Source organism: Schistocerca nitens, chromosome 4, assembly GCF_023898315.1.
Source record: "Schistocerca nitens isolate TAMUIC-IGC-003100 chromosome 4, iqSchNite1.1, whole genome shotgun sequence".
Taxonomy (NCBI): domain Eukaryota; kingdom Metazoa; phylum Arthropoda; class Insecta; order Orthoptera; family Acrididae; genus Schistocerca; species Schistocerca nitens.
Genome location: NC_064617.1, coordinates 703,629,532 through 703,696,904, shown reverse-complemented (window position 1 = coordinate 703,696,904; position 67,373 = coordinate 703,629,532). Strand labels below are relative to the sequence as shown.

Here is a 67,373-nt window from a genome sequence, read left to right as displayed (position 1 = left end):
ACAGATCTTGTATACCCCCACAGGGAATACGTACTTATTGACCATCCTCGAATGGTGGTTCGCTGTTGGTACTCTATTTCATCCTGCAGCTCGTCTATCTTATGTCTGGCTGCTTTTAACTCGTCTGAGTGACATGCCATATGCTCTAATGGTAACAATACTGGTATTTCTGACACTTTACGCTTCTCCTCGTCTACTATACAACAATCAACATCTATACTTAAAGGTGCGACTACATCCCATTCACTAGTGTTAGTACGAATTAGTCTTTCTGACTGTAACATTATCTGTGCATCATAGCCCTTACATTTACTCTTAAAACTTAACTTTCCAGTTCCTTTGATTATAAGATCTGAGGGTGGCGAGTCATTACATAGGATCTTCGTATTGGACTACGAATAGTCATTCGTTTCCCCGTATCTGCGTCCAGATACTTTCGTTCAATATGATATATTTTTGATTGCAATCTTTCGGTACGTTGATAAAGGGTTGAAGCAGTCTGGCTTCACACCTCTCATGGTCGTAAGTCGACATTAATACAAAGTTCTGCTTACATATCTGGTGCCTTTCGGTTGTTGTCTTACATATTAGTTGGTCTCCTGCCATTTGTGCGTACTGTCGTTTTGCTTCGTCGATCATGAGAAACTCTTTCTCCGGGGTGATATACGTAAATAACCTCTTACTATTATCACATACTGCAGGTAAAGACCATATTTTACACAGAGAGTACTAATTGCTATCCACTAGTGGAACATTTAAGACATAAATTAAAGTATTGTCGGCTAAGAATACATCTAAGTGTATTACATGTAATAACTGATACCCATGGTCTTCAGTGAGCTCGATCGGAAACTTTTTGTCTCTTAATTCATTTTTAATAAGCCCTAAATATTTTACTACTTGAATGGGATTTATCAAGTGTGGTTCCAACAAACCTATTTGCTATTGACGATATAAACAGATAGTATTCCGTTTCTAATTCATTGAACATGGTTGTCAACTGCACCAATTGTTCCGTAATTGTTACCAAAATCAACGCTAACTGTATTTTCCTATCCGTGCTATTCTCGAACTCTTCCATATGTTTGCTCAATTTACGTATTCCTTTCTCGATAATCTCTTCGCTTTCAGTTATTTCATTTATGGTTTGGTTAAACCCCATGTTACTATTGTAACTTGTTCTTTGGAAAGCCTTAACAATGCTCTCTGTTGTTCCTCTAGAACATCTATCTTGGCTTTGATAAATGATGCTTCTTCCTCGTCTAATGTGCCAAATAACACTTTACTTGTTCCACCTATACAGTTCAAGATACCTCTTTCCGCACGGTTCGATTCATGTCAGGCTAATTGATCTATTAACTTCCTTGCCCCCTATATCTTCCCGATATGCCAGCTTATGGTTTGGTTCGCGTGCTCACATTCTACTGTACTCAGTTTCGCCTTTTGTAATTTCGTTATGCAATTTTCCACAGCCCTGGTGGCTGCCTGTTTCGTGCTTTCAAATTTAGCGTGCTATGCCTGTAGGTTGAAGTAACGCACTATTCTCCATGTCGTGCTGTAAAGGTATACAGTCCCTTGATTGTCATAATAGATACCAGGTGTTGAATGGAATTTTTGCACCCACATTTCCTTTGTAAGTATCTCGTCTTCCGTTACTCCGGCGACTGCGATGCTTCCGATTATCAATATTCTCCACATTATGTGTGCAGCCATCATCTGTGACTAAAATAACGCTTTTAGTCTGTTGGCGTGTACTTTTACACATTTCTTCCCTTTTATTCTTTTTACCACATTTGGTCCTTTTACATCTACGACAGTGAATGGTCCTCTCCATTGACTATCGAGTTTCCTTGTCCTTCCTCGTCTTACACTTTAATCAAATAAGACTTCTTGATCGTGCTTTCTGAATACTTTTGGATTTCATGTCTTATCGTATTGCTCTTTGCTTTGTTCTTTGCGTCGCTGTGTTTTAACGCTGGCCTCTTGATACAATGCCTGCAACCTTTGCCTCACTGCTGTTGCGATACTTCTCATTGTCACGGCTTTTCTGATGTCTATTCTCTTCTGTTTTAATGCTTCCTCTTTAATTAGACTTTAGTGAGCTCTACTGTCCACCAATAGCCCCATTCAGTTTTCTGTTGTGTCGCGGCTAATCATTTGTATGTAGTCAGTCTTTCCAATACAGTCTACTGTACGTACTATGCCTGTCGCTACATAATTATACACTGCATTTTCGGTTTTTTCTGCAGTATTCAAGGAATGTTGAAGTTTCTTCCGAAAAATAATTCGAACCGTGAGTATCCCGCTGTACTGTGTGGTGTCGTATTGAATACGAAGGTCCCAAACGGTAGTCAAGTATCCCAATCTACCTGATTCTTAGCTATCAAATTTCTTAGCATTTCTGTTACTGTACGATGTGTACGTTCTAGAGCCCCATTCGTTTGAGAGTGGTAGCTTGTTGTTTGTACTCTCTCAATCTTTAACAGTTTGCATACCCTTTTCATTGTCTCACTTAAAAAGTTACTTCCCATGTCGATTATAAGAATGTTGGTATACCGAATTTCAAAATTACACTTTCCACTAATTTTCGTGCCACTGTATCTGCATCTTGCCGTTCTATTGGTTCTGCTAACCTATCCTTCGGTTGTGATTTCTTCATTAGCGATACTACTCATTGTCACGGCTTTTCTGATGTCTATTCTCTTCTGTTTTAATGCTTCCTCTTTAATTAGACTTAAGTGAGCACCACTGTTCACTAATAGCCCCTTTCTGTTTTCTGTTGTGTCGCGGCTAATCATTTGTATGTAGTCATTCTTTCCAATACAGTCTACTGTACGTACTATGCCTGTCGCTACATAATGGGACTGCTGCATTACGTTCGCGGTTCGTTTCCCGGCTTCCCTTTTTGCCGTATATTTGCCCGACGACTTTCGTGACAATCGCTGGCGTAATGCTCTGTACGATGGCATGTGAAGCAGGTTACCGGTTTCGCTCTATTGCACGGAGAGGAATGTCCGGTCAGGTTACATTTCGAGCACCGTACAGGTGGTGGACATTCTTAGCGTGACCCATTCCCGTGGAATTTGCGAGCATCTATGGTTTCTACTGGTAGACTAGTTCTCATTGGTAGTGACTGATCATGTTTGTTTGACTAAATTTACGTACTTGTACGCGGCTGCGGCATTCTCCAGCTACGTGTCCCAATTTTCCACAGTTGTAACATCCTTTCTTCCCTGTCTGATTCGTATACCCTGTATGCCGGTATTTTTCTTTCTCGGATTGAACTGCGATTTCCTCAGTTGACGCCAAATCTGGTGCTTCAGACAGCGATATTTTCTTTCCCTGAGCCCGTACTATCGTTTTTATCCTATCACAAAACAGACTCTGTATAAAGACTGCTCTACCCAAATTCCCGATTAAGGCACAACTGCCTGGAATCTCTGAGGCCGTCATTACTCGTCGCATGGCGTCCCTGAAATGGCATTGCATGGAGTCTACCCGGGCGCCCGATTAAACCACACTCTCCTCTTTACTTTGGAGGCTACTAACTGTTTTGCACGCGTAATAGCCTAGCGTCCGTTTGTTAGCATAGGTTTTGGTGAGGATCTCTTTCACTTCCCACCAGGTTTCGGTATGGTCCCTTACAGTAAGCTTACTAAGGGCTGATCCCATTATTTGTCCTATAAAATACTTAAGGAATATAGAATTAGATTCTACCAGTTCGTAGGCATTATCACAATTATCTAAAAATTCTGGGAATTGTTCTCTATCTCCGTCAAACTTCAGTGGTACTTACTTAGTTGCTTCACTATAGATCAAGTATAAACGATCACTATCACTTTTGATGGTTGTTTCAGCAGGAGCAGTCATTTTCACTAATCTCTTATTTTATTAAGCATCGTGCTGTGTTGTAGTGAACCTCTGGCTGTGCTGATGCCGTGCTGGTGGTTTGCGAGCCTCTTTCTCACGTCCGCTGTTGCTGTCCTGAATGGTGGGCCGCTGACCCACGGCTACTGCCGCTTGTTGCCTCTGGAACGGTGGGCCTCTGACCCATGGCTGCTGCCGCTTGTTGCCTGTGGAACGGTGGGACTCTGACCCATGGCTGGTGCCACTTGTTGCCTCTGGAACGGTGGGCCTCTGACCCATGGCTGCTGTCGCTTGTTGCCTGTGGAACGGTGGGACTCTGAGCCATGGCTGCTGCCACTTGTTGCCTGTGGAACAGTGGGCCTCTGACCCATGGCTGCTGTCGCTTGTTGCCTCTGGAACGGTGGGATTCTGAGCCATGGCTGCTGCCACTTGTTGCCTCTGGAACGGTTGGCCTCTTACCCATGGCTGCTGCCGCTTGTTGCCTCTGGAACGGTGGGCCTCTGACCCATGGCTGCTGTCGCTTGTTACCTCTGGAACGGTGGGCCTCTGACCCATGGCTGCTGCCACTTGTTGCCTCTGGAACAGCTGGCCACTGACCCATAGCTGCTGCCGCTTGTTGCCTCTGGAACGGTGGGCCTCTCACCCATGGCTGCTGTCGCTTGTTGCCTCTGGAACAGTGGGCCTCTGAGCCATGGCTGCTGCCACTTGTTGCCTCTGGAACAGTTGGCCTCTGACCCATGGCTGCTGCCGCTTGTTGCCTCTGGAACGGTGGGCCTCTGACACATGGCTGCTGTCGCTTGTTACCTCTGGAACGGTGGGCCTCTGACCCACGGCTGCTGCAAATTGTTGCCTCTGGAACGGTTGGCCGCTGACCCATGGCTGCTGCCGCTTGTTGCCTCTGGAACGATTGGCCTCTTACACATGGCTGCTGCCACTTGTTGCCACTGGAACGGTGGGCCTCTGACCCATGGCTGCTGCCACATGTTGCCTCTGGAACAGTTGGCCTCTGACCAATGGCTGCTGCCGCTTGATTCCTCTGGAACGGTGGGCCTCTCACCCATGTCTGCTGCCGCTTGTTGCCTCTGGAAGGTGGGCCTCTCACCCATGGCTGCTGTCGCTTGTTGCCTCTGAAACAGTGGGCCTTTGAGCAATGGCTGCTGCCACTTGTTGCCTCTGGAAAATTGGGCCTCTGAGCCATGACTGCTGCCACTTGTTGCCTCTGAAACGGTGGGCCTCTGTCCCATGGCTGGTGTCGCTTGTTGCCTCTGGAACGGTGGTCCTCTCAGCCATGGCTGCTGCCACTTGTTGCCTGTGGAACGGTGGGCCTCTGACCCATGGTTGCTGTCGCTTGTTGCCTCTGGAACGGTGGGACTCTGACCAATGGCTGCTGCCACTTGTTGCCTCTGGAACAGTTGGCATCTGACCCATGCCTGCTGCCGCTTGTTGCCTCTGGAACGGGGGGCCTCTCACCCATGGCTGCTGCCGCTTGTTGCCTCTGGAACGGTGGGCCTCTCACCCGTGGCTGCTGTCGCTTGTTGCCTCTGGAACAGTGGGCATCTGAGCCATGGCAGCTGCCACTTGTTGCCTCAGGAACGGTTCGCCTCTGACCCATGGCTGCTGCCGCTTGTTGCCTCTGGAATGGTGGGCCTCTCACCCATGGCTAATACCGCTTGTTGCCTCTGGAACGGCGGGCCTCTCACCCATTGCTGCTGTCGCTTGTAGCCTCTGGAACAGTGGGACTCTGAGCCATGGCTGCTGCCGCTTGTTGCCTCTGGAACACTGGGCCTCTGACCCATGGCTGCTGCCACTTGTTGCGTCTGGAACGGTGGGCCTCTGACCCATGGCTGCTGTCGCTTGTTGTCTCTGGAACGTTGGGCCTCTGAGCCATGGCTGCTGCCACTTGTTGCCTCTGGAACGGTTGGACTCTTACCCATGGCTGCTGCCGCTTGTTGCCTCTGGAACGGTGGGCCTCTGACCCACGGCTGCGGTCGCTTGTTACCTCTGGAACGGTGGGCCTCCGACCCATGGCTGCTGCAACTTGCTGCCTCTGGAACGGTTGGCCTCTGACCCATGGCTGCTGTCGTTTGTTACAACGGTGGGCCTATGACCTATGGCTGCTGCCACTTGTGGCCTCTGGAACGGTGGGCCGCTGTCCCATGGCTGCTGCCCCTGTTGCCTCTGGAACAGTTGGCCTCTGACCCATGGCTTCTGCCGCTTGTTGCCTCTGTAACGTTGGGCCTCTCACCAATGGCTGCTGCCGCTTGTGCCTCTGGAACGGTGGGCCTCTCACCCATTGCTGCTGTCGCTTGTTGCCTCTGGAACAGTGGGCCTCTGAGCCACGGCTGCTGCCACTTGTTGCCTCTGGAACGGTGGGACTCTGACCCATGGCTGCTGCCGCTTATTGCCTCTGGAATGGTGGGCCTCTCACCCCTGGCTGCTGTCGCTTGTTGCCTCTGGGACAGTGTGCCTCTGACCCATGGCTGCTGCCACTGGTTGCCTCTGGAACAGCTGGCCTCTGATCCATGGCTGCTGCCGCTTGTTGCCTCTGGAACGGTGGGCCTCTCACCCATGGCTGCAGCCGCTTGTTGCCTCTGGAACGGTGGGCCTCTGACCCATGGCTGCTGTCGCTTGTTACCTATGGAACGGTGGGCCTCTGACCCATGGCTGCTGACACTTGTTGCCTCTGGAACAGTTGGCCTCTGACCCATGGCTGCTGCCAGTTGTTGAATCTGGAACGGTGGGACTCTCACCCATGGCTGCTGTCGATTGTTGCCTCTGGAACAGTGGGCCTCTGAGCCATGGCTGCTGCCACTTGTTGCTCTGGAACGGTTGGCCTCTGACCCATGGCTGCTGCCGGTTGTTCCCTCGGCAACGGTGGGACTCTCACCCATGGCTGCTGCCGCTTGTTGCCTCTGGAACGGTGGGCTCCTACCCATGGCTGCTGTCGCTTGTTGCCTCTCGAACAGTGGGCCTCTGAGCCATGGCTGCTGCCGCTTATTGCCTCTGGAACAGTTGGCCTCTGACCCATGGCTGCTGCCGCTTGTTGCCTCTGGAATGGTGGGCCTCTGACCCATGGCTGCTGCCACTTGTTGCCTCTGGAACGGTTGGCCTCTGACCCATGGCTGCTGCCGCTTGTTGCCTCTGGAACGGTGGGACTCTCCCCCATGGCTGCTGCCGCTTGTTGCCTCTGGAAAGGAGGGCCTCTCACCCATGGCTGCTGCCGCTTGTTGCCTCTGCAACGGTGGGCCTTTGACCCATGGCTGGTGTCGCTTGTTACCTCTGGAACGGTGGGCCTCTGACCTATCTCTGCTGCAACTTGTTGCTTCTGGAACGGTTGGCCTCTTACCGATGGCTGCTGCCGCTTGTTGCCTCTGGAATGGTTGGCCTCCTACCCATGGCTGCTGCGCTTGTAGCCTCTGGAACGGTGGGCCTCTGAACCATGGCTGCTGTCGTTTGTTACAACGGTGGGCCTATGACCCATGGCTGCTGCAACTTGTTGCCTCTGGAACGGTGGGCCTCTAACCCATGGCTGCTGCCGCTTGTGGCCTCTGGAACGGTGGGCCTCTCACCCATGGCTGCTGCCGCTTGTTGCCTCTGGAACGGTGGGACTCTGACCCATGGCTGCTGTCGCTTGTTGCCTCTGGAACGGTGGGCCGCTGACCCATGGCTGTTGCCACTTGTTGCCTCTGGAACAGTTGGACTCATACCCATGGCTGCTGCCGCTGGTTGCCTCGGAAACGGTGGGCCTCTCACCCATGGCTGCTGCCGCTTGTTGCCTCTGGAACGGTGGGGCCCTCACCCATGGCTGCTGTCGCTTGTTGCCTCTGGAACAGTGGGCCTCTGAGCGATGTCTGCTGCCACTTGTTGCCTCTGGAACGGTTGGCCTCTGACCCATGGCTGCTGCCGCTGGTTGCCTCTGAAACTGTGGGCCTCTCACCCATGGCTGCTGCCGCTTGTTGCCTCTGGAACGGTGGGGCCCGCACCCATGGCTGCTGTCGCTTGTTGCCTCTGGAACAGTGGGCCTCTGAGCGATGGCTGCTGCCACTTGTTGCCTCTGGAACGGTTGGCCTCTGACCCATGGCTGCTGCCGCTGGTTGCCTCTGGAACGGTGGGCCTCTCACCCATGGCTGCTGTCGCTTGTTGCCTCTGGAACGGTGGGACTCTGAGCCATGGCTGCTGCCACTTGTTGCCTCTGGAACTTTTGGCCTCTTACCCATGGCTGCTGCCGCTTGTTGCCTCTGGAACGCTTGGCCTCTGACCCATGGCTGCTGTCGCTTGTTACCTTTGGAACGGTGGGCCTCTGACCCATGGCTGTTGCCACTTGTTGCCTCTGGAACGGTTGGCCTCTGACCCATGGCTGCTTCCGCTTTTTGCCTCTGTAACGGTGGGCCTCTCACCTATGGCTGCTGCCGCTTGTTGCCTCCGGAACGGTGGGCCTCTCACCCATGGCTGCTGTTGCTTGTTGCAGCTGGAACAGTGGGCCTCTGAGCCATGCCTACTGCCGCTTGTTGCTTCTGCAACGATGGGCCTCTGACCCATGGCTGCTGCCGCTTGTTGCCTCTGGAACGGTGGGCCTCTAACCTCTGGCTGCTGTCGCTTGTTGCCTCTGGAAGAGTGGGCCTCTGAGCCATGGCTGTTGCCACCTGTGGCCTCTGGAACGGTGGGCCCCTGTCCCATGGCTGCTGTCGCTTGTTGCCTCTGGAACGGCGGGCCTCTGAGCCATGGCTGCTGCCACTTGTTAACTCTGGAACGGTGGGCCTCTCACCCATCGCTGCTGTCGCTTGTTGCCTCTGGAACGGTGGGACTCTGACCAATGGCTGCTGCCACTTGTTGCCTCTGGACCAGTTGGCCTCTGACCCATGGCTGCTGCCGCTTGTTGCCTCTGGAACGGGGGGCCTCTCACACGTGGCTGCTGTCGCATGTTGCCTCTGGAACAGTGGGCATCTGAGCCATGGCAGCTGCCACTTGTTGCCTCTGGAACGGTTGGCCTCTTACCAATGGCTGCTGCCGCTTGTTGCCTCTGGAATGGTGGGCCTCTCACCCATGGCTGATACCGCTTGTTGCCTCTGGAACGGTGGGCCTCTCACCCATTGCTGCTGTCGCTTGTAGCCTCTGGAACAGTGGGACTCTGACCCATGGCTGCTGCCGCTTGTTGCTTCTGGAACAGTGGGCCTCTGACCCATAGCTGCTGCCACTTGTTGCGTCTGGAACGGTGGGCCTCTGACCCATGGCTGCTGTCGCTTGTTGCCTCTGGAACGTTGGGCCTCTGAGCCATGGCTGCTGCCACTTGTTGCCTCGGGAACGATTGGACTCTTACCCATGGCTGCTGCCGCTTGTTGCCTCTGGAACGGTGGGCCTCTGACCCATGGCTGCTGTCGCTTGTTACCTATGGAATGGTGGGCCTCTAACCCAAGGCTGCTGACACTTGTTGCCTCTGGAACAGTTGGCCTCTGACCCATGGCTGCTGCCAGTTGTTGCCTCTCGAACGGTGGGCCTCTCACACATGGCTGCTGTCGCTTGTTGCCTCTGGAACAGTGGGCCTCTGAGCCATGGCTGCTGCCACTTGTTGCTCTGGAACGGTTGGCCTCTGACCCATGGCTGCAGCCGGTTGTTCCCTCTGCAACGGTGGGCCTCTCACCCATGGCTGCTGCCGCTTGTTGCCTCTGGAACGGTCGCCTCTCACCCATGGCTGCTGCCACTTGTTGCCTCTGGAACGGTTGGCCTCTGACCCATGGCTGCTGCCGCTTGTTGCCTCTGGAACGGTGGGCCTCTGACCCATGGCTGCTGCCGCTTGTTGCCCCTGGAACGGAGGGTCTCTCACCCATGGCTGCTGCCGCTTGTTGCCTCTGCAACGGTGGGCCTTTGACCCATGGCTGGTGTCGCTTGTTACCTCTGGAACAGTGGGCCTCTGACCTATCTCTGCTGCAACTTGTTGCTTCTGGAACGGTTGGCCTCTTCCCGATGGCTGCTACCGCTTGTTGCCTCTGGAATGGTTGGCCTCTTACCCATGGCTGCTGCCGCTTGTAGACTCTGGAACGGTGGGCCTCTGTCCCATGGTTGCTGTCGTTTGTTACAACGGTGGGCCTATGACACATGGCTGCTGCCACTTGTTGCCTCTGGAACGGTGGGCCTCTCACCCATGGCTGCTGTCGCTTGTTGCCTCTGGAGCGGTGGGACTCTGAGCCATGGCTGCTTCCGCTTTTTAACTCTGGAACGGTGGGCCTCTCACCCATGGCTGCTGTCCCTTGTTGCCTCTGGAACGGTGGGCCTCTGACCCATGGCTGATGCCACTTGTTGCCTTTGGAACAGTTGGCCTCTGTTCCACGGCTGATGCCGCTTGATGCCTCTGGAACGGTCGCCTCTCACCCATGGCTGCTGCCGCTTGTTGCGTCTGGAACGGTGGGCCTCTGACCCATGGCTGCTGTCGCTTGTTGCCTCTGGAACGGTGGGCCGCTGACCCATGGCTGCTGCCACTTGTTGCCTCTGGAACAGTTGGACTCTTACCCATGGCTGCTGCCGCTGGTTGCCTCTGAACCTGTGGGCCTCTCACCCATGGCTGCTGCCGCTTGTTGCCTCTGGAACGGTGGGGCCCTCACCCAAGGCTGCTGTCGCTTGTTGCCTCTGGAACAGTGGGCCTCTGAGCGATGGCTGTTGCCACTTGTTGCCTCTGAAACGGTTGGCCTCTGACCCATGGCTGCTGCCACTGGTTGCCTCTGGAACGGTGGGCCTATCACCCATGGCTGCTGTCGCTTGTTGCCTCTGGAACGGTGGGACTCTGAGCCATTGCTGCTGCCACTTGTTGCCTCTGGAACTGTTGGCCTCTTACCAATGGCTGCTGCCGCTTGTTGCCTCGGGAACGCTTGGCCTCTGACCCATGGCTGCTGTCGCTTGTTACCTTTGGAACGGTGGGCCTCTGACCCATGGCTGTTGCCACTTGTTGCCTCTGGAACGGTTGGCCTCTGACCCATGGCTGTGGCTGCTTGTTGCCTCTGGAACGGTTGGCCTCTTACCAATGTCTGCTGCCGCTTGTTGCCTCTGGAACGGTGGGCCTCTCACCCATGGCTGCTGTCGCTTGTTACCTCTGGAACGTTGGGCCTCTGACCCATGGCTGCTGTCGCTTGTTGCCTCTGGAACGGTGGGCCTCTCACCCATGGCTGCTGCCGCTTGTTGCCTCGGAAACGGTGCGCCTCTGACCCATGGCTGCTGTCGCTTGTTGCCTCTGGAACGGTGGGCCGCTGACCCATGGCTGCTGCCTCTTTTTGCCTCTGTAACAGTTGGACTCATACCCATGGCTGCTGCCGCTGGTTGCCTCGGAAACGGTGGGCCTCTCACCCATGGCTGCTGCCGCTTGTTGCCTGTGGAACGGTGGGGCCCTCACCCATGGCTGCTGTCGCTTGTTGCCTCTGGAACAGTGGGCCTCTGAGCGATGTCTGCTGCCACTTGTTGCCTCTGGAACGGTTGGCCTCTGACCCATGGCTGCTGCCGCTGGTTGCCTCTGGAACGGTGGGCCTCTCACCCATGGCTGCTGTCGCTTGTTGCCTCTGGAGCGGTGGGACTCTGAGCCATGGCTGCTTCCGCTTGTTAACTCTGGAACGGTTGGCCTCTTACCCATGGCTGCTGCCGCTTGTAGCCGCTGGAACGGTGGGCCTCTGACCCATGGCTGCTGCCGTTTGTTACAACAGTGGGCCAATAACCCATGGCTGCTGCCACTTGTTGCCTCTGGAACGGTGGGCATCTGACCCTTGGCTGCTGCCACTTTTTGCCACTGGAACAGTTTGCCTCTGACACATGGCTGCTGCCGCTTGTTGCCTCTGTAACGGTGGGCCTCTCACCTATGGCTGCTATCGCTTGTTGCCTCTGGAACGGTGGGCCTCTCACCCATGGCTGCTGTCGCTTGTTGCAGCTGGAACAGTGGGCCTCTGAGCCATGCCCACTGCCGCTTGTTGCTCCTGGAACGGTGGGCCTCTGACCCATGACTGCTGCCGCTTGTTGCCTCTGGAACGGTGGGCCTCTCACCTCTGGATGCTGTCGCTTGTTGCCTCTGGAAGAGTGGACCTCTGAGCAATGGCTGTTGCCACTTGTGGCCTCTGGAACGGTGGGCCTCTGTCCCATGGGTGCTGTCGCTTGTTGCCTCTGGAACGGCGGGCCTCTGAGCCATGGCTGCTGCCACTTGTTAACTCTGGAACGGTGGGCCTCTCACCCATCGCTGCTGTCGCTTGTTGCCTCTGGAACGGTGGGACTCTGACCAATGGCTGCTGCCACTTGTTGCCTCTGGAACAGTTGGCCTCTGACCCATGGCTGTTGCCGCTTGTTGCCTCTGGAACTGGGGGCCTCTCACCCATGCCTGCTGCCGCTTGTTGCCTCTGGAACGGTGGGCCTCTCACCCGTGGCTGCTGTCGCTTGTTGCCTCTGGAACAGTGGGCATCTGAGCCATGGCAGCTGCCACTTGTTGCCTCTGGAACGATTGGCCTCTGACCCATGGCTGCTGCCGCTTGTTGCCTCTGGAATGGTGGGCCTCTCACCCATGGCTGATACCGCTTGTTGCCTCTGGAACGGTGGGCCTCTCACCCATTGCTGCTGTCGCTTGTAGCCTCTGGAACAGTGGGACTCTGAGCTATGGCTGCTGCCGCTTGTTGCCTCTGGAACACTGGGCCTCTGACCCATGCCTGCTGCCACTTGTTGCGTCTGGAGCGGTGGGCCTCTGACCCATGGCTGCTGTCTCTTGTTGCCTCTGGAACGTTGGGCCTCTGAGCCATGGCTGCTGCCACTTGTTGCCTCTGGAACGGTTGGACTCTTACCCATGGCTGCTGCCGCTTGTTGCCTCTGGAACGGTGGGCCTCTGACCCATGGCTACTGTCGCTAGTTACCTCTGGAACGGTGGGCCTCTGACCCATGGCTGCTGCAACTTGTTGCCACTGGAACGGTTGGCCTCTGACCCATGGCTGCTGTCGTTTGTTACAACGGTGGGCCTATGACCCATGGCTGCTGCCACTTGTTGCCTCTGGAACGGTGGGACTCTGACCCATGGCTGCTGCCGCCTGTAGCCTCTGCAATGGTGGGCCTCTCACCAATGGCTGCTGCCGCTTGTGCCTCTGGAACGGTGGGCCTCTCACCCATGGCTGCTGCCGCTTGTTGCCTCTGGAACAGTGGGCCTCTGAGTCACGACTGCTGTCACTTGTTGCCTCTGGAACGGTGGGACTCTGACCCATGGCTGCTGCCGCCTGTAGCCTCTGCAATGGTGGGCCTCTCACCCCTGGCTGCTGTCGCTTGTTGCCTATGGAACAGTGTGCCTCTGAGCCATGGCTGTTGCCAATTGTTACCTCTGGAACGGTGGGCCTCTCAACCATGGCTGCTGTCGCTTGTTGCCTCTGGAACGGTGTGCCTCTGAGCCATGGCTGCTGCCACTTGTTACCTCTGGAACGGTGGGCCTCTCACCCATGGCTGCTGTCGCTTGTTGCCTCTGGAACGGTGGGGCTCTGAACCATGGCTGCTGCCACTGGTTGCCTCTGGAACAGCTGGCCTCTGATCCATGGCTGCTGCCGCTTGTGGCCTCTGGAACGGTGGGCCTCTCACCCATGGCTGCAGCCGCTTGTTGCCTCTGGAACGGTGGGCCTCTGACCCATGGCTGCTGTCGCTTGTTACCTATGGAACGGTGGGCCTCTGACCCATGGCTGCTGACACTTGTTGCCTCTGGAACACTTGGCCTCTGACCCATGCCTACTGCCGCTTGTTGCTTCTGGAACGGTGGGCCCCTGTCCCATGGCTGCTGTCGCTTGTTGCCTCTGGTACGGCGTGCCTCTGAGCCATGGCTGTTGCCAATTGTTACCTCTGGAACGGTGGGCCTCTCACCCATGGCTGCTGTCGCTTGTTGCCTCTGGAACGGTGGGGCTCTGAACCATGGCTGCTGCCACTGGTTGCCTCTGGAACAGCTGGCCTCTGAACCATGGCTGCTGCCACTGGTTGCCTCTGGAACAGCTGGCCTCTGATCCATGGCTGCTGCCGCTTGTGGCCTCTGGAACGGTGGGCCTCTCACCCATGGCTGCTGCCGCTTGTTGCCTCTGGAACGGTGGGCCTCTCACCCATGGCTGCTGTCGCTTGTTGCAGCTGGAACAGTGGGCCTCTGAGCCATGCCTACTGCCGCTTGTTGCTTCTGGAACGGTGGGCCCCTGTCCCATGGCTGCTGTCGCTTGTTGCCTCTGGTACGGCGGGCCTCTGAGCCATGGCTGCTGCCACTTGTTAACTCTGGAACGGTGGGCCTCTCACCCATCGCTGCTGTCGCTTCTTGCCTCTGGAACGGTGGGACTCTGACCAATGGCTGCTGCCACTTGTTGCCTCTGGAACAGTTGGCCTCTGACCCATGGCTGCTGCCGCTTGTTACCTCTGGAACGGGGGGCCTCTCACCCATGGCTGCTGCCGCTTGTTGCCTCTGGAACGGTGGGCCTCTCACCCGTGGCTGCTGTCGCATGTTGCCTCTGGAACAGTGGGCATCTGAGCCATGGCTGCTGCCACTTGTTGCCTCTGGAACGGTTGGCCTCTTACCCATGGCTGCTGCCGCTTGTTGCCTCTGGAATGGTGGGCCTCTCACCCATGGCTGATACCGCTTGTTGCCTCTGGAACGGTGGGCCTCTCACCCATTGCTGTTGTCGCTTGTAGCCTCTGGAACAGTGGGACTCTGAGCCATGGCTGCTGCCGCTTGTTGCTTCTGGAACAGTGGGCCTCCGACCCATGGCTGCTGCCACTTGTTGCGTCTGGAACGGTGGGCCTCTGACCCATGGCTGCTGTCGCTTGTTGCCTCTGGAACGTTGGGCCTCTGAGCCATGGCTGCTGCCACTTGTTGCCTCTGGAACGATTGGACTCTTACCCATGGCTGCTGAGGCTTGTTGCCTCTGGAACGGTGGGCCTCTGACCCATGGCTGCTGTCGCTTGTTACAACGGTGGGCCTCTGACCCATGGCTGCTGCAACTTGTTGCCTCTGGAACGGTTGGCCTCTGACCCATGGCTGCTGTCGTTTGTTACAGCGGTGGGCCTATGACCCATGGCTGCTGCCACTGGTTGCCTCTGGAACAGCTGGCCTCTGATCCATGGCTGCTGCCGCTTGTTGCCTCTGGAACGGTTGGCCTCTCACCCATGGCTGCAGCCGCTTGTTGCCTCTGGAACGGTGGGCCTCTGACCCATGTCTGCTGTCGCTTGTTACCTATGGAATGGTGGGCCTCTAACCCATGGCTGCTGACACTTGTTGCCTCTGGAACAGTTGGCCTCTGACCCATGGCTGCTGCCAGTTGTTGCCTCTGGAACGGTGGGCCTCTCACCCATGGCTGCTGTCGCTTGTTGCCTCTGGAACGGTGGGGCTCTGAACCATGGCTGCTGCCACTGGTTGCCTCTGGAACAGCTGGCCTCTGATCCATGGCTGCTGCCGCTTGTGGCCTCTGGAACGGTGGGCCTCTCACCCATGGCTGCAGCCGCTTGTTGCCTCTGGAACGGTGGGCCTCTGACCCATGGCTGCTGTCGCTTGTTACCTATGGAACGGTGGGCCTCTGACCCATGGCTGCTGACACTTGTTGCCTCTGGAACACTTGGCCTCTGACCCATGGCTGCTACCAGTTGTTGCCTCTGGAACGGTGGGCCTATAACCCATGGCTGCTCTCGCTTGTTGCCTCTGGAACAGTGGGCCTCTGAGCCATGGCTGCTGCCACTTGTTGCTCTGGAACGGTTGGCCTCTGACCCATGGCCGCTGCCGGTTGTTCCCTCTGCATCGGTGGGCCTCTCACCCATGGCTGCTGCCGCTTGTTGCCTCTGGAACGGTGGGCTCTCACCCATGGCTGCTGTCGCTTGTTGCCTCTCGAACAGTGGGTCTCTGAGCCATGGCTGCTGCCGCTTGTTGCCTCTGGAACGGTGGGCCTCTCACCCATGGCTGCTGCCGCTTGTTGCCTCGGGAATGGTGGGCCTCTCACCCATGGCTGCTGTTGCTTGTTGCCTCCGGAACAGTGGGCCTCTGATCCATGGCTGCTGCCACTTGTTGCCTCTGGAACGGTTGGCCTCTGACCCATGGCTGCTGCCGCTTGTTGCCTCTGGATCGGTGGGCCTCTCACCCATGGCTGCTGCCTCTTGTTGCCTCTGGAACGGAGGGCCTCTGACCAATGGCTGCTGCCGCTTGTTGCCTATGGATCGGTGGGCCTCTGACCTATGGCTGCCGGAATTTGTTGCCTCTGGAACTGTTGGCCTCTTACCCATGGCTGCTGCCGCTTGTTGCCTCTGGAATGGTTGGCCTCTTACCCATGGCTGCTGCCGCTTGTAGCCTCTGGAACGGTGGGCCTCTGACCCATGGCTGCTGCCGTTTGTTACAACGGTGGGATCTATGACCCATGGCTGCTGCCACTTGTTGCCTCTGGAACAGTGGGCCTCTGAACCTTGGCTGCTGCCACTTGTTGCCACTGGAACAGTTGGCCTCTGACCCATGGCTGCTTCCGCTTGTTGCCTCTGTAACGGTGGGCCTCTCACCTATGGCTGCTGCCGCTTGTTGCCTCTGGAACGGTGGGCCTCTCACCCATGGCTGCTGTCGCTTGTTGCAGCTGGAACAGTGGGCCTCTGAGCCATGCCTACTGCCGCTTGTTGCTTCTGGAACGGTGGGCCTCTGACCCATGGCTGCTGCCGCTTGTTGCCTCTGGAACGGTGGGCCTCTCACCTCTGGTTGCTGTCGCTTGTTGCCACGGGAAGAGTGGGCCTCTGAGCCATGGCTGTTGCCACTTGTGGCCTCTGGAACGGTGGGCCCCTGTCCCATGGCTGCTGTCGCTTGTTGCCTCTGGTACGGCGGGCCTCTGAGCCATGGCTGCTGCCACTTGTTAACTCTGGAACGGTGGGCCTCTCACCCATCGCTGCTGTCGCTTCTTGCCTCTGGAACGGTGGGACTCTGACCAATGGCTGCTGCCACTTGTTGCCTCTGGAACAGTTGGCCTCTGACCCATGGCTGCTGCCGCTTGTTACCTCTGGAACGGGGGGCCTCTCACCCATGGCTGCTGCCGCTTGTTGCCTCTGGAACGGTGGGCCTCTCACCCGTGGCTGCTGTCGCATGTTGCCTCTGGAACAGTGGGCATCTGAGCCATGGCTGCTGCCACTTGTTGCCTCTGGAACGGTTGGCCTCTTACCCATGGCTGCTGCCGCTTGTTGCCTCTGGAATGGTGGGCCTCTCACCCATGGCTGATACCGCTTGTTGCCTCTGGAACGGTGGGCCTCTCACCCATTGCTGTTGTCGCTTGTAGCCTCTGGAACAGTGGGACTCTGAGCCATGGCTGCTGCCGCTTGTTGCTTCTGGAACAGTGGGCCTCCGACCCATGGCTGCTGCCACTTGTTGCGTCTGGAACGGTGGGCCTCTGACCCATGGCTGCTGTCGCTTGTTGCCTCTGGAACGTTGGGCCTCTGAGCCATGGCTGCTGCCACTTGTTGCCTCTGGAACGATTGGACTCTTACCCATGGCTGCTGAGGCTTGTTGCCTCTGGAACGGTGGGCCTCTGACCCATGGCTGCTGTCGCTTGTTACAACGGTGGGCCTCTGACCCATGGCTGCTGCAACTTGTTGCCTCTGGAACGGTTGGCCTCTGACCCATGGCTGCTGTCGTTTGTTACAGCGGTGGGCCTATGACCCATGGCTGCTGCCACTGGTTGCCTCTGGAACAGCTGGCCTCTGATCCATGGCTGCTGCCGCTTGTTGCCTCTGGAACGGTTGGCCTCTCACCCATGGCTGCAGCCGCTTGTTGCCTCTGGAACGGTGGGCCTCTGACCCATGTCTGCTGTCGCTTGTTACCTATGGAATGGTGGGCCTCTAACCCATGGCTGCTGACACTTGTTGCCTCTGGAACAGTTGGCCTCTGACCCATGGCTGCTGCCAGTTGTTGCCTCTGGAACGGTGGGCCTCTCACCCATGGCTGCTGTCGCTTGTTGCCTCTGGAACAGTGGGCCTCTGAGCCATGGCTGCTGCCACTTGTTGCTCTGGAACGGTTGCCCTCTGACACATGGCTGCAGCCGGTTGTTCCCTCTGCAACGGTGGGCCTCTCACCCATGGCTGCTGCCGCTCGTTGCCTCTGGAACGGTCGCCTCTCACCCATGGCTGCTCTCGCTTGTTGCCTCTAGAACAGTGGGCCTCTGAGCCATGGCTGCTGCCGCTTGTTGCCTCTGGAACAGTTGGCCTCTGACCCATGGCTGCTGCCGCTTGTTGCCCCTGGAATGGTGGGCTTCTGACCCATGGCTGCTGCTACTTGTTGCCTCTGGAACGGTTGGCCTCTGACCCATGGCTGCTGCCGCTTGTTGCCTCTGGAACGGTGGGCCTCTCACCCATGGCTGCTGCCGCTTGTTGCCTCTGCAACGGTGGGCCTTTGACCCATGGCTGGTGTCGCTTGTTACCTCTGGAACGGTGGGCCTCTGACCTATCTCTGCTGCAACTTGTTGCTTCTGGAACGGTTGGCCTCTTACCGATGGCTGCTGCCGCTTGTTGCCTCTGGAATGGTTGGCCTCTTACCCATGGCTGCTGCCGCTTGTAGACTCTGGAACGGTGGGCCTCTGACCCATGGCTGCTGTCGTTTGTTACAACGGTGGGCCTATGACACATGGCTGCTGCCACTTGTTGCCTCTGGAACGGTGGGCCTCTCACCCATTACTGCTGTCGCTTGTTGCCTCTGGAGCGGTGGGACTCTGAGCCATGGCTGTTTCCGCTTGTTAACTCTGGAACGGTGGGCCTCTCACCCATGGCTGCTGTCCCTTGTTGCCTCTGGAACGGTGGGCCTCTGACCCATGGCTGATGCCACTTGTTGCCTCTGGAACAGTTGGCCTCTGTTCCATGGGTGATGCCGCTTGATGCCTCTGGAACGGTCGCCTCTCACCCATGGCTGCTGCCGCTTGTTGCCTCTGGAACGGTGGGCCTCTGACCCATGGCTGCTGTCGCTTGTTGCCTCTGGAACGGTGGGCCGCTGACTCATGGCTGCTGCCACTTGTTGCCTCTGGAACAGTTGGACTCTTACCCATGGCTGCTGCCGCTGGTTGCCTCTGAAACTGTGGGCCTCTCACCCATGGCTGCTGCCGCTTGTTGCCTCTGGAACGGTGGGGCCCTCACCTATGGCTGCTGTCGCTTGTTGCCTCTGAAACAGTGGGCCTATGAGCGATGGCTGCTGCCACTTGTTGCCTCTGGAACGGTTGGCCTCTGACCCATGGCTGCTGCCGCTGGTTGCCTCTGGAACGGTGGGCCTATAACCCATTGCTGCTGTCGCTTGTTGCCTCTGGAACGGTGGGACTCTGAGCCATTGCTGCTGCCACTTGTTGCCTCTGGAACTGTTGGCCTCTTACCCATGGCTGCTGCCGCTTGTTGCCTCTGGAACGCTTGGCCTCTGACCCATGGCTGCTGTCGCTTGTTACCTTTGGAACGGTGGGCCTCTGACCCATAACTGTTGCCACTTGTTGCCTCTGGAACGGTGGGCCGCTGACCCATGGCTGCTGCCTCTTTTTGCCTCTGTAACAGTTGGACTCATACCCATGGCTGCTGCCGCTGGTTGCCTCGGAAACGGTGGGCCTCTCACCCATGGCTACTGCCGCTTGTTGCCTCTGGAACGGTGGGGCCCTCACCCATGGCTGCTGTCGCTTGTTTCCTCTGGAACAGTGGGCCTCTGAGCGATGTCTGCTGCCACTTGTTGCCTCTGGTACGGTTGGCCTCTGACCCATGGCTGCTGCCGCTGGTTGCCTCTGGAACGGTGGGCCTCTCACCCATGGCTGCTGTCGCTTGTTGCCTCTGGAGCGGTGGGACTCTGAGCCATGGCAGCTTCCGCTTGTTAACTCTGGAACGGTTGGCCTCTTACCCATAGCTGCTGCCGCTTGTAGCCTCTGGAACGGTGGGCCTCTGACCCATGGCTGCTGCCGTTTGTTACAACGGTGGGCATATGACCCATGAATGCTGCCACTTGTTGCCTCTGGAACGGTGGGCATCTGACCCTTGGCTGCTGCCACTTTTTGCCACTGGAACAGTTGGCCTCTGACCCATGGCTGCTGCCGCTTGTTGCCTCTGTAACGGTGGGCCTCTCACCTATGGCTGCTGTCGCTTGTTGCCTCTGGAACGGTGGGCCTCTCACCCATGGCTGCTGCCGCTTGTTGCCTCTGGAACAGTGTGCCTCTGAGTCACGACTGCTGCCACTTGTTGCCTCTGGAACGGTGGGACTCTGACCCATGGCTGCTTCCGCTTGTTGCCTCTGCAATGGTGGGCCTCTCACCCCTGGCTGCTGTCGCTTGTTGCCTCTGGAACAGTGTGCCTCTGAGCCATGGCTGTTGCCCATTGTTACCTCTGGAACGGTGGGCCTCTCACCCCTGGCTGCTGTCGCTTGTTGCCTATGGAACAGTGTGCCTCTGAGCCATGGCTGTTGCCAATTGTTACCTCTGGAACGGTGGGCCTCTCAACCATGGCTGCTGTCGCTTGTTGCCTCTGGAACGGTGTGCCTCTGAGCCATGGCTGCTGCCACTTGTTACCTCTGGAACGGTGGGCCTCTCACCCATGGCTGCTGTCGCTTGTTGCCTCTGGAACGGTGGGGCTCTGAACCATGGCTGCTGCCACTGGTTGCCTCTGGAACAGCTGGCCTCTGATCCATGGCTGCTGCCGCTTGTGGCCTCTGGAACGGTGGGCCTCTCACCCATGGCTGCAGCCGCTTGTTGCCTCTGGAACGGTGGGCCTCTGACCCATGGCTGCTGTCGCTTGTTACCTATGGAACGGTGGGCCTCTGACACATGGCTGCTGACACTTGTTGCCTCTGGAACAGTTGGCCTCTGACCCATGGCTGCTACCAGTTGTTGCCTCTGGAACGGTGGGCCTATAACCCATGGCTGCTGTCGCTTGTTGCCTCTGGAACAGTGGGCCTCTGAGCCATGGCTGCTGCCACTTGTTGCTCTGGAACGGTTGGCCTCTGACCCATGGCCGCTGCCGGTTGTTCCCTCTGCATCGGTGGGCCTCTCACCCATGGCTGCTGCCGCTTGTTGCCTCTGGAACGGTGGGCTCTCACCCATGGCTGCTGTCGCTTGTTGCCTCTCGAACAGTGGGTCTCTGAGCCATGGCTGCTGCCGCTTGTTGCCTCTGGAACGGTGGGCCTCTCACCCATGGCTGCTGCCGCTTGTTGCCTCGGGAATGGTGGGCCTCTCACCCATGGCTGCTGTTGCTTGTTGCCTCCGGAACAGTGGGCCTCTGATCCATGGCTGCTGCCACTTGTTGCCTCTGGAACGGTTGGCCTCTGACCCATGGCTGCTGCCGCTTGTTGCCTCTGGATCGGTGGGCCTCTCACCCATGGCTGCTGCCTCTTGTTGCCTCTGGAACGGAGGGCCTCTGACCAATGGCTGCTGCCGCTTGTTGCCTATGGATCGGTGGGCCTCTGACCTATGGCTGCCGGAATTTGTTGCCTCTGGAACTGTTGGCCTCTTACCCATGGCTGCTGCCGCTTGTTGCCTCTGGAATGGTTGGCCTCTTACCCATGGCTGCTGCCGCTTGTAGCCTCTGGAACGGTGGGCCTCTGACCCATGGCTGCTGCCGTTTGTTACAACGGTGGGATCTATGACCCATGGCTGCTGCCACTTGTTGCCTCTGGAACAGTGGGCCTCTGAACCTTGGCTGCTGCCACTTGTTGCCACTGGAACAGTTGGCCTCTGACCCATGGCTGCTTCCGCTTGTTGCCTCTGTAACGGTGGGCCTCTCACCTATGGCTGCTGCCGCTTGTTGCCTCTGGAACGGTGGGCCTCTCACCCATGGCTGCTGTCGCTTGTTGCAGCTGGAACAGTGGGCCTCTGAGCCATGCCTACTGCCGCTTGTTGCTTCTGGAACGGTGGGCCTCTGACCCATGGCTGCTGCCGCTTGTTGCCTCTGGAACGGTGGGCCTCTCACCTCTGGTTGCTGTCGCTTGTTGCCACGGGAAGAGTGGGCCTCTGAGCCATGGCTGTTGCCACTTGTGGCCTCTGGAACGGTGGGCCCCTGTCCCATGGCTGCTGCCGCTTGTTGCCTCTGGTACGGCGGGCCTCTGAGCCATGGCTGCTGCCACTTGTTAACTCTGGAACGGTGGGCCTCTCACCCATCGCTGCTGTCGCTTCTTGCCTCTGGAACGGTGGGACTCTGACCAATGGCTGCTGCCACTTGTTGCCTCTGGAACAGTTGGCCTCTGACCCATGGCTGCTGCCGCTTGTTACCTCTGGAACGGGGGGCCTCTCACCCATGGCTGCTGCCGCTTGTTGCCTCTGGAACGGTGGGCCTCTCACCCGTGGCTGCTGTCGCATGTTGCCTCTGGAACAGTGGGCATCTGAGCCATGGCTGCTGCCACTTGTTGCCTCTGGAACGGTTGGCCTCTTACCCATGGCTGCTGCCGCTTGTTGCCTCTGGAATGGTGGGCCTCTCACCCATGGCTGATACCGCTTGTTGCCTCTGGAACGGTGGGCCTCTCACCCATTGCTGTTGTCGCTTGTAGCCTCTGGAACAGTGGGACTCTGAGCCATGGCTGCTGCCGCTTGTTGCTTCTGGAACAGTGGGCCTCCGACCCATGGCTGCTGCCACTTGTTGCGTCTGGAACGGTGGGCCTCTGACCCATGGCTGCTGTCGCTTGTTGCCTCTGGAACGTTGGGCCTCTGAGCCATGGCTGCTGCCACTTGTTGCCTCTGGAACGATTGGACTCTTACCCATGGCTGCTGAGGCTTGTTGCCTCTGGAACGGTGGGCCTCTGACCCATGGCTGCTGTCGCTTGTTACAACGGTGGGCCTCTGACCCATGGCTGCTGCAACTTGTTGCCTCTGGAACGGTTGGCCTCTGACCCATGGCTGCTGTCGTTTGTTACAGCGGTGGGCCTATGACCCATGGCTGCTGCCACTGGTTGCCTCTGGAACAGCTGGCCTCTGATCCATGGCTGCTGCCGCTTGTTGCCTCTGGAACGGTTGGCCTCTCACCCATGGCTGCAGCCGCTTGTTGCCTCTGGAACGGTGGGCCTCTGACCCATGTCTGCTGTCGCTTGTTACCTATGGAATGGTGGGCCTCTAACCCATGGCTGCTGACACTTGTTGCCTCTGGAACAGTTGGCCTCTGACCCATGGCTGCTGCCAGTTGTTGCCTCTGGAACGGTGGGCCTCTCACCCATGGCTACTGTCGCTTGTTGCCTCTGGAACGGTGGGGCTCTGAACCATGGCTGCTGCCACTGGTTGCCTCTGGAACAGCTGGCCTCTGATCCATGGCTGCTGCCGCTTGTGGCCTCTGGAACGGTGGGCCTCTCACCCATGGCTGCAGCCGCTTGTTGCCTCTGGAACGGTGGGCCTCTGACCCATGGCTGCTGTCGCTTGTTACCTATGGAACGGTGGGCCTCTGACCCATGGCTGCTGACATTTGTTGCCTCTGGAACACTTGGCCTCTGACCCATGGCTGCTACCAGTTGTTGCCTCTGGAACGGTGGGCCTATAACCCATGGCTGCTGTCGCTTGTTGCCTCTGGAACAGTGGGCCTCTGAGCCATGGCTGCTGCCACTTGTTGCTCTGGAACGGTTGGCCTCTGACCCATGGCCGCTGCCGGTTGTTCCCTCTGCATCGGTGGGCCTCTCACCCATGGCTGCTGCCGCTTGTTGCCTCTGGAACGGTGGGCTCTCACCCATGGCTGCTGTCGCTTGTTGCCTCTCGAACAGTGGGTCTCTGAGCCATGGCTGCTGCCGCTTGTTGCCTCTGGAACGGTGGGCCTCTCACCCATGGCTGCTGCCGCTTGTTGCCTCGGGAATGGTGGGCCTCTCACCCATGGCTGCTGTTGCTTGTTGCCTCCGGAACAGTGGGCCTCTGATCCATGGCTGCTGCCACTTGTTGCCTCTGGAACGGTTGGCCTCTGACCCATGGCTGCTGCCGCTTGTTGCCTCTGGATCGGTGGGCCTCTCACCCATGGCTGCTGCCTCTTGTTGCCTCTGGAACGGAGGGCCTCTGACCAACGGCTGCTGCCGCTTGTTGCCTATGGATCGGTGGGCCTCTGACCTATGGCTGCCGGAATTTGTTGCCTCTGGAACTGTTGGCCTCTTACCCATGGCTGCTGCCGCTTGTTGCCTCTGGAATGGTTGGCCTCTTACCCATGGCTGCTGCCGCTTGTAGCCTCTGGAACGGTGGGCCTCTGACCCATGGCTGCTGCCGTTTGTTACAACGGTGGGATCTATGACCCATGGCTGCTGCCACTTGTTGCCTCTGGAACAGTGGGCCTCTGAACCTTGGCTGCTGCCACTTGTTGCCACTGGAACAGTTGGCCTCTGACCCATGGCTGCTTCCGCTTGTTGTCTCTGTAACGGTGGGCCTCTCACCTATGGCTGCTGCCGCTTGTTGCCTCTGGAACGGTGGGCCTCTCACCCATGGCTGCTGTCGCTTGTTGCAGCTGGAACAGTGGGCCTCTGAGCCATGCCTACTGCCGCTTGTTGCTTCTGGAACGGTGGGCCTCTGACCCATGGCTGCTGCCGCTTGTTGCCTCTGGAACGGTGGGCCTCTCACCTCTGGTTGCTGTCGCTTGTTGCCACGGGAAGAGTGGGCCTCTGAGCCATGGCTGTTGCCACTTGTGGCCTCTGGAACGGTGGGCCCCTGTCCCATGGCTGCTGTCGCTTGTTGCCTCTGGTACGGCGGGCCTCTGAGCCATGGCTGCTGCCACTTGTTAACTCTGGAACGGTGGGCCTCTCACCCATCGCTGCTGTCGCTTCTTGCCTCTGGAACGGTGGGACTCTGACCAATGGCTGCTGCCACTTGTTGCCTCTGGAACAGTTGGCCTCTGACCCATGGCTGCTGCCGCTTGTTACCTCTGGAACGGGGGGCCTCTCACCCATGGCTGCTGCCGCTTGTTGCCTCTGGAACGGTGGGCCTCTCACCCGTGGCTGCTGTCGCATGTTGCCTCTGGAACAGTGGGCATCTGAGCCATGGCTGCTGCCACTTGTTGCCTCTGGAACGGTTGGCCTCTTACCCATGGCTGCTGCCGCTTGTTGCCTCTGGAATGGTGGGCCTCTCACCCATGGCTGATACCGCTTGTTGCCTCTGGAACGGTGGGCCTCTCACCCATTGCTGTTGTCGCTTGTAGCCTCTGGAACAGTGGGACTCTGAGCCATGGCTGCTGCCGCTTGTTGCTTCTGGAACAGTGGGCCTCCGACCCATGGCTGCTGCCACTTGTTGCGTCTGGAACGGTGGGCCTCTGACCCATGGCTGCTGTCGCTTGTTGCCTCTGGAACGTTGGGCCTCTGAGCCATGGCTGCTGCCACTTGTTGCCTCTGGAACGATTGGACTCTTACCCATGGCTGCTGAGGCTTGTTGCCTCTGGAACGGTGGGCCTCTGACCCATGGCTGCTGTCGCTTGTTACAACGGTGGGCCTCTGACCCATGGCTGCTGCTGCTTGTTGCCTCTGGAACGGTTGGCCTCTGACCCATGGCTGCTGTCGTTTGTTACAGCGGTGGGCCTATGACCCATGGCTGCTGCCACTGGTTGCCTCTGGAACAGCTGGCCTCTGATCCATGGCTGCTGCCGCTTGTTGCCTCTGGAACGGTTGGCCTCTCACCCATGGCTGCAGCCGCTTGTTGCCTCTGGAACGGTGGGCCTCTGACCCATGTCTGCTGTCGCTTGTTACCTATGGAATGGTGGGCCTCTAACCCATGGCTGCTGACACTTGTTGCCTCTGGAACAGTTGGCCTCTGACCCATGGCTGCTGCCAGTTGTTGCCTCTGGAACGGTGGGCCTCTCACCCATGGCTGCTGTCGCTTGTTGCCTCTGGAACAGTGGGCCTCTGAGCCATGGCTGCTGCCACTTGTTGCTCTGGAACGGTTGCCCTCTGACACATGGCTGCAGCCGGTTGTTCCCTCTGCAACGGTGGGCCTCTCACCCATGGCTGCTGCCGCTCGTTGCCTCTGGAACGGTCGCCTCTCACCCATGGCTGCTCTCGCTTGTTGCCTCTAGAACAGTGGGCCTCTGAGCCATGGCTGCTGCCGCTTGTTGCCTCTGGAACAGTTGGCCTCTGACCCATGGCTGCTGCCGCTTGTTGCCCCTGGAATGGTGGGCTTCTGACCCATGGCTGCTGCTACTTGTTGCCTCTGGAACGGTTGGCCTCTGACCCATGGCTGCTGCCGCTTGTTGCCTCTGGAACGGTGGGCCTCTCACCCATGGCTGCTGCCGCTTGTTGCCTCTGCAACGGTGGGCCTTTGACCCATGGCTGGTGTCGCTTGTTACCTCTGGAACGGTGGGCCTCTGACCTATCTCTGCTGCAACTTGTTGCTTCTGGAACGGTTGGCCTCTTACCGATGGCTGCTGCCGCTTGTTGCCTCTGGAATGGTTGGCCTCTTACCCATGGCTGCTGCCGCTTGTAGACTCTGGAACGGTGGGCCTCTGACCCATGGCTGCTGTCGTTTGTTACAACGGTGGGCCTATGACACATGGCTGCTGCCACTTGTTGCCTCTGGAACGGTGGGCCTCTCACCCATTACTGCTGTCGCTTGTTGCCTCTGGAGCGGTGGGACTCTGAGCCATGGCTGTTTCCGCTTGTTAACTCTGGAACGGTGGGCCTCTCACCCATGGCTGCTGTCCCTTGTTGCCTCTGGAACGGTGGGCCTCTGACCCATGGCTGATGCCACTTGTTGCCTCTGGAACAGTTGGCCTCTGTTCCATGGGTGATGCCGCTTGATGCCTCTGGAACGGTCGCCTCTCACCCATGGCTGCTGCCGCTTGTTGCCTCTGGAACGGTGGGCCTCTGACCCATGGCTGCTGTCGCTTGTTGCCTCTGGAACAGTGGGCCGCTGACTCATGGCTGCTGCCACTTGTTGCCTCTGGAACAGTTGGACTCTTACCCATGGCTGCTGCCGCTGGTTGCCTCTGAAACTGTGGGCCTCTCACCCATGGCTGCTGCCGCTTGTTGCCTCTGGAACGGTGGGGCCCTCACCTATGGCTGCTGTCGCTTGTTGCCTCTGAAACAGTGGGCCTATGAGCGATGGCTGCTGCCACTTGTTGCCTCTGGAACGGTTGGCCTCTGACCCATGGCTGCTGCCGCTGGTTGCCTCTGGAACGGTGGGCCTATAACCCATTGCTGCTGTCGCTTGTTGCCTCTGGAACGGTGGGACTCTGAGCCATTGCTGCTGCCACTTGTTGCCTCTGGAACTGTTGGCCTCTTACCCATGGCTGCTGCCGCTTGTTGCCTCTGGAACGCTTGGCCTCTGACCCATGGCTGCTGTCGCTTGTTACCTTTGGAACGGTGGGCCTCTGACCCATAACTGTTGCCACTTGTTGCCTCTGGAACGGTGGGCATCTGACCCTTGGCTGCTGCCACTTTTTGCCACTGGAACAGTTGGCCTCTGACCCATGGCTGCTGTCGCTTGTTGCCTCTGGAAAGGTGGGCCTCTCACCCATGGCTGCTGCCGCTTGTTGCCTCTGGAACGGTGGGCCTCTGACCCATGGCTGCTGTCGCTTGTTGCCTCTGGAACGGTGGGCCGCTGACCCATGGCTGCTGCCTCTTTTTGCCTCTGTAACAGTTGGACTCATACCCATGGCTGCTGCCGCTGGTTGCCTCGGAAACGGTGGGCCTCTCACCCATGGCTACTGCCGCTTGTTGCCTCTGGAACGGTGGGGCCCTCACCCATGGCTGCTGTCGCTTGTTTCCTCTGGAACAGTGGGCCTCTGAGCGATGTCTGCTGCCACTTGTTGCCTCTGGTACGGTTGGCCTCTGACCCATGGCTGCTGCCGCTGGTTGCCTCTGGAACGGTGGGCCTCTCACCCATGGCTGCTGTCGCTTGTTGCCTCTGGAGCGGTGGGACTCTGAGCCATGGCAGCTTCCGCTTGTTAACTCTGGAACGGTTGGCCTCTTACCCATAGCTGCTGCCGCTTGTAGCCTCTGGAACGGTGGGCCTCTGACCCATGGCTGCTGCCGTTTGTTACAACGGTGGGCATATGACCCATGAATGCTGCCACTTGTTGCCTCTGGAACGGTGGGCATCTGACCCTTGGCTGCTGCCACTTTTTGCCACTGGAACAGTTGGCCTCTGACCCATGGCTGCTGCCGCTTGTTGCCTCTGTAACGGTGGGCCTCTCACCTATGGCTGCTGTCGCTTGTTGCCTCTGGAACGGTGGGCCTCTCACCCATGGCTGCTGCCACTTGTTGCCTCTGGAACAGTGTGCCTCTGAGTCACGACTGCTGCCACTTGTTGCCTCTGGAACGGTGGGACTCTGACCCATGGCTGCTTCCGCTTGTTGCCTCTGCAATGGTGGGCCTCTCACCCCTGGCTGCTGTCGCTTGTTGCCTCTGGAACAGTGTGCCTCTGAGCCATGGCTGTTGCCCATTGTTACCTCTGGAACGGTGGGCCTCTCACCCATGGCTGATGTCGCTTGTTGCCTCTGGAACGGTGTGCCTCTGAACCATGGCTGCTGCCACTTGTTACCTCTGGAACGGTGTGCCTCTGATCCATGGCTGCTGCCGCTTGTGGCCTCTGGAACGGTGGGCCTCTCACCCATGGCTGCAGCCGCTTGTTGCCTCTGGAACGGTGGGCCTCTGACCCATGGCTGCTGTCGCTTGTTACCTATGGGACGGTGGGCCTCTGACCCATGGCTGCTGACACTTGTTGCCTCTGGAACAGTTGGCCTCTGACCCATGGCTGCTACCAGTTGTTGCCTCTGGAACGGTGGGCCTATAACCCATGGCTGCTGTCGCTTGTTGCCTCTGGAACAGTGGGCCTCTGAGCCATGGCTGCTGCCACTTGTTGCTCTGGAACGGTTGGCCTCTGACCCATGGCTGCTGCCGGTTGTTCCCTCTGCATCGGTGGGCCTCTCACCCATGGCTGCTGCCGCTTGTTGCCTCTGGAACGGTGGGCTCTCACCCATGGCTGCTGTCGCTTGTTGCCTCTCGAACAGTGGGCCTCTGGGCCATGGCTGCTGCCGCTTGTTGCGTCTGGAACGGTGGGCCTCTCACCCATGACTGCTGCCGCTTGTTGCCTCCGGAATGGTGGGCCTCTCACCCATGGCTGCTGTCGCTTGTTGCCTCCGGAACAGTGGGCCTCTGAGCCATGGCCGCTTGCACTTGTTGCCTCTGGAACGGATGGCCTTCTACCCATGGCTGCTGCCGCTTGTTGCCTCTGGATCGGTGGGCCTCTCACCCATGGCTGCTGCCGCTTGTTGCCTCTGGAACGGAGGGCCTCTGACCAATGGCTGCTGCCGCTTGTTGCCTATGGATCGGTGGGCCTCTGACCTATGGCTGCTGGAACTTGTTGCCTCTGGAACTGTTGGCCTCTTACCCATGGCTGCTGCCGCTTGTTGCCTCTGGAATGGTTGGCCTCTTACCCATGGCTGCTGCCGCTTGTAGCCTCTGGAACGGTGGGCCTCTGACCCATGGCTGCTGCCGTTTGTTACAACGGTGGGATCTATGACCCATGGCTGCTTCCGCTTGTTGCCTCTGTAACGGTGGGCCTCTCACCTATGGCTGCTGCCGCTTGTTGCCTCTGGAACGGTGGGCCTCTCACCCATGGCTGCTGTCGCTTGTTGCAGCTGGAAGAGTGGGCCTCTGAGCCATGACTACTGCCGCTTGTTGCTTCTGGAACGGTGGGCCTCTGACCCATGGCTGCTGCCGCTTGTTGCTTCTGGAACGGTGGGCCTCTCACCTCTGGCTGCTGTCGCTAGTTGCCTCTGGAAGAGTGGGCCTCTGAGCCATGGCTGTTGCCACTTGTGGCCTCTGGAACGGTGGGCCCCTGTCCCATGGCTGCTGTCGCTTGTTGCCTCTGGAACGGCGGGCCTCTGAGCCATGGCTGCTGCCACTTGTTAACTCTGGAACGGTGGGCCTCTCACCCATCGCTGCTGTCGCTTGTTGCCTCTGGAACGGTGGGACTCTGACCAATGGCTGCTGCCACTTGTTGCCTCTGGAACAGTTGGCCTCTGACCCATGGCTGCTGCCGCTTGTTGCCTCTGGAACGGGGGGCCTCTCACACATGGCTGCTGCCGCTTGTTGCTTCTGGAACGGTGGGCCTCTCACCCGTGGCTGCTGTCGCATGTTGCCTCGGGAACAATGGGCATCTGAACCATGGCAGCTGCCACTTGTTGCCTCTGGAACGGTTGGCCTCTTACCCATGGCTGCTGCCGCTTGTTGCCTCTGGCATGGTGGGCCTCTCACCCATGGCTGATACCGCTTGTTGCCTCTGGAACGGTGGGCCTCTCACCCATTGCTGCTGTCGCTTGTAGCCTCTGGAACAGTGGGACTCTGAGCCATGGCTGCTGCCGCTTGTTGCTTCTGGAACAGTGGGCTTCTGACCCATGGCTGCTGCCACTTGTTGCGTCTGGAATGGTGGGCCTCTGACCCATGGCTGCTGTCGCATGTTGCCTCTGGAACGTTGGGCCTCTGAGCCATGGCTGCTACCACTTGTTGCCTCTGGAACGATTGGACTCTTACCCATGGCTGCTGCCGCTTGTTGCCTCTGGAACGGTGGGCTTCTGACCCATGGCTGCTGCAACTTGTTGCCTCTGGAACGGTTGGCCTCTGACCCATGGCTGCTGTCGTTTGTTACAACGGTGGGCCTATGACCCATGGCTGCTGCCACTTGTGGCCACTGGAACGGTGGGACGCTGTCCCATGGCTGCTGCCCCTGTTGCCTCTGGAACAGTTGGCCTCTGACCCATGGCTGCTGCCGCTTGTTCCCTCTGTAACGTTGGGCCTCTCACCAATGGCTGCTGCCGCTTGTGCCTCTGGAACGGTGGGCCTCTCACCCATGGCTGCTGTCGCTTGTTGCCTCTGGAACAGTGGGCCTCTGAGCCATGGCTGCTGCCACTTGTTGCCTCTGGAACGGTGGGACTCTGACCCATGGCTGCTGCTGCTTGTTGCCTATGGAATGGTGGGCCTCTCACCCCCGGCTGCTGTCGTTTGTTGCCTCTGGAACGGTGTGCCTCTGAGCCATGGCTGCTGCCACTTGTTACCTCTGGAACGGTGGGCCTCTCACCCATGGCTGCTGTCGCTTGTTGAATCTGGAACGGTGGGCCTCTGACCCATGGCTGCTGCCACTGGTTGCCTCTGGAACAGCTGGCCTCTGATCCATGGCTGCTGCCGCTTGTTGCCTCTGGAACGGTTGGCCTCTCACCCATGGCTGCAGCCGCTTGTTGCCTCTGGAACGCTGGGCCTCTGAGCCATGTCTGCTGTCGCTTGTTACCTATGGAATGGTGGGCCTCTAACCCATGGCTGCTGACACTTGTTGCCTCTGGAACGGTTGGCCTCTCACCCATGGCTGCTGCCACTTGTTGCCTCTGCAACGGTGGGCCTTTGACCCATTGCTGGTGTCGCTTGTTACCTCTGGAACGGTGGGCCTCTGACCTATCTCTGCTGCAACTTGTTGCTTCTGGAACGGTTGGCCTCTTACCGATGGCTGCTGCCGCTTGTTGCCTCTGGAATGGTTGGCCTCTTACCCATGGCTGCTGCCGCTTGTAGACTCTGGAACGGTGGGCCTCTGACCCATGGCTGCTGTCGTTTGTTACAACGGTGGGCCTATGACACATGGCTGCAGCCACTTGTTGCCTCTGGAACGGTGGGCCTCTCACCCATGGCTGCTGTCGCTTGTTGCCTCTGGAGCGGTGGGACTCTGAGCCATGGCTGCTTCCGCTTGTTAACTCTGGAACGGTGGGCCTCTCACCCATGGCTGCTTTCCCTTGTTGCCTCTGGAACCGTGGGCCTCTGACCCATGGCTGATGCCACTTGTTGCCTCTGGAACAGTTGGCCTCTGTTCCATGGCTGATGCCGCTTGATGCCTCTGGAACGGTCGCCTCTCACCCATGGCTGCTGCCGGTTGTTGTCTCTGGAACGGTGGGCCTCTGACCCATGGCTGCTGTCGCTTGTTGCCTCTGGAACGGTGGGTCGCAGACCCATGGCTGCTGCCACTTGTTGCCTGAGGAACATTTGGACTCTTACCCATGGCTGCTGCCGCTGGTTGCCTCTGAAACTGTGGGCCTCTCACCCATGGCTGCTACCGCTTGTTGCCTCTGGAACGGTGGGGCCCTCACCCATGGCTGCTGCCACTTGTTGCCTCTGGAACTGTTGGCCTCTTACCCATGGCTGCTGCCGCTTGTTGCCTCTGGGACGCTTGGCCTCTGACCCATGGCTGCTGTCGCTTGTTACCTTTGGAACGGTGGGCCTCTGACCCATGGCTATTGCCACTTGTTGCCTCTGGAACGGTTGGCCTCTGACCCATGGCTGCTGCTGCTTGTTGCCTCTGGAACGGTTGGCCTTTTACCAAAGGCTGCTGCCGCTTGTTGCCTCTGGAACGGTGAGCCTCTCACCCATGGCTGCTGTCGCTTGTTACCTCTGGACCGGTGGGACTCTGACCCATGGCTGCTGCCACTTGTTACCTCTGGAACGTTGGGCCTCTGACCCATGGCTGCTGTCGCTTGTTGCCTCTGGAACGGTGGGCCTCTCACCCATGGCTGCTGTCGCTTGTTGCCTCTGGAACGGTGGGCCGCTGACCCATGGCTGCTGCCTCTTTTTGCCTCTGTAACAGTTGGACTCATACCCATGGCTGCTGCCGCTGCTTGCCTCAGAAACGGTGGGCCTCTCACCCATGGCTGCTGCCGCTTGTTGCCTCTGGAACGGTGGGGCCCTCACCCATGGCTGCTGTCGCTTGTTGCCTCTGGAACAGTGGGCCTCTGAGCGATGTCTGCTGCCACTTGTTACCTCTGGAACGGTTGGCCTCTGACCCATGGCTGCTGCCGCTTGTTGCCTCTGGAACGCTTGGCCTCTGACCCATGGCTGCTGTCGCTTGTTACCTTTGGAACGGTGGGCCTCTGACCCATGGCTATTGCCACTTGTTGCCTCTGGAACGCTTGGCCTCTGACCCATGGCTGCTGTCGCTTGTTACCTTTGGAACGGTGGGCCTCTGACCCATGGCTATTGCCACTTGTTGCCTCTGGAACGGTGGGACTCTGAGCCATTGCTGCTGCCACTTGTTGCCTCTGGAACTGTTGGCCTCTTACCCATGGCTGCTGCCGCTTGTTGCCTCTGGGACGCTTGGCCTCTGACCCATGGCTGCTGTCGCAAGTTACCTTTGGAACGGTGGGCCTCTGACCCATGGCTATTGCCACTTGTTGCCTCTGGAACGGTTGTCCTCTGACCCATGGCTGCTGCTGCTTGTTGCCTCTGGAACGGTTGGCCTCTTAAAAATGGCTGCTGCCGCTTGTTGCCTCTGGAACGGTGAGCCTCTCACCCATGGCTGCTGTCGCTTGTTACCTCTGGAACGGTGGGGCCCTCACCCATGGCTGCTGTCGCTTGTTGCCTCTGGAACAGTGGGACTCTGAGCCATGGCTGCTTCCGCTTGTTAACTCTGGAACGGTTGGCCTCTTACGCATGGCTGCTGACACTTGTTGCCTCTGGAACAGTTGGCCTCTGACCCATGGCTGCTGCCAGTTGTTGCCTCTGGAACGGTGGGCCTCTCACCCATGGCTGCTGTCGCTTGTTGCCTCTGGAACAGTGGGCCTCTGAGCCATGGCTGCTGCCACTTGTTGCTCTGGAACGGTTGCCCTCTGACACATGGCTGCAGCCGGTTGTTCCCTCTGCAACGGTGGGCCTCTCACCCATGGCTGCTGCCGCTCGTTGCCTCTGGAACGGTCGCCTCTCACCCATGGCTGCTCTCGCTTGTTGCCTCTAGAACAGTGGGCCTCTGAGCCATGGCTGCTGCCGCTTGTTGCCTCTGGAACAGTTGGCCTCTGACCCATGGCTGCTGCCGCTTGTTGCCCCTGGAATGGTGGGCTTCTGACCCATGGCTGCTGCTACTTGTTGCCTCTGGAACGGTTGGCCTCTGACCCATGGCTGCTGCCGCTTGTTGCCTCTGGAACGGTGGGCCTCTCACCCATGGCTGCTGCCGCTTGTTGCCTCTGCAACGGTGGGCCTTTGACCCATGGCTGGTGTCGCTTGTTACCTCTGGAACGGTGGGCCTCTGACCTATCTCTGCTGCAACTTGTTGCTTCTGGAACGGTTGGCCTCTTACCGATGGCTGCTGCCGCTTGTTGCCTCTGGAATGGTTGGCCTCTTACCCATGGCTGCTGCCGCTTGTAGACTCTGGAACGGTGGGCCTCTGACCCATGGCTGCTGTCGTTTGTTACAACGGTGGGCCTATGACACATGGCTGCTGCCACTTGTTGCCTCTGGAACGGTGGGCCTCTCACCCATTACTGCTGTCGCTTGTTGCCTCTGGAGCGGTGGGACTCTGAGCCATGGCTGTTTCCGCTTGTTAACTCTGGAACGGTGGGCCTCTCACCCATGGCTGCTGTCCCTTGTTGCCTCTGGAACGGTGGGCCTCTGACCCATGGCTGATGCCACTTGTTGCCTCTGGAACAGTTGGCCTCTGTTCCATGGGTGATGCCGCTTGATGCCTCTGGAACGGTCGCCTCTCACCCATGGCTGCTGCCGCTTGTTGCCTCTGGAACGGTGGGCCTCTGACCCATGGCTGCTGTCGCTTGTTGCCTCTGGAACGGTGGGCCGCTGACTCATGGCTGCTGCCACTTGTTGCCTCTGGAACAGTTGGACTCTTACCCATGGCTGCTGCCGCTGGTTGCCTCTGAAACTGTGGGCCTCTCACCCATGGCTGCTGCCGCTTGTTGCCTCTGGAACGGTGGGGCCCTCACCTATGGCTGCTGTCGCTTGTTGCCTCTGAAACAGTGGGCCTATGAGCGATGGCTGCTGCCACTTGTTGCCTCTGGAACGGTTGGCCTCTGACCCATGGCTGCTGCCGCTGGTTGCCTCTGGAACGGTGGGCCTATAACCCATTGCTGCTGTCGCTTGTTGCCTCTGGAACGGTGGGACTCTGAGCCATTGCTGCTGCCACTTGTTGCCTCTGGAACTGTTGGCCTCTTACCCATGGCTGCTGCCGCTTGTTGCCTCTGGAACGCTTGGCCTCTGACCCATGGCTGCTGTCGTTTGTTACCTTTGGAACGGTGGGCCTCTGACCCATAACTGTTGCCACTTGTTGCCTCTGGAACGGTGGGCATCTGACCCTTGGCTGCTGCCACTTTTTGCCACTGGAACAGTTGGCCTCTGACCCATGGCTGCTGTCGCTTGTTGCCTCTGGAAAGGTGGGCCTCTCACCCATGGCTGCTGCCGCTTGTTGCCTCTGGAACGGTGGGCCTCTGACCCATGGCTGCTGTCGCTTGTTGCCTCTGGAACGGTGGGCCGCTGACCCATGGCTGCTGCCTCTTTTTGCCTCTGTAACAGTTGGACTCATACCCATGGCTGCTGCCGCTGGTTGCCTCGGAAACGGTGGGCCTCTCACCCATGGCTACTGCCGCTTGTTGCCTCTGGAACGGTGGGGCCCTCACCCATGGCTGCTGTCGCTTGTTTCCTCTGGAACAGTGGGCCTCTGAGCGATGTCTGCTGCCACTTGTTGCCTCTGGTACGGTTGGCCTCTGACCCATGGCTGCTGCCGCTGGTTGCCTCTGGAACGGTGGGCCTCTCACCCATGGCTGCTGTCGCTTGTTGCCTCTGGAGCGGTGGGACTCTGAGCCATGGCAGCTTCCGCTTGTTAACTCTGGAACGGTTGGCCTCTTACCCATAGCTGCTGCCGCTTGTAGCCTCTGGAACGGTGGGCCTCTGACCCATGGCTGCTGCCGTTTGTTACAACGGTGGGCATATGACCCATGAATGCTGCCACTTGTTGCCTCTGGAACGGTGGGCATCTGACCCTTGGCTGCTGCCACTTTTTGCCACTGGAACAGTTGGCCTCTGACCCATGGCTGCTGCCGCTTGTTGCCTCTGTAACGGTGGGCCTCTCACCTATGGCTGCTGTCGCTTGTTGCCTCTGGAACGGTGGGCCTCTCACCCATGGCTGCTGCCGCTTGTTGCCTCTGGAACAGTGTGCCTCTGAGTCACGACTGCTGCCACTTGTTGCCTCTGGAACGGTGGGACTCTGACCCATGGCTGCTTCCGCTTGTTGCCTCTGCAATGGTGGGCCTCTCACCCCTGGCTGCTGTCGCTTGTTGCCTCTGGAACAGTGTGCCTCTGAGCCATGGCTGTTGCCCATTGTTACCTCTGGAACGGTGGGCCTCTCACCCATGGCTGATGTCGCTTGTTGCCTCTGGAACGGTGTGCCTCTGAGCCATGGCTGCTGCCACTTGTTACCTCTGGAACGGTGTGCCTCTGATCCATGGCTGCTGCCGCTTGTGGCCTCTGGAACGGTGGGCCTCTCACCCATGGCTGCAGCCGCTTGTTGCCTCTGGAACGGTGGGCCTCTGACCCATGGCTGCTGTCGCTTGTTACCTATGGGACGGTGGGCCTCTGACCCATGGCTGCTGACACTTGTTGCCTCTGGAACAGTTGGCCTCTGACCCATGGCTGCTACCAGTTGTTGCCTCTGGAACGGTGGGCCTATAACCCATGGCTGCTGTCGCTTGTTGCCTCTGGCACAGTGGGCCTCTGAGCCATGGCTGCTGCCACTTGTTGCTCTGGAACGGTTGGCCTCTGACCCATGGCTGCTGCCGGTTGTTCCCTCTGCATCGGTGGGCCTCTCACCCATGGCTGCTGCCGCTTGTTGCCTCTGGAACGGTGGGCTCTCACCCATGGCTGCTGTCGCTTGTTGCCTCTCGAACAGTGGGCCTCTGAGCCATGGCTGCTGCCGCTTGTTGCGTCTGGAACGGTGGGCCTCTCACCCATGACTGCTGCCGCTTGTTGCCTCCGGAATGGTGGGCCTCTCACCCATGGCTGCTGTCGCTTGTTGCCTCCGGAACAGTGGGCCTCTGAGCCATGGCCGCTTGCACTTGTTGCCTCTGGAACGGATGGCCTTCTACCCATGGCTGCTGCCGCTTGTTGCCTCTGGATCGGTGGGCCTCTCACCCATGGCTGCTGCCGCTTGTTGCCTCTGGAACGGAGGGCCTCTGACCAATGGCTGCTGCCGCTTGTTGCCTATGGATCGGTGGGCCTCTGACCTATGGCTGCTGGAACTTGTTGCCTCTGGAACTGTTGGCCTCTTACCCATGGCTGCTGCCGCTTGTTGCCTCTGGAATGGTTGGCCTCTTACCCATGGCTGCTGCCGCTTGTAGCCTCTGGAACGGTGGGCCTCTGACCCATGGCTGCTGCCGTTTGTTACAACGGTGGGATCTATGACCCATGGCTGCTTCCGCTTGTTGCCTCTGTAACGGTGGGCCTCTCACCTATGGCTGCTGCCGCTTGTTGCCTCTGGAACGGTGGGCCTCTCACCCATGGCTGCTGTCGCTTGTTGCAGCTGGAAGAGTGGGCCTCTGAGCCATGACTACTGCCGCTTGTTGCTTCTGGAACGGTGGGCCTCTGACCCATGGCTGCTGCCGCTTGTTGCTTCTGGAACGGTGGGCCTCTCACCTCTGGCTGCTGTCGCTAGTTGCCTCTGGAAGAGTGGGCCTCTGAGCCATGGCTGTTGCCACTTGTGGCCTCTGGAACGGTGGGCCCCTGTCCCATGGCTGCTGTCGCTTGTTGCCTCTGGAACGGCGGGCCTCTGAGCCATGGCTGCTGCCACTTGTTAACTCTGGAACGGTGGGCCTCTCACCCATCGCTGCTGTCGCTTGTTGCCTCTGGAACGGTGGGACTCTGACCAATGGCTGCTGCCACTTGTTGCCTCTGGAACAGTTGGCCTCTGACCCATGGCTGCTGCCGCTTGTTGCCTCTGGAACGGGGGGCCTCTCACACATGGCTGCTGCCGCTTGTTGCTTCTGGAACGGTGGGCCTCTCACCCGTGGCTGCTGTCGCATGTTGCCTCGGGAACAATGGGCATCTGAACCATGGCAGCTGCCACTTGTTGCCTCTGGAACGGTTGGCCTCTTACCCATGGCTGCTGCCGCTTGTTGCCTCTGGCATGGTGGGCCTCTCACCCATGGCTGATACCGCTTGTTGCCTCTGGAACGGTGGGCCTCTCACCCATTGCTGCTGTCGCTTGTAGCCTCTGGAACAGTGGGACTCTGAGCCATGGCTGCTGCCGCTTGTTGCTTCTGGAACAGTGGGCCTCTGACCCATGGCTGCTGCCACTTGTTGCGTCTGGAATGGTGGGCCTCTGACCCATGGCTGCTGTCGCATGTTGCCTCTGGAACGTTGGGCCTCTGAGCCATGGCTGCTACCACTTGTTGCCTCTGGAACGATTGGACTCTTACCCATGGCTGCTGCCGCTTGTTGCCTCTGGAACGGTGGGCTTCTGACCCATGGCTGCTGCAACTTGTTGCCTCTGGAACGGTTGGCCTCTGACCCATGGCTGCTGTCGTTTGTTACAACGGTGGGCCTATGACCCATGGCTGCTGCCACTTGTGGCCACTGGAACGGTGGGACGCTGTCCCATGGCTGCTGCCCCTGTTGCCTCTGGAACAGTTGGCCTCTGACCCATGGCTGCTGCCGCTTGTTCCCTCTGTAACGTTGGGCCTCTCACCAATGGCTGCTGCCGCTTGTGCCTCTGGAACGGTGGGCCTCTCACCCATGGCTGCTGTCGCTTGTTGCCTCTGGAACAGTGGGCCTCTGAGCCATGGCTGCTGCCACTTGTTGCCTCTGGAACGGTGGGACTCTGACCCATGGCTGCTGCTGCTTGTTGCCTATGGAATGGTGGGCCTCTCACCCCCGGCTGCTGTCGTTTGTTGCCTCTGGAACGGTGTGCCTCTGAGCCATGGCTGCTGCCACTTGTTACCTCTGGAACGGTGGGCCTCTCACCCATGGCTGCTGTCGCTTGTTGAATCTGGAACGGTGGGCCTCTGACCCATGGCTGCTGCCACTGGTTGCCTCTGGAACAGCTGGCCTCTGATCCATGGCTGCTGCCGCTTGTTGCCTCTGGAACGGTTGGCCTCTCACCCATGGCTGCAGCCGCTTGTTGCCTCTGGAACGCTGGGCCTCTGAGCCATGTCTGCTGTCGCTTGTTACCTATGGAATGGTGGGCCTCTAACCCATGGCTGCTGACACTTGTTGCCTCTGGAACGGTTGGCCTCTCACCCATGGCTGCTGCCACTTGTTGCCTCTGCAACGGTGGGCCTTTGACCCATGGCTGGTGTCGCTTGTTACCTCTGGAACGGTGGGCCTCTGACCTATCTCTGCTGCAACTTGTTGCTTCTGGAACGGTTGGCCTCTTACCGATGGCTGCTGCCGCTTGTTGCCTCTGGAATGGTTGGCCTCTTACCCATGGCTGCTGCCGCTTGTAGACTCTGGAACGGTGGGCCTCTGACCCATGGCTGCTGTCGTTTGTTACAACGGTGGGCCTATGACACATGGCTGCAGCCACTTGTTGCCTCTGGAACGGTGGGCCTCTCACCCATGGCTGCTGTCGCTTGTTGCCTCTGGAGCGGTGGGACTCTGAGCCATGGCTGCTTCCGCTTGTTAACTCTGGAACGGTGGGCCTCTCACCCATGGCTGCTTTCCCTTGTTGCCTCTGGAACCGTGGGCCTCTGACCCATGGCTGATGCCACTTGTTGCCTCTGGAACAGTTGGCCTCTGTTCCATGGCTGATGCCGCTTGATGCCTCTGGAACGGTCGCCTCTCACCCATGGCTGCTGCCGGTTGTTGTCTCTGGAACGGTGGGCCTCTGACCCATGGCTGCTGTCGCTTGTTGCCTCTGGAACGGTGGGTCGCAGACCCATGTCTGCTGCCACTTGTTGCCTGAGGAACATTTGGACTCTTACCCATGGCTGCTGCCGCTGGTTGCCTCTGAAACTGTGGGCCTCTCACCCATGGCTGCTACCGCTTGTTGCCTCTGGAACGGTGGGGCCCTCACCCATGGCTGCTGCCACTTGTTGCCTCTGGAACTGTTGGCCTCTTACCCATGGCTGCTGCCGCTTGTTGCCTCTGGGACGCTTGGCCTCTGACCCATGGCTGCTGTCGCTTGTTACCTTTGGAACGGTGGGCCTCTGACCCATGGCTATTGCCACTTGTTGCCTCTGGAACGGTTGGCCTCTGACCCATGGCTGCTGCTGCTTGTTGCCTCTGGAACGGTTGGCCTTTTACCAAAGGCTGCTGCCGCTTGTTGCCTCTGGAACGGTGAGCCTCTCACCCATGGCTGCTGTCGCTTGTTACCTCTGGACCGGTGGGACTCTGACCCATGGCTGCTGCCACTTGTTACCTCTGGAACGTTGGGCCTCTGACCCATGGCTGCTGTCGCTTGTTGCCTCTGGAACGGTGGGCCTCTCACCCATGGCTGCTGTCGCTTGTTGCCTCTGGAACGGTGGGCCGCTGACCCATGGCTGCTGCCTCTTTTTGCCTCTGTAACAGTTGGACTCATACCCATGGCTGCTGCCGCTGCTTGCCTCAGAAACGGTGGGCCTCTCACCCATGGCTGCTGCCGCTTGTTGCCTCTGGAACGGTGGGGCCCTCACCCATGGCTGCTGTCGCTTGTTGCCTCTGGAACAGTGGGCCTCTGAGCGATGTCTGCTGCCACTTGTTACCTCTGGAACGGTTGGCCTCTGACCCATGGCTGCTGCCGCTTGTTGCCTCTGGAACGCTTGGCCTCTGACCCATGGCTGCTGTCGCTTGTTACCTTTGGAACGGTGGGCCTCTGACCCATGGCTATTGCCACTTGTTGCCTCTGGAACGCTTGGCCTCTGACCCATGGCTGCTGTCGCTTGTTACCTTTGGAACGGTGGGCCTCTGACCCATGGCTATTGCCACTTGTTGCCTCTGGAACGGTGGGACTCTGAGCCATTGCTGCTGCCACTTGTTGCCTCTGGAACTGTTGGCCTCTTACCCATGGCTGCTGCCGCTTGTTGCCTCTGGGACGCTTGGCCTCTGACCCATGGCTGCTGTCGCAAGTTACCTTTGGAACGGTGGGCCTCTGACCCATGGCTATTGCCACTTGTTGCCTCTGGAACGGTTGTCCTCTGACCCATGGCTGCTGCTGCTTGTTGCCTCTGGAACGGTTGGCCTCTTAAAAATGGCTGCTGCCGCTTGTTGCCTCTGGAACGGTGAGCCTCTCACCCATGGCTGCTGTCGCTTGTTACCTCTGGAACGGTGGGGCCCTCACCCATGGCTGCTGTCGCTTGTTGCCTCTGGAACAGTGGGACTCTGAGCCATGGCTGCTTCCGCTTGTTAACTCTGGAACGGTTGGCCTCTTACGCATGGCTGCTGCCGCTTGTTGCCTCTGGAACGGTGGGCCTCTGACCCATGGCTGCTGCCGTTTGTTACAACGGTGGGCCTATGACCCATGGCTGCTGCCACTTGTGGCCACTGGAACGGTGGGACGCTGTCCCATGGCTGCTGCCCCTGTTGCCTCTGGAACAGTTGGCCTCTGACCCATGGCTGCTGCCGCTTGTTCCCTCTGTAACGTTGGGCCTCTCACCAATGGCTGCTGCCGCTTGTGCCTCTGGAACGGTGGGCCTCTCACCCATGGCTGCTGTCGCTTGTTGCCTCTGGAACAGTGGGCCTCTGAGCCATGGCTGCTGCCATTTGTTGCCTCTGGAACGGTGGGACTCTGACCCATGGCTGCTGCTGCTTGTTGCCTCTGGAATGGTGGGCCTCTCACCCCCGGCTGCTGTCGTTTGTTGCCTCTGGAACGGTGTGCCTCTGAGCCATGGCTGCTGCCACTTGTTACCTCTGGAACGGAGGGCCTCTCACCCATGGCTGCTGTCGCTTGTTGAATCTGGAACGGTGGGCCTCTGACCCATGGCTGCTGCCACTGGTTGCCTCTGGAACAGCTGGCCTCTGATCCATGGCTGCTGCCGCTTGTTGCCTCTGGAACGGTTGGCCTCTCACCCATGGCTGCAGCCGCTTGTTGCCTCTGGAACGCTGGGCCTCTGAGCCATGTCTGCTGTCGCTTGTTACCTATGGAATGGTGGGCCTCTAACCCATGGCTGCTGACACTTGTTGCCTCTGGAACGGTTGGCCTCTCACCCATGGCTGCTGCCACTTGTTGCCTCTGCAACGGTGGGCCTTTGACCCATGGCTGGTGTCGCTTGTTACCTCTGGAACGGTGGGCCTCTGACCTATCTCTGCTGCAACTTGTTGCTTCTGGAACGGTTGGCCTCTTACCGATGGCTGCTGCCGTTTGTTGCCTCTGGAATGGTTGGCCTCTTACCCATGGCTGCTGCCGCTTGTAGACTCTGGAACGGTGATCCTCTGACCCATGGCTGCTGTCGTTTGTTACAACGGTGGGCCTATGACACATGGCTGCTGCCACTTGTTGCCTCTGGAACGGTGGGCCTCTCACCCATGGCTGCTGTCGCTTGTTGCCTCTGGAGCGGTGGGACTCTGAGCCTTGGCTGCTTCCGCTTGTTAACTCTGGAACGGTGGGCCTCTCACCCATGGCTGCTTTCCCTTGTTGCCTCTGGAACCGTGGGCCTCTGACCCATGGCTGATGCCACTTGTTGCCTCTGGAACAGTTGGCCTCTGTTCCATGGCTGATGCCGCTTGATGCCTCTGGAACGGTCGCCTCTCACCCATGGCTGCTGCCGCTTGTTGTCTCTGGAACGGTGGGCCTCTGACCCATGGCTGCTGTCGCTTGTTGCCTCTCGAACGGTGGGTCGCAGACCCATGGCTGCTGCCACTTGTTGCCTCTGGAACATTTGGACTCTTACCCATGGCTGCTGCCGCTGGTTGCCTCTGAAACTGTGGGCCTCTCACCCATGGCTGCTGCCGCTTGTTGCCTCTGGAACGGTGGGGCCCTCACGCATGGCTGCTGCCACTTGTTGCCTCTGGAACTGTTGGCCTCTTACCCATGGCTGCTGCCGCTTGTTGCCTCTGGGACGCTTGGCCTCTGACCCATGGCTGCTGTCGCTTGTTACCTTTGGAACGGTGGGCCTCTGACCCATGGCTATTGCCACTTGTTGCCTCTGGAACGGTTGGCCTCTGACCCATGGCTGCTGCTGCTTGTTGCCTCTGGAACGGTTGGCCTCTTACCAATGGCTGCTGCCGCTTGTTGCCTCTGGAACGGTGAGCCTCTCACCCATGGCTGCTGTCGCTTGTTACCTCTGGACCGGTGGGACTCTGACCCATGGCTGCTGCCACTTGTTACCTCTGGAACGTTGGGCCTCTGACCCATGGCTGCTGTCGCTTGTTGCCTCTGGAACGGTGGGCCTCTCACCCATGGCTGCTGTCGCTTGTTACCTTTGGAACGGTGGGCCTCTGACCCATGGCTATTGCCACTTGTTGCCTCTGGAACGCTTGGCCTCTGACCCATGGCTGCTGCCGCTTGTTGCCTCTGTAACGGTGGGCCTCTCACCTATGGCTGCTGTCGCTTGTTGCCTCTGGAACGGGGGGCCTCTCACCCATGGCTGCTGCCGCTTGTTGCCTCTGGAACGGTTGGCCTCTTACCAATGGCTGCTGCCGCTTGTTGCCTCTGGAACGGTGGGCCTCTCACCCATGGCTGCTGTCGCTTGTTGCCTCTGGAGCGGTGGGACTCTGAGCCATGGCTGCTTCCGCTTGTTAACTCTGGAACGGTTGGCCTCTTACCCATGGCTGCTGCCGCTTGTAGCCTCTGGAACGGTGGGCCTCTGACCCATGGCTGCTGCCGTTTGTTACAACGGTGGGCCTATGACCCATGGCTGCTGCCACTTGTTGCCTCTGGAACGGTGGGCATCTGACCCTTGGCTGCTGCCACTTTTTGCCACTGGAACAGTTGGCCTCTGACCCATGGCTGCTGCCGCTTGTTGCCTCTGGATCGGTGGGCCTCTCACCTATGGCTGCTGTCGCTTGTTGCCTCTGGAACGGTGGGCCTCTCACCCATGGCTGCTGTCGCTTGTTGCAGCTGGAACAGTGGGCCTCTGAGCCATGCCCACTGCCGCTTGTTGCTTCTGGAACGGTGGGCCTCTGACCCATGGCTGCTGCCGCTTGAGCCTCTGGAACGGTGGGCCTCTCACCTCTGGATGCTGTCGCTTGTTGCCTCTGGAAGAGTGGGCCTCTTACCCATGGCTGTTGCCACTTGTGGCCTCTGGAACGATGGGCCTCTGTCCCATGGCTGCTGTCGCTTGTTGCCTCTGGAACGGCGGGCCTCTGAGCCATGGCTGCTGCCACATGTTAACTCTGGAACGGTGGGCCTCTCACCCATCGCTGCTGTCGCTTGTTGCCTCTGGAACGGTGGGACACTGACCAATGGCTGCTGCCACTTGTTGCCTCTGGAACAGTTGGCCTCTGACCCATGGCTGCTGCCGCTTGTTGCCTCTGAAACGGGGGGCCACTCACCCATGGCTGCTGCCGCTTGTTGCCTCTGGAACGGTGGGCCTCTCACCCGTGGCTGCTGTCGCTGGTTGCCTCTGGAACAGTGGGCATCTGAGCCATGGCAGCTGCCACTTGTTGCCTCTGGAACGGTTGGCCTCTGACCCATGGCTGCTGCCGCTTGTTGCCTCTGAAATGGTGGGCCTCTCACCCATGGCTGATACCGCTTGTTGCCTCTGGAACGGTGGGCCTCTCACCCATTGCTGCTGTCGCTTGTAGCCTCTGGAACAGTGGGACTCTGAGCCATGGCTGCTGCCGCTTGTTGCCTCTGGAACACTGGGCCTCTGACCCATGGCTGCTGCCACTTGATGCGTCTGGAACGGTAAGCCTCTGACCCATGGCTGCTCTCGCTTGTTGCCTCTGGAACGTTGGGCCTCTGAGCCATGGCTGCTGCCACTTGTTGCCTCTGGAACGGTTGGACTCTTACCCATGGCTGCTGCCGCTTGTTGCCTCTGGAACGGTGGGCTTCTGACCCATGGCTGCTGTCGCTTGTTGCCTCTGGAACGTTGGGCCTCTGAGCCATGGATGCTGCCACTTGTTGCCTCTGGAACGGTTGGACTCTTACCCATGGCTGCTGCCGCTTGTTGCCTCTGGAACAGTGGGCCTCTGAGTCACGACTGCTGCCACTTGTTGCCTCTGGAACGGTGGGACTCTGACCCATGGCTGCTGCCGCTTGTTGCCTCTGGAATGGTGGGCCTCTCACCCCTGGCTGCTGTCGCTTGTTGCCTCTGGAACAGTGTGCCTCTGAGCCATGGCTGTTGCCAATTTTTACCTCTGGAACGGTGGGCCTCTCACCCATGGCTGCTGTCGCTTGTTGCCTCTGGAACGGTGTGCCTCAGAGCCATGGCTGCTGACACTTGTTACCTCTGGAACGGTGGGCCTCTCACCCATGGCTGCTGTCGCTTTTTGCCTCTGGAACGGTGGGGCTCTGGCCCATGGCTGCTGCCACTGGTTGCCTCTGGAACAGCTGGCCTCTGATCCATGGCTGCTGCCGCTTGTGGCCTCTGGAACGGTGGGCCTCTCACCCATGGCTGCAGCCGCTTGTTGCCTCTGGAACGGTGGGCCTCTGACCCATGGCTGCTGTCGCTTGTTACCTATGGAACGTTGGGCCTCTGACCCATGGCTGCTGACACTTGTTGCCTCTGGAACAGTTGGCCTCTGACCCATGGCTGCTACCAGTTGTTGCCTCTGGAACGGTGGGCCTCTAACCCATGGCTGCTGTCGCTTGTTGCCTCTGGAACAGTGGGCCTCTGAGCCATGGCTGCTGCCGCTTTTTGCCTCTGTAACAGTTGGCCTCTGACCCATGGCTGCTTCTGCTTGTTGCCTCTGGAATGGTGGGCCTCTGACCCACGGCTGCTGCCACTTGTTGCCTCTGGAACGGTTGGCCTCTGACCCATGGCTGCTGCCGCTTGTTGCCTCTGGAACGGTGGGCCTCTCACCCATGGCTACTGCCGCTTGTTGCCTCTGGAACGGAGGGCCTCTCACCGATGGCTGCTGCCGCTTGTTGCCTCTGCAACGGTGGGCCTTTGACCCATGGCTGGTGTCGCTTGTTACCTCTGGAACGGTGGGCTTTTGACCTATCTCTGCTGCAACTTGTTGCCTCTGGAACGGTGGGCCTCTGACCCATGGCTGCTGCCGCTTGTTGCCTCTGGAACGGTGGGCCTCTCACCAATGGCTGCTGCCGCTTGTTGCCCCTGGAACGGTGGGCCTCTGACCCATGGCTGCTGTCGCTTGTTGCCTCTGGAACGGTGGGCCGCTGACCCATGGCTGCTGCCACTTGTTGCCTCTGGAACAGTTGGACTCTTACCCATGGCTGCTGCCGCTGGTTGCCTCGGAAACGGTTGGCCTCTCACCCATGGCTGCTGCCGCTTGTTGCCTCTGGGACGGTGGGCCTCTCACCCATGGCTGCTGTCGCTTGTTGCCTCTTGAGCGGTGGGACTCTGAGCCATGGCTGCTGCCGCTTGTTAACTCTGGAACGGTCGGCCTCTCACCCATGGCTGCTGTCCCTTGTTGCCTCTGGAATGGTGGGACTCTGACCCATGGCTGATGCCACTTGTTGCCTCTGGAACGGTCGCCTCTCACCCATGGCTGCTGCCGCTTGTTGCCTCTGTAACGGTGGGCCTCTCACCTATGGCGGCTGCCGCTTGTTGCCTCTGGAACGGTGGGCCTCTCACCCATGGCTGCTGTTGCTTGTTGCAGCTGGAACAGTGGGCCTCTGAGCCATGCCCACTGCCGCTTGTTGCTTCTGGAACGGTGGGCCTCTGACCCATGGCTGCTGCCGCTTGTTGCCTCTGGAACGGTGGGCCTCTCACCTCTGGCTGCTGTCGCTTGTTGCCTCTGGAAGAGTGGGCCTCTGAGCCATGGCTGTTGCCACTTGTGGCCTCTGGAACGGTGGGCCTCTGTCCCATGGCTGCTGTCGCTTGTTGCCTCTGGAACGGTGGACCTCTGACCCATGGCTGCTGTCGCTTGTTGCCTCTGGAACGGTGGGCCGCTGACCCATAGCTGCTGCCACTTGTTGCCTCTGGAACAGTTGGACTCTTACCCATGGCTGCTGCCGCTGGTTGCCTCTGAAACTGTGGGCCTCTCACCCATGGCTGCTGCCGCTTGTTGCCTCTGGAACGGTGGGGCCCTCACCCATGGCTGCTGTCGCTTGTTGCCTCTGGAACAGTGGGACTCTGAGCCATGACTGCTGCCACTTGTTGCCTCTGGAACTGTTGGCCTCTTACCCATGGCTGCTGCCGCTTGTTGCCTCTGGAACGATTGGCCTCTGACCCATGGCTGCTGTCGCTTGTTACCTTTCGAACGGTGGGCCTCTGACCCATGGCTGTTGCCACTTGTTGCCTCTGGAAAGGTTGGCCTCTGACCCGTGGCTGAAGCTGCTTGTTGCCTCTGGAACGGTTGGCATCTTACCAATGGCTGCTGCCGCTTGTTGCCTCTGGAACGGTGGGCCTCTCACCCATGGCTGCTGTCGCTTGTTACCTCTGGACCGGTGGGACTCTGACCCATGGCTGCTGCCAATTGTTGCCTCTGGAACGTTGGGCCTCTGACCCATGGCTGCTGTCGCTTGTTGCCTCTGGAACGGTGGGACTCTGACCCATGGCTGCTTCCACTTGTTGCCTCTGGAACAGTTGGCCTCTGACCCATGGCTGCTGCCGCTTGTTGCCTCTGGAACGGTGGGCCTCTCACCCATGGCTGCTGCCGCTTGTTGCCTCGGGAATGGTGGGCCACTCACCCATGGCTGCTGTCGCTTGTTGCCTCTGGAACAGTGGGCCTCTAAGCCATGGCTGCTGCCACTTGTTGCCTCTGGAACGGTTGGCCTCTGACCCATGGCTGCTGCCGCTTGTTGCCTCTGGATCGGTGGGCCTCTCACCCATGGCTGCTGCCGCTTGTTGCCTCTGGAACGGAGGGCCTCTGACCAATGGGTGCTGCCGCTTGTTGCCTATGGATCGGTGGGCCTCTGACCTATGGCTGCTGCCGCTTGTTGCCTCTGGAAGAGTGGGCCTCTGAGCCATGGCTGTTGCCACTTGTGGCCTCTGGAACGGTGGGCCTCTGTCCCATGGCTGCTGTCGCTTGTTGCCTCTGGAACGGCGGGCCTCTGAGCCATGGCTGCTGCCACTTGTTAACTCTGGAACGGTGGGCCTCTCACCCATGGCTGCTGTCGCTTGTTGCCTCTGGAACGGTGGGACTCTGACCCATGACTGCTGCCACTTGTTGCCTCTGGAACAGTTGGCCTCTGATCCATGGCTGATGCCGCTTGTTAACTCTGGAACGGTGGGCCTCTCACCCATGGCTGCTGCCGCTTGTTGCCTCTGGAACGGTGGGCCTCTCACCCATGGCTGCTGTCGCTTGTTGCCTCTGGAACAGTGGGCCTCTGAGCCATGGCTGCTGCCAATTGTTGCCTCTGCAACGTTGGGCCTCTGACCCATGGCTGCTGTCGCTTGTTGAATCTGGAACGGTGGGACTCTGACCCATGGCTGCTTCCACTTGTTGCCTCTGGAACAGTTGGCCTCTGACCCATGGCTGCTGCCGCTTGTTGCCTCTGGAACGGTGGGCCTCTCACCCATGGCTGCTGCCGCTTGTTGCCTCGGGAATGGTGGGCCTCTCACCCATGGCTGCTGTCGCTTGTTGCCTATGGAACAGTGGGCCTCTGAGCCATGGCTGCTGCCACTTGTTGCCTCTGGAACGGTTGGCCTCTGACCCATGGCTGCTGCCGCTTGTTGCCTCTGGATCGGTGGGCCTCTCACCCATGGCTGCTGCCGCTTGTTGCCTCTGGAACGGAGGGCCTCTGACCAATGGCTGCTGCCGCTTGTTGCCTATGGATCGGTGGGCCTCTGACCTATGGCTGCTGCCGCTTGTTGCCTCTGGAAGAGTGGGCCTCTGAGCCATGGCTGTTGCCACTTGTGGCCTCTGGAACGGTGGGCCTCTGTCCCATGGCTGCTGTCGCTTGTTGCCTCTGGAACGGCGGGCCTCTGAGCCATGGCTGCTGCCACTTGTTAACTCTGGAACGGTGGGCCTCTCACCCATGGCTGCTGTCGCTTGTTGCCTCTGGAACGGTGGGACTCTGACCCATGACTGCTGCCACTTGTTGCCTCTGGAACAGTTGGCCTCTGATCCATGGCTGATGCCGCTTGTTAACTCTGGAACGGTGGGCCTCTCACCCATGGCTGCTGCCGCTTGTTGCCTCTGGAACGGTGGGCCTCTCACCCATGGCTGCTGTCGCTTGTTGCCTCTGGAACAGTGGGCCTCTGAGCCATGGCTGTTGCCACTTGTGGCCTCTGGAACGGTGGGCCCCTGTCCCATGGCTGCCGTCGCTTGTTGCCTCTGGAACGGTGGGCCTCTCACCCATGGCTGCTGCCGCTTGTTGCCTCTGGAACGGTGGGCCTCTCTCCCATGGCTGCTGCCGCTTGTTGCCTCTGGAACGGTGGGGCCCTCACCCATGGCTGCTGTCGCTTGTTTCCTCTGGAACAGTGGGCCTCTGAGCGATGGCTGCTGCCACTTGTTGCCTCAGGAACGGTTGGCCTCTGACCCATGGCTGCTGTCGCTTGTTACCTTTGGAACGGTGGGCCTCTGACAAATGGCTGTAGCCACTTGTTGCCTCTGGAACGGTTGGCCTCTGACCCATGGCTGCTGCTGCTTGTTGCCTCTGGAACGGTTGGCCTCTTACCAATGGCTGCTGCCGCTTGTTGCCTCTGGAACGGTGGGCCTCTCACCCATGTCTGCTGTCGCTTGTTACCTCTGGAACGGTGGGCCTCTGACCCATGGCTGCTGCCACTTGTTGCCTCTGGAACGTTGGGCCTCTGACCCATGGCTGCTGTCGCTTGTTGCCTCTGGAACGTTGGGACTCTGACCCATGGCTACTGCCGCTTGTTGCTTCTGGAACGGTGGGCCTCTCACCCATGGCTGCTGCCGCTTGTTGCCTCTGGAACGGAGGGCCTCTGACCAATGGCTGCTGCCGCTTGTTGCCTATGGATCGGTGGGCCTCTGACCTATGGCTGCTGCAACTTGTTGCCTCTGGAACGGTGGGCCTCTCACCCATGGCTGCTGCCGCTTGTTGCCTCTGGAACAGTGGGCCTCTGACCCATGGCTGCTGTCGCTTGTTGCCTCTGGAACGGTGGGCCGCTGACCCATGGCTGCTTTCCCTTGTTGCCTCTGGAACCGTGGGCCTCTGACCCATGGCTGATGCCACTTGTTGCCTCTGGAACAGTTGGCCTCTGTTCCATGGCTGATGCCGCTTGATGCCTCTGGAACGGTCGCCTCTCACCCATGGCTGCTGCCGCTTGTTGTCTCTGGAACGGTGGGCCTCTGACCCATGGCTGCTGTCGCTTGTTGCCTCTGGAACGGTGGGTCGCAGACCCATGGCTGCTGCCACTTGTTGCCTCTGGAACATTTGGACTCTTACCCATGGCTGCTGCCGCTGGTTGCCTCTGAAACTGTGGGCCTCTCACCCATGGCTGCTGCCGCTTGTTGCCTCTGGAACGGTGGGGCCCTCACGCATGGCTGCTGCCACTTGTTGCCTCTGGAACTGTTGGCCTCTTACCCATGGCTGCTGCCGCTTGTTGCCTCTGGGACGCTTGGCCTCTGACCCATGGCTGCTGTCGCTTGTTACCTTTGGAACGGTGGGCCTCTGACCCATGGCTATTGCCACTTGTTGCCTCTGGAACGGTTGGCCTCTGACCCATGGCTGCTGCTGCTTGTTGCCTCTGGAACGGTTGGCCTCTTACCAATGGCTGCTGCCGCTTGTTGCCTCTGGAACGGTGAGCCTCTCACCCATGGCTGCTGTCGCTTGTTACCTCTGGACCGGTGGGACTCTGACCCATGGCTGCTGCCACTTGTTACCTCTCGAACGTTGGGCCTCTGACCCATGGCTGCTGTCGCTTGTTGCCTCTGGAACGGTGGGCCTCTCACCCATGGCTGCTGTCGCTTGTTACCTTTGGAACGGTGGGCCTCTGACCCATGGCTATTGCCACTTGTTGCCTCTGGAACGCTTGGCCTCTGACCCATGGCTGCTGCCGCTTGTTGCCTCTGTAACGGTGGGCCTCTCACCTATGGCTGCTGTCGCTTGTTGCCTCTGGAACGGGGGGCCTCTCACCCATGGCTGCTGCCGCTTGTTGCCTCTGGAACGGTTGGCCTCTTACCAATGGCTGCTGCCGCTTGTTGCCTCTGGAACGGTGGGCCTCTCACCCATGGCTGCTGTCGCTTGTTGCCTCTGGAGCGGTGGGACTCTGAGCCATGGCTGCTTCCGCTTGTTAACTCTGGAACGGTTGGCCTCTTACCCATGGCTGCTGCCGCTTGTAGCCTCTGGAACGGTGGGCCTCTGACCCATGGCTGCTGCCGTTTGTTACAACGGTGGGCCTATGACCCATGGCTGCTGCCACTTGTTGCCTCTGGAACGGTGGGCATCTGACCCTTGGCTGCTGCCACTTTTTGCCACTGGAACAGTTGGCCTCTGACCCATGGCTGCTGCCGCTTGTTGCCTCTGGATCGGTGGGCCTCTCACCTATGGCTGCTGTCGCTTGTTGCCTCTGGAACGGTGGGCCTCTCACCCATGGCTGCTGTCGCTTGTTGCAGCTGGAACAGTGGGCCTCTGAGCCATGCCCACTGCCGCTTGTTGCTTCTGGAACGGTGGGCCTCTGACCCATGGCTGCTGCCGCTTGAGCCTCTGGAACGGTGGGCCTCTCACCTCTGGATGCTGTCGCTTGTTGCCTCTGGAAGAGTGGGCCTCTTACCCATGGCTGTTGCCACTTGTGGCCTCTGGAACGATGGGCCTCTGTCCCATGGCTGCTGTCGCTTGTTGCCTCTGGAACGGCGGGCCTCTGAGCCATGGCTGCTGCCACATGTTAACTCTGGAACGGTGGGCCTCTCACCCATCGCTGCTGTCGCTTGTTGCCTCTGGAACGGTGGGACACTGACCAATGGCTGCTGCCACTTGTTGCCTCTGGAACAGTTGGCCTCTGACCCATGGCTGCTGCCGCTTGTTGCCTCTGAAACGGGGGGCCACTCACCCATGGCTGCTGCCGCTTGTTGCCTCTGGAACGGTGGGCCTCTCACCCGTGGCTGCTGTCGCTGGTTGCCTCTGGAACAGTGGGCATCTGAGCCATGGCAGCTGCCACTTGTTGCCTCTGGAACGGTTGGCCTCTGACCCATGGCTGCTGCCGCTTGTTGCCTCTGAAATGGTGGGCCTCTCACCCATGGCTGATACCGCTTGTTGCCTCTGGAACGGTGGGCCTCTCACCCATTGCTGCTGTCGCTTGTAGCCTCTGGAACAGTGGGACTCTGAGCCATGGCTGCTGCCGCTTGTTGCCTCTGGAACACTGGGCCTCTGACCCATGGCTGCTGCCACTTGATGCGTCTGGAACGGTAAGCCTCTGACCCATGGCTGCTGTCGCTTGTTGCCTCTGGAACGTTGGGCCTCTGAGCCATGGCTGCTGCCACTTGTTGCCTCTGGAACGGTTGGACTCTTACCCATGGCTGCTGCCGCTTGTTGCCTCTGGAACGGTGGGCTTCTGACCCATGGCTGCTGTCGCTTGTTGCCTCTGGAACGTTGGGCCTCTGAGCCATGGATGCTGCCACTTGTTGCCTCTGGAACGGTTGGACTCTTACCCATGGCTGCTGCCGCTTGTTGCCTCTGGAACAGTGGGCCTCTGAGTCACGACTGCTGCCACTTGTTGCCTCTGGAACGGTGGGACTCTGACCCATGGCTGCTGCCGCTTGTTGCCTCTGGAATGGTGGGCCTCTCACCCCTGGCTGCTGTCGCTTGTTGCCTCTGGAACAGTGTGCCTCTGAGCCATGGCTGTTGCCAATTTTTACCTCTGGAACGGTGGGCCTCTCACCCATGGCTGCTGTCGCTTGTTGCCTCTGGAACGGTGTGCCTCAGAGCCATGGCTGCTGACACTTGTTACCTCTGGAACGGTGGGCCTCTCACCCATGGCTGCTGTCGCTTTTTGCCTCTGGAACGGTGGGGCTCTGGCCCATGGCTGCTGCCACTGGTTGCCTCTGGAACAGCTGGCCTCTGATCCATGGCTGCTGCCGCTTGTGGCCTCTGGAACGGTGGGCCTCTCACCCATGGCTGCAGCCGCTTGTTGCCTCTGGAACGGTGGGCCTCTGACCCATGGCTGCTGTCGCTTGTTACCTATGGAACGTTGGGCCTCTGACCCATGGCTGCTGACACTTGTTGCCTTTGGAACAGTTGGCCTCTGACCCATGGCTGCTACCAGTTGTTGCCTCTGGAACGGTGGGCCTCTAACCCATGGCTGCTGTCGCTTGTTGCCTCTGGAACAGTGGGCCTCTGAGCCATGGCTGCTGCCACTTGTTGCTCTGGAACGGTTGGCCTCTGACCCATGGCTGCTGCCGGTTGTTCCCTCTGCATCGGTGGGCCTCTCACCCATGGCTGCTGCCGCTTGTTGCCTCTGGAACGGTGGGCTCTCACCCATGGCTGCTGTCGCTTGTTGCCTCTCGAACAGTGGGCCTCTGAGCCATGGCTGCTGCCGCTTTTTGCCTCTGTAACAGTTGGCCTCTGACCCATGGCTGCTTCTGCTTGTTGCCTCTGGAATGGTGGGCCTCTGACCCATGGCTGCTGCCACTTGTTGCCTCTGGAACGGTTGGCCTCTGACCCATGGCTGCTGCCGCTTGTTGCCTCTGGAACGGTGGGCCTCTCACCCATGGCTACTGCCGCTTGTTGCCTCTGGAACGGAGGGCCTCTCACCGATGGCTGCTGCCGCTTGTTGCCTCTGCAACGGTGGGCCTTTGACCCATGGCTGGTGTCGCTTGTTACCTCTGGAACGGTGGGCTTTTGACCTATCTCTGCTGCAACTTGTTGCCTCTGGAACGGTGGGCCTCTGACCCATGGCTGCTGCCGCTTGTTGCCTCTGGAACGGTGGGCCTCTCACCAATGGCTGCTGCCGCTTGTTGCCCCTGGAACGGTGGGCCTCTGACCCATGGCTGCTGTCGCTTGTTGCCTCTGGAACGGTGGGCCGCTGACCCATGGCTGCTGCCACTTGTTGCCTCTGGAACAGTTGGACTCTTACCCATGGCTGCTGCCGCTGGTTGCCTCGGAAACGGTTGGCCTCTCACCCATGGCTGCTGCCGCTTGTTGCCTCTGGGACGGTGGGCCTCTCACCCATGGCTGCTGTCGCTTGTTGCCTCTTGAGCGGTGGGACTCTGAGCCATGGCTGCTGCCGCTTGTTAACTCTGGAACGGTCGGCCTCTCACCCATGGCTGCTGTCCCTTGTTGCCTCTGGAATGGTGGGACTCTGACCCATGGCTGATGCCACTTGTTGCCTCTGGAACGGTCGCCTCTCACCCATATCTGCTGCTGCCGCTTGTTGCCTCTGTAACGGTGGGCCTCTCACCTATGGCGGCTGCCGCTTGTTGCCTCTGGAACGGTGGGCCTCTCACCCATGGCTGCTGTTGCTTGTTGCAGCTGGAACAGTGGGCCTCTGAGCCATGCCCACTGCCGCTTGTTGCTTCTGGAACGGTGGGCCTCTGACCCATGGCTGCTGCCGCTTGTTGCCTCTGGAACGGTGGGCCTCTCACCTCTGGCTGCTGTCGCTTGTTGCCTCTGGAAGAGTGGGCCTCTGAGCCATGGCTGTTGCCACTTGTGGCCTCTGGAACGGTGGGCCTCTGTCCCATGGCTGCTGTCGCTTGTTGCCTCTGGAACGGTGGACCTCTGACCCATGGCTGCTGTCGCTTGTTGCCTCTGGAACGGTGGGCCGCTGACCCATAGCTGCTGCCACTTGTTGCCTCTGGAACAGTTGGACTCTTACCCATGGCTGCTGCCGCTGGTTGCCTCTGAAACTGTGGGCCTCTCACCCATGGCTGCTGCCGCTTGTTGCCTCTGGAACGGTGGGGCCCTCACCCATGGCTGCTGTCGCTTGTTGCCTCTGGAACAGTGGGACTCTGAGCCATGACTGCTGCCACTTGTTGCCTCTGGAACTGTTGGCCTCTTACCCATGGCTGCTGCCGCTTGTTGCCTCTGGAACGGTTGGCCTCTGACCCATGGCTGCTGTCGCTTGTTACCTTTCGAACGGTGGGCCTCTGACCCATGGCTGTTGCCACTTGTTGCCTCTGGAAAGGTTGGCCTCTGACCCGTGGCTGAAGCTGCTTGTTGCCTCTGGAACGGTTGGCATCTTACCAATGGCTGCTGCCGCTTGTTGCCTCTGGAACGGTGGGCCTCTCACCCATGGCTGCTGTCGCTTGTTACCTCTGGACCGGTGGGACTCTGACCCATGGCTGCTGCCAATTGTTGCCTCTGGAACGTTGGGCCTCTGACCCATGGCTGCTGTCGCTTGTTGCCTCTGGAACGGTGGGACTCTGACCCATGGCTGCTTCCACTTGTTGCCTCTGGAACAGTTGGCCTCTGACCCATGGCTGCTGCCGCTTGTTGCCTCTGGAACGGTGGGCCTCTCACCCATGGCTGCTGCCGCTTGTTGCCTCGGGAATGGTGGGCCACTCACCCATGGCTGCTGTCGCTTGTTGCCTCTGGAACAGTGGGCCTCTAAGCCATGGCTGCTGCCACTTGTTGCCTCTGGAACGGTTGGCCTCTGACCCATGGCTGCTGCCGCTTGTTGCCTCTGGATCGGTGGGCCTCTCACCCATGGCTGCTGCCGCTTGTTGCCTCTGGAACGGAGGGCCTCTGACCAATGGCTGCTGCCGCTTGTTGCCTATGGATCGGTGGGCCTCTGACCTATGGCTGCTGCCGCTTGTTGCCTCTGGAAGAGTGGGCCTCTGAGCCATGGCTGTTGCCACTTGTGGCCTCTGGAACGGTGGGCCTCTGTCCCATGGCTGCTGTCGCTTGTTGCCTCTGGAACGGCGGGCCTCTGAGCCATGGCTGCTGCCACTTGTTAACTCTGGAACGGTGGGCCTCTCACCCATGGCTGCTGTCGCTTGTTGCCTCTGGAACGGTGGGACTCTGACCCATGACTGCTGCCACTTGTTGCCTCTGGAACAGTTGGCCTCTGATCCATGGCTGATGCCGCTTGTTAACTCTGGAACGGTGGGCCTCTCACCCATGGCTGCTGCCGCTTGTTGCCTCTGGAACGGTGGGCCTCTCACCCATGGCTGCTGTCGCTTGTTGCCTCTGGAACAGTGGGCCTCTGAGCCATGGCTGCTGCCAATTGTTGCCTCTGCAACGTTGGGCCTCTGACCCATGGCTGCTGTCGCTTGTTGCCTATGGAACAGTGGGCCTCTGAGCCATGGCTGCTGCCACTTGTTGCCTCTGGAACGGTTGGCCTCTGACCCATGGCTGCTGCCGCTTGTTGCCTCTGGATCGGTGGGCCTCTCACCCATGGCTGCTGCCGCTTGTTGCCTCTGGAACGGAGGGCCTCTGACCAATGGCTGCTGCCGCTTGTTGCCTATGGATCGGTGGGCCTCTGACCTATGGCTGCTGCCGCTTGTTGCCTCTGGAAGAGTGGGCCTCTGAGCCATGGCTGTTGCCACTTGTGGCCTCTGGAACGGTGGGCCTCTGTCCCATGGCTGCTGTCGCTTGTTGCCTCTGGAACGGCGGGCCTCTGAGCCATGGCTGCTGCCACTTGTTAACTCTGGAACGGTGGGCCTCTCACCCATGGCTGCTGTCGCTTGTTGCCTCTGGAACGGTGGGACTCTGACCCATGACTGCTGCCACTTGTTGCCTCTGGAACAGTTGGCCTCTGATCCATGGCTGATGCCGCTTGTTAACTCTGGAACGGTGGGCCTCTCACCCATGGCTGCTGCCGCTTGTTGCCTCTGGAACGGTGGGCCTCTCACCCATGGCTGCTGTCGCTTGTTGCCTCTGGAACAGTGGGCCTCTGAGCCATGGCTGTTGCCACTTGTGGCCTCTGGAACGGTGGGCCCCTGTCCCATGGCTGCCGTCGCTTGTTGCCTCTGGAACGGTGGGCCTCTCACCCATGGCTGCTGCCGCTTGTTGCCTCTGGAACGGTGGGCCTCTCTCCCATGGCTGCTGCCGCTTGTTGCCTCTGGAACGGTGGGGCCCTCACCCATGGCGGCTGTCGCTTGTTTCCTCTGGAACAGTGGGCCTCTGAGCGATGGCTGCTGCCACTTGTTGCCTCAGGAACGGTTGGCCTCTGACCCATGGCTGCTGTCGCTTGTTACCTTTGGAACGGTGGGCCTCTGACAAATGGCTGTAGCCACTTGTTGCCTCTGGAACGGTTGGCCTCTGACCCATGGCTGCTGCTGCTTGTTGCCTCTGGAACGGTTGGCCTCTTACCAATGGCTGCTGCCGCTTGTTGCCTCTGGAACGGTGGGCCTCTCACCCATGTCTGCTGTCGCTTGTTACCTCTGGAACGGTGGGCCTCTGACCCATGGCTGCTGCCACTTGTTGCCTCTGGAACGTTGGGCCTCTGACCCATGGCTGCTGTCGCTTGTTGCCTCTGGAACGTTGGGACTCTGACCCATGGCTACTGCCGCTTGTTGCTTCTGGAACGGTGGGCCTCTCACCCATGGCTGCTGCCGCTTGTTGCCTCTGGAACGGAGGGCCTCTGACCAATGGCTGCTGCCGCTTGTTGCCTATGGATCGGTGGGCCTCTGACCTATGGCTGCTGCAACTTGTTGCCTCTGGAACGGTGGGCCTCTCACCCATGGCTGCTGCCGCTTGTTGCCTCTGGAACAGTGGGCCTCTGACCCATGGCTGCTGTCGCTTGTTGCCTCTGGAACGGTGGGCCGCTGACCCATGGCTGCTGCCACTTGTTGCCTTTGGAACAGTTGGACTCTTACCCATGGCTGCTGCCGCTGGTTGCCTCTGAAGCGGTGGGCCTCTCACCCATGGCTGCTGCTGCTTGTTGCCTCTGGAACGGTGGGGCCCTCACCCATGGCTGCTGTCGCTTGTTGCCTCTGGAACAGTGGGCCTCTGAGCGATGGCTGCTGCCACTTGTTGCCTCTGGAACGGTTGGCCTCTGATCCATGGCTGCTGCCGCTGGTTGCCTCTGGAACGGTGGGCCTCTCACCCATGGCTGCTGTCGCTTGTTGCCTCTGGAACGGTGGGACTCTGAGCCATGGCTGCTGCCACTTGTTGCCTCTGGAACGGTTGGCCTCTTACCCTTGGCTGCTGCCGCTTGTTGCCTCTGGAACGGTTGGCCTCTGACCCATGGCTGCTGTCGCTTGTTACCTTTGGAACGGTGGGCCTCTGACCCATGGCTGTTGCCACTTGTTGCCTCTGGAACGGTTGGCCTCTGACCCATGGCTGCTGCCGCTTGTTGCCTCTGGAACTGTTGGCCTCTTACCCATGGCTGCTGCCGCTTGTTGCCTCTGGAACGGTTGGCCTCTGACCCATGGCTGCTGCCGCTTGTTGCCTCTGGAACGGTGGGCCTCTCACCCATGGCTGCTGTCGCTTGTTGCCTCTGGAATGGTGGGCGTCTGAACACGGCTGCTACTGCTTTCACGTCTCAAACTGTGTACCTCCTGGCCCACGTCTGTAACAGCTTTTCGCCCCAAGCCGCTCACTGTTAGTTACGCCTTTCCCTTGCACCTATTCGTGTACCCTGATTGTCTATGTCCCTTTAGACGAGCACCTAGCTGAACCCTGAACCTGGCACCAAACTTTCTTCTGCCTTTGTCGTGTCCCGAGAGGGAGTGAGATTGACACGAATTGGATTCAGGCGACTTACCTCAATCGATCTTCTCAAAGAGTACAAGTAGGCGCGGGCAGCTTCTGCAACTCCGACAGCTAGAAGTAGCAAGCGAATGCTAAGGTGCAGGATACGGAGTTCGATGAGGGGTGATTACTGCTGCAGGGTACAATTCATAAGAGCCCTTGTAGTTTGAGTACTTTCTGTCAGTTGAATCTCTTACTCTGGAATCTGTCTTCCTGGTTGTTGCGGAGCCGAGACTAGCGAATCGTACTAAGTTCCCACTTCTACCCTAGAACGGCACGGAGCTTGCGTCGTTATACTCAGCAGATCTCGACTTACCAGAGGCTGCCTGAATGGTCCTCCTGACCCCTCATTTATACTACCTTCGAGCGTCACTGAAGGCTTCTAGAACATTCTGGAAGGTTCTATATATCTGGCCCAGAGGCTGGCCGCATTTACTGGTACATTTCCGTCATTACGAGACCCGTGAAAGCTATTTGGTTCCCTGTTATCGTCACGTAAGCTTATTTGCCTCCTGGCGCCGCTGTGTCGGTGCTGGCTAAACGTGATCATCAAATACTGTCGCAACGTTTCTTCCGTTCTGGAACGTGCTACTTTGTTGCATTAAGAGCTGAATTATTCTTACTACTGTTAACGTATACTTGTTGTTGAGTTACATTCTCAACAGGCCGTCACCTGTCATTTACAAGGAGAGCGAGTGACTTGCTCTGTGCCAACAACGCCTCAGTGATCTTGGTGCAACGAGGACAAAACTTTCGGCAGGGGTGAGTGAGGAATCGCGACTGGTGCAGTGTCAGTCTGCGTATTGGACATCAGAAAATCTCACTGCCAGCACAGCGCGTGACACGATGTGAAAAATACTTACACTCCACTGGGTGGGGAATTTATTTTGATCTTTGTGGCCACCCATGGCACGCCTATTGCAAAACTGCATGAAGAGCAAGGTCGGAAGCATTTGCTGCAGCAATACGCCAAAAATCGAGAGGGACATTTTGAAGAATTTCTCTGTCCTGAGTACAGATCTGATAACATGACTACTCAGATGAATCAAGCGCTATGTCAGTACTGACCGATAACCAAGACATCAAGTCAGCATTCTTCCTTTGGGCAGTGTGCCTGTACAATTGCTCGTACAGGTAATTACGTAATATCAGAGCCCAGCATTGTAATTTTTCTGCTGTCCATGGTGCAACAGGTTTTCTAGGATTGAACACAGTTGTTAAATTCTGATGATATGTAATCCAATATAACTTCTGACTATACAAGTTTTAGTGGAACATGTTAATATCAAAGATAATGGCAAGGCGAGTACCCTATTTTCAAAACTGACTGTAATTGAACAGTGGTTTGTTGAGAGTTTTCAAGGCAAAAGCAATGGATCTATCAGATGAACTAATTCTATAGGAGCGCACAGCTCCAACCCTGTCCAACCCTGTTAGAAGATGCATCCGCAGCTAACACAGCTGGCTTAGCTGGATCAAAATGAAGCAGACCACGATGACTTAATAATGCGTCCTCTAACTGCTGAAAGTGTCCTGATATTTTTGGTACCACACAAAGGAAATGCCTTCCAGGCATAGCCGGTTCAGAATGGCATCAATTTACACCATCGACACTCAGGAAGTTCAAGAAAGCTAATAGGTCAGTGCCTTACCTGCAAGTACAGGCCAGGCAAATTCAAAGAGAAGGGAAGAGAAACCGGGAGGATGAGGAGTATCAGTATGGAGGATTTGAAATTTGAGGTAAGCTTTTTACATGTGGAAGTATAAGAAGAAAATCTTTGAACCTCATTTTCTTTATTTTACATTTTTTACGTTAATAGAAGCCTTTTGTCAAAAAGTATGTGCTCTAATGCTATGAAATTTCCAGGAACTGTTCAAATCGTGTTGCTGTTTTCCTAGAACTAAAAAATACGAGATCCTGCATTACATTCTGATTTTAAGATTATTGTATGTAGAAAAAAAATTTAATATGGGACGTGCAAAATTAAAACTCTGTTAATGATACAATTTGTACCATAAATTAATAACTGTAGTTCAGTGGTTTTATAACCTTCTCATGACACTACAATAAATTTTCAGATTAATTGCATGATTATAATTTGAGTTATGGCTTTTTATAAGAAAGACAATAAAAAAATTAAAAATTTAAATTTCTGACAAAATATTAATCCTGCATATTTTATTATATTTTTCCGTTAAAACGCAGCTCTTCTGCTTTACACACGCAACATTTTAGATTCGTACATTAAGAAATGTGGCAGTATTGTTTTTTTTAATAAATGTTTACATTTTCCGTTACATCCCCCGTTAAACATAGACGTTACACTTAGTGTATGACTGTTGAGAGAAAAAAATGTACACCGTACCTGTAATGTTGTAGGTAGCGAAGTGGACTTCCAGTTGGGCATGAACTTCAGACCAATCCTCTTCGTTTCTATTAAACTGCCGAAACTTGCGTGCAGGAACTAACCGTGGTGCTGCTTGTTGCGATAGTAACGTAGTCACCTGTTGTGCGTAGAGCAGCAGTCATTTAGTCTGTTGCACCTGAAATTGAACAACTTCAATTAAAAATATTACCCATGGCGACTAAGTCATGATCAAACACTTAACGGGATGTACATCAGAAACAGCATAGACTATCGATAGTTCGGTCGCTGACTAGCGGATAACCTCAGGCCAAACTAGGGCGCACTATTCACCGGAACAATGTACACACAGCACAGCCGACTTCTTAAGTAGGTGAAGAAAGTTAATGCAGGGAATCAAACTCCTAAACATATGTTGTGTCGGACGACAAAAAACTCGTCGTCACTGTGGTGAGTTCTTAGTTTTACTTCTGGTGGAGGTCGGGCAGATACTACAACACACACAAAATTTTAGCTCGCTTTATTATAACTTGTACAAGGTGAAATACTTATAAACATTCCATGACCACAGGACTGTCTGTGTATATTTGTTACTGTCACTGAAAGCTAACGTATTACTTCATACAGTACAAGATTATAGTCTCTTCTCACATTTTACAACCGACTATAAACTTTGATACATAGCTCTGCCGAATACAGTTTTCACTCTACTGTATCTGTAGTGAGACAGTGCTGTTGTCTTCAGTGATAATTGCAGAGTAGGCTGAGCAGCAGTCCGCTTTGACGTAAGTAAGTGTTCAGTAATGGCGGCATATGGAAGCTCTTGACGCCTCTCATTCGTCGCTGCGTATGATATGGCAGCGACTGCACTTAATTGTGAGTCCATCATGAGGTACCAATTTTGACTTGGTACCTCGTTTTCCACACGACATCACAGAAAATATATCACGAGATACACAATCTGTTCAAAGCCATCAAAATCCCCACTGCGAAAGCTGAAGTACAGGAGAGGGTGACACGTGGAACCATGGATCTGTTTATATGCATAATGTCAGGAGCCAATCACAAACCCAGAAGACGGCATTTGCATCTCTAGAGCAAACGCTGCATTGAAAAATTATCTACATCACAAATATGGGTAGGGAAAATAAAACTATTGAAAAGGAAGAAAGCGAGTACTTGGCAGAACTTCTGCTCGAAATTAAACAATCATGAACCTCTGGACGAGTAGTGGCAAAAAGTCATTGGGTTCCTGAATTAAAAACAAAACAAAGGAAGAACAGAGTCACCCGTAAAACCCGCTGCTGCCAATCTTCTACTGAATGCGCCCACCAACAACCTACTAACTTGACTTCTCCAAACGAAACCATCTGTGTACTCTCATCGTAAATCATGCAAAAAAGTGTTATGTTGGCGTCATAAAAAAATTGCAGTCACAAAAGTATTAAACAACTCATGACTAACAATCCATCATCTTCTTCCATCTACCTACACATTTATAAATTAAAACGACCCACCATGATTCCTGCCGGTATGTTTGGGCTAACCTCAAAATCTAATGTACGGATTTTTGTACGATTTTCGCTAAAGGTAGCGTGAGTTATGAGGAACGTTTGTGTATATAATCTATAAGTATTTCATAGAAATTGGTCGAACTGTGAGAAATTGGTCTACTGCCACAGCGAAAACAATGTCTTTTCGTCTATCAGTGACTGGCAGAGCCCCTTGGAATCATCCACATAGGTGTAATACGATAATGCAATTTCGACATGTATGCACGGCCGGAGGTCTAGGGCTGTGATGACTACAGCCGGTATGAAATATTTTAAATACATTTGCAGTTGTGAATAAGGACAACCATCAGCTGTGTAATGGAATGAACACAATGAAAAGTTTTGCCGGATAGGTATTCGAACCCTAACTCTTCTATATCTACATCTACATCCAAACTCCGCAAGCCATCTGACGGTGTGTGGCGGAGGGTACCTTGAGTACCTCTATCGGTTCTCCCTTCTATTCCAGTCTCGTATTGTTCGTGGAAAGAAGAATTGTCGGTATGCCTCTGTGTGGGCTCTAATCTCTCTGATTTTATCCTCATGGTCTCTTCGCGAGATATACGTAGGAGGGAGCAATATACTGCTTGACTCTTCGGTGAAGGTATGTTCTCGAAACTTCAACAAAAGCCCGTACCGAGCTACTGAGCGTCTCTCCTGCAGAGTCTTCCACTGGAGTTTATCTACCATCTCCGTAGCGCTTTCGCGATTACTAAATGGTCCTGTAAGGAAGCGCGCTGCTCTCCGTTGGATCTTCTCTATCTCTTCTATCAACCCTATCTGGTACGGATCCCACACTGTTGAGCGGTATTCAAGCAGCGGGCGAACAAGTGTACTGTAAGCTACTTCCTTTGTTTTCGGATTGCATTTCATTAGGATTCTTCCAATGAATCTCAGTCTGGCATCTGCTTTACCGACGATCAACTTTATATGATCATTCCATTTTAAATCACTCCTAATGCGTACTCCCAGATAATTTATGGCATTAACTGCTTCCAGTTGCTGACCTGCTATATTGCAGATAAATGATAAGGGATCTTTCTTTCTATGTATTCGCAGCACATTACACTTGTCTACATTGAGATTCAATTGTCATTCCCTGCACCATGCGTCAATTCGCTGCAGATCCTCCTGCATTTCAGTACAATTTTCCATTGTTACAACCTCTCGATATACCACAGCATCATCCGCAAAAAGCCTCACTGAACTTCCGATGTCATCCACAAGGTCATTTATGTATATTGTGAATAGCAACGGTCCTACGACACTCCCCTGCGGCACACCTGAAATCACTCCTACTTCGGAGGACTTCTCTCTCTTGAGAATGACATGCTGCGTTCTGTTATCTAGGAACTCTTCAATCCAATCACACAATTGGTCTGATAGTCCATATGATCTTACTTTGTTCATTAACCGACTGTGGGGAACTGTATCGAACGCCTTGCGGAAGTCAAGAAACACGGCATCTACCTGAGAACCCGTGTCTATGGCCCTCTGAGTCTCGTGGACGAATAGCGCGAGCTGGGTTTCACACGACCGTCTTTTTCGAAACTCATGCTGATTCCTACAGATTAGATTTCTAGTCTCCAGAAAAGTCATTATACTCGAACATAATACGTGTTCCAAAATTCTACAACTGATCGACGTTAGAGATATAGGTCTATAGTTCTGCACATATGTTCGATGTACCTTCTTGAAAACTGGGATGACCTGTGCCCTTTTCCAATCCTTTGGAACGCTACGCTCTTCTAGAGACCTACGGTACACCGCTGCAAGAAGCGATTCGGCGCCTTACCAAAGCAGCAGTCATAGCCTGACCCAAACTTTCATATGCAATCGGCCGTATGTCTACGACCTGTACTCGTACATCCATTGCGTACATCCCCACATGGTTGGCAGCATATGGAAGTTTGGCTCTGGCTATGAATCATGTTCGAGTAACCTAACGCTAAGACGATAGCTCGCGATAGGCGTGAAATACGGTCCGGCACAAATTTGCACTGTCATCATTTCATAAAGCAGCTGATGTCAATACTCGCAACTGCGAATACATTTCAAGCATATAAGTGTAAGGATCGCCGACTGCAGCTCAAGGTTGGAGGGAGCTGCTGCTACCGGGAGGCCAGCGCGAGCTGCCATGCACTTTCTAAATGACCTGCGGTGCAATATACATCAGATATTAAACTGATGACAGATTGTGTATCGTGTGTTGTCTGTATGGAACCGGGGACCTAGAAACGACGGAGAGGATTCGTCCCGCCGTAGCCCTCAGTGGCCCGCATCTCGTGGTCGTGCGGTAGCGTTCTCGCTTCCCACGCCCGGGTTCCCGGGTTCGATTCCCGTCGGGGTCAGGGATTTTCTCTGCCTCGTGATGGCTGGGTGTTGTGTGCTGTCCTTAGGTTAGTTAGGTTTACGTAGTTCTAAGTTCTAGGGGACTTATGACCACAGCAGTTGAGTCCCATAGTGCTCAGAGCCAAGCCAGCCCTCAGTGGTTCACAAATCCACAACAGTCCACAGCAGTCACCCACCCCACCGCCGCCCCACACCAAACCCAGGGTGATTCTCCAGTTTCTGCAACAATGTTGCGAGGGGCTATTCGATATGGAATCAGGGCTGATCTCATTCTTGGTAAAGGAAACTGTTGATACGTCCCTAGTATCGACGAGCTTCAGAGAGATTTGCCCGCGCCGGCTAGGAAACGAGCCGTGATGATAACATCTGCGAGTGGCGTGAGCAGCAGTTGGTTGGCGACGAGTAGCAGAAGCTGTCGCGTATGCGAGTGACGAGCGGAGGGATCCCCACAATGTGAAGTACACCACGCTGTCGATTGGGGCCTAAAGAGAGGAAGCGGCGGTGGCCGTCGTGAAGTGCAATTTGGTTGATGTGGCAGGGTATTCGCACAACCTGCTGCCAGCCGAGGACAGTGGGTGATGTAGGGAGTTATGTGTATTTCAATGTCCAGATGAAAGTTCGTTACTGATTTTCGTTCAGTAACTGTCACAGTGTTTAGTGTCCAAATATTTTATTTGAACAGCCAAACTGTTTCGGTATGAAAGTAATTGTCACAGTGTATCATCGCTCGTAAATGCATTTGAACATTTCTTGCAGGTTAAAGAATAGATGTCACACTATGTCAATGGCTGGAAACGTCATTTGAACATCCAGTATAAAACTGTGTCTGTTCTGAGAGTAATTGCCACAGTGTGTTAGCACAGCGTCAATGCATATGAATATTTGTTTCACGTTAAAGTATAAACGTTACAGTGTGTTAATGGCGGAAAAGTTCATTGGAACAGCTAATACAAACCGTTTCTGTTTGTCAGTAGTTGTCACCAGGTGTTAGCGCTTTTAAATACATTTGAATTTATGTCTCTAGTTACAGAATACGTGCTATTATCTGTTAGTAGTGATTGACTCATTTGATAAGGACTGTATAAAACTACTACTACTTTGGTAGTAACTCCCAGAGGCTGTATCATTCGTAAATGGAGTTGAATTCTGCTTCTTGTCAGAGTATTTCATACACCGTTAATGGTGTGTCAGTCGTCTGTCAATAAGCTGTTGTTCTGAAAGTCCAATGGCTTTCACTCCAAGACCTTGTCCAGGCTTGCCAGCTTTAACAAGGGGAGTTTCCCAACGGTGAGACTGACTTTTTGAAACCATCTATACGGTCATGTAGGTTAGGATCCCAGGTATCACAAGCTGCAGCCATTAACCATGGTGGGCCCTCGTGATATAATGGAGGTAATAATGATGTATATAATAATGTGCTTCAGATGCAGAAGGTTGTGCCTTCGAATTTCGTCAGGTGCACTAAACTTTTCATTTTTTTTAAGTCTTTGACTCCTATCATTATTTTTATTCAGTTAATTGGTTTAAATGTATATTTTTTTACTTCTATTTTTCTGTCTTATCACTTTAATCGCAATATCAATTTCTTCATTTTCTCCCATTTTTCTTCGTAACATTCTTTTTCAATTGAAATCTTTGTTCATGTGTTTCTAACTACTTTTATGTATTACTTTCGATTTAATTTCCTTTGTTTCATCATCCTGTTTTTTCGTCCACATTATTGCGTCCATTACATCTATTTCCCATTTCGCTTGAATTTGATTTTTCTTATAAACCCGTCCTTCATTTAAATTTTCATCTGGGTCATTTTTTCCACAGTGCAGCAGTTATTTAGTTTATGTCTTTAATCCTTGTATGACGATTACCGTCATAAAACATTCCACATTTGTTAATAAAAATACATTTTTCACCCCACTGCACAAGTATGGATTATTTTGTCTTTTGTTTTTTAACTGGTACATCCGAGTTATAAAGTAATTCAATATTATAATAGATAACTGTAATTAAATTTATATCCACAAAAATTCCGATTGGGAAAAGAACGATATAAATAAAAACTGAGATATATGGAGAAGTTCGTATGGTGATTAACATGAAGTGAAAACGCAAAAATATGAAAAATTACATTTAAACCAATTAACGGAATTAAAATAATGTTCGAAGTCATTTCTATAAAGGCTAAAAAATGATCAAAATTTTAGTGGACCTGACGAGATTCGAACTCACAACTTTCTACATTTGAAGCTGATACGCTACCCACTATGCTCGCACCATGCAACGAAATAATGTAACACAAATTGCTTACGACTGTTGAGTATTACACAAAATTCCCAATTTCTTGTTGCGTCAGTTACTCGCAAACGAGGGACGACCAGAGTGAACGGCTGCAGTGTGTGATATCTGGAATCTTAACTTACATAATCATATAAATAGTTTCAAAATCTCGATCGCACCCCTGGGCCCTCTCCTCGTAAGGTACTTGCTTCTTTTCACCCTGCGTGCGAAGGTGGTATCAGAAATGAAACGTCGATTTTGTTGTGTCTGGGAATCCTGCATACTCGTTCGCTAGACAAACTATCAAATACTAATGAGTTTTAATACAAACAAGACAATTACCTAACTTTAATAGATGTGCCGCAAGCAAAGGGCGACGTACAGAATAATTAGTCTTCTTCAGAATAGACAAACACCAGTCTGTGCTAAGCAGAGATTGCTACTATGCGTTGCCTAACGAAGTGGCTAACGTTGACGCAGACATTCAAGTGGGCTGCCACCAATCAGAACCGGCGCTTATGTCCTCTTCACCTAGTGGCCACTGCTGTCGCGTTGTCGTCCTGGAGGGAGGTCGATCAGCGTGCGATTGGCTGACCTCCTCTCACAACCTTCTCTTCTTCGTCGTTCGCGAGGCAGGAGCGTGGACGCTCTGATGGAGTGGAAGCTGTCGCTGCAGTGGATGACTTCCGGTCGTACCCCGCTAGCAGGCGTTCGCTCTGGTGGAAACATCCCCCGAAAAACGCCCAGGAGCATACGCGTCCACTTCGTGA

At 57.0% G+C, this 67,373-nt stretch overlaps 7 protein-coding genes across 7 annotated transcripts; all 7 read right to left on the bottom strand.

Moving 5' to 3' along the window:
* Positions 1-3,964: 3,964 nt before the first annotated feature.
* On the bottom strand, positions 3,965-5,065 carry LOC126252523 (uncharacterized). The gene has a single exon (XM_049953419.1). The coding sequence runs from the start codon at positions 5,063-5,065 to the stop codon at positions 3,965-3,967; it is 1,101 nt and encodes a 366-aa protein (XP_049809376.1).
* Positions 5,066-5,975: 910 nt separating this feature from the next.
* LOC126252522 (uncharacterized) lies at positions 5,976-7,578 on the bottom strand. The gene is made up of 2 exons (XM_049953418.1): positions 7,391-7,578; positions 5,976-7,299 (listed from the first exon to the last, which is right to left on the bottom strand). Exons 1-2 carry the CDS (start codon positions 7,576-7,578, stop codon positions 5,976-5,978), a joined length of 1,512 nt encoding a protein of 503 aa, XP_049809375.1.
* A 3,870-nt stretch (positions 7,579-11,448) lies between these two features.
* Positions 11,449-11,841, bottom strand: LOC126252521 (immunoregulatory peptides-like). Its single transcript, XM_049953417.1, has one exon. It carries the CDS (start codon positions 11,839-11,841, stop codon positions 11,449-11,451), a length of 393 nt encoding a protein of 130 aa, XP_049809374.1.
* Positions 11,842-29,936: 18,095 nt separating this feature from the next.
* Positions 29,937-33,424, bottom strand: LOC126252520 (uncharacterized). The gene is made up of 7 exons (XM_049953415.1): positions 33,192-33,424; positions 32,525-32,986; positions 32,157-32,480; positions 31,825-32,066; positions 31,628-31,742; positions 30,532-31,561; positions 29,937-30,464 (listed from the first exon to the last, which is right to left on the bottom strand). Exons 1-7 carry the CDS (start codon positions 33,422-33,424, stop codon positions 29,937-29,939), a joined length of 2,934 nt encoding a protein of 977 aa, XP_049809372.1.
* Positions 33,425-37,627: 4,203 nt separating this feature from the next.
* LOC126252519 (filaggrin-2-like) lies at positions 37,628-40,794 on the bottom strand. Its single transcript, XM_049953414.1, has 7 exons — positions 40,745-40,794; positions 40,216-40,677; positions 39,848-40,171; positions 39,516-39,757; positions 39,319-39,433; positions 38,223-39,252; positions 37,628-38,155 (listed from the first exon to the last, which is right to left on the bottom strand). Exons 1-7 carry the CDS (start codon positions 40,792-40,794, stop codon positions 37,628-37,630), a joined length of 2,751 nt encoding a protein of 916 aa, XP_049809371.1.
* Positions 40,795-44,168: 3,374 nt separating this feature from the next.
* On the bottom strand, positions 44,169-45,970 carry LOC126252518 (uncharacterized). The gene is made up of 3 exons (XM_049953413.1): positions 45,783-45,970; positions 44,748-45,623; positions 44,169-44,703 (listed from the first exon to the last, which is right to left on the bottom strand). The coding sequence occupies exons 1-3, from the start codon at positions 45,968-45,970 to the stop codon at positions 44,169-44,171; spliced, it is 1,599 nt and encodes a 532-aa protein (XP_049809370.1).
* A 10,747-nt stretch (positions 45,971-56,717) lies between these two features.
* LOC126252516 (uncharacterized) lies at positions 56,718-57,783 on the bottom strand. Its single transcript, XM_049953412.1, has 2 exons — positions 57,182-57,783; positions 56,718-57,114 (listed from the first exon to the last, which is right to left on the bottom strand). The coding sequence occupies exons 1-2, from the start codon at positions 57,781-57,783 to the stop codon at positions 56,718-56,720; spliced, it is 999 nt and encodes a 332-aa protein (XP_049809369.1).
* Positions 57,784-67,373: the final 9,590 nt, after the last annotated feature.

Excerpts from the sequence above, each read along its gene's own strand:
- LOC126252518 (XM_049953413.1), bottom strand. The coding sequence starts at position 45,970 with ATGGGTGAGAGGCCGACCGTTCCAGAGTTAACAAGCGGCAGCAGCCAT. Across the intron at positions 45,624-45,782 it reads ACCAGCGGCAGCAGCCATGG|AGGCAACAAGCGGCAGCAGC; the intron begins GTAAGAGTCCAA and ends CCACCGTTCCAG. Across the intron at positions 44,704-44,747 it reads AGAGGCCCACCGTTCCAGAG|AGGCAACAAGCGACAGCAGC; the intron begins GTAAAAATTGGC and ends ACACTGTTCCAG.
- LOC126252520 (XM_049953415.1), bottom strand. The coding sequence starts at position 33,424 with ATGGGTGAGAGGCCCACCGTTGCAGAGGGAACAACCGGCTGCAGCCAT. Across the intron at positions 32,067-32,156 it reads AGAGTCCCACCGGTCCAGAG|AGGCAACAAGCAGCAGCAGC; the intron begins GTAACAAGCGAC and ends CAACCGTTCCAG. Across the intron at positions 30,465-30,531 it reads ACAAGCGGCAGCAGCCATTG|AGGCAACAGGGGCAGCAGCC; the intron begins GTGAGAGGCCCA and ends CAACTGTTCCAG.
- LOC126252521 (XM_049953417.1), bottom strand. The coding sequence starts at position 11,841 with ATGGGTCAGAGGCCCACCGTTCCAGGAGCAACAAGCGGCAGTGGGCAT.
- LOC126252516 (XM_049953412.1), bottom strand. The coding sequence starts at position 57,783 with ATGGGTGAGAGGCCCACCGTTCCAGAGGCAACAAGCGGCAGCAGCCAT. Across the intron at positions 57,115-57,181 it reads ACCAGCGGCAGCAGCCATGG|AGGCAACAAGCGACAGCAGC; the intron begins GTAAGAGTCCAA and ends CCACCGTTCCAG.
- LOC126252519 (XM_049953414.1), bottom strand. The coding sequence starts at position 40,794 with ATGGGTGAGGGCCCCACCGTTCCAGAGGTAACAAGCGACAGCAGCCAT. Across the intron at positions 40,678-40,744 it reads ACAAGCGACAGCAGCCATGG|AGGCAACAAGCAGCAGCAGC; the intron begins GTGAGAGGCTCA and ends CAACCGTTCCAG. Across the intron at positions 39,758-39,847 it reads AGAGTCCCACCGGTCCAGAG|AGGCAACAAGCAGCAGCAGC; the intron begins GTAACAAGCGAC and ends CAACCGTTCCAG.
- LOC126252523 (XM_049953419.1), bottom strand. The coding sequence starts at position 5,065 with ATGGCTCAGAGGCCCAATTTTCCAGAGGCAACAAGTGGCAGCAGCCAT.
- LOC126252522 (XM_049953418.1), bottom strand. The coding sequence starts at position 7,578 with ATGGGTATGAGTCCAACTGTTCCAGAGGCAACAAGTGGCAACAGCCAT. Across the intron at positions 7,300-7,390 it reads ACAAGCGGCAGCAGCCATGG|AGGCCCACCGTTCCAGAGGC; the intron begins GTTAGAGGCCCA and ends GCCATGGTTCAG.